Genomic DNA, 72,089 nt, shown 5'->3' with positions numbered 1-72,089 from the left:
TCCAGGCTGGACTACTGTAATTTATTATCATCAGGATGTCCCAAAAACTCCCTGAAAAGCCTTCATCATCTGGCATCATGGTGCCAGGACAACCACCTCCAGCTGAACGTCGGCAAGACCAAGGAGCTGGTGGTGGACTTCAGAAGGAGTCAGCACAGGGACTACAAGCCCATTATCATCAATGGAGCTCCAGTGGAGAGGGTGCAGTCCTTCAAATATCTTGGTGTCCACATCTCCTCAGACCTGACATGGTCTGCCCACATTCAGGTCCAGACCAAAAAGGCTAGGCAGCGCCTGTATCACCTACGACAACTGAGGAAGTTCAGGGTCTCTCCAAAGATCCTCAGGATTTTCTATACAGGCGCTGTGGAGAGCATCCTCACACAGAACATCTCATCGTGGTTTGGGAACAGCTGTGTGAAGGACCAAAAAGCTCTCCAGAGAGTGATCCGTACAGCAGAACGCTGCTGCAGGATCGCTCTCCCCCCGCTTCAGGACACCTACACCAGGAGATGCCGGACTAGAGCAGCGCAGATACTGAAGGACCCGTCCCATCCTGGCAACAAACTGTTCCAACTTCTGCAATCTGGTAGAAGGTTCCGCATCATCCGGGCAAGTACAGAGAGACTCAAGAGGAGCTTCTATCCCCAAGCCATCCGGGCCCTAAACACACACACACCCGCCCTCTCACATCATCTATAATTGACTGAGACAGGACTCTCTTCCAAACACTCTAAACCCAGGCACAATGTACATTTCAAATTCCTTTAATTTTAAATATGTTTATATTGTCTATCCTGTAAAATAGTCAGATGTCTATTCATATTAATGTGCAGAATTCACCTGCTTGCTGCTACTACTGCACATTCACCCAATGTATATACCATATATATATATAATGATCTTCCTCTACCCCCCCCTATTTTTGCACATGTCGAGGAGCGTGTCAGGTTACATTTCACTGTGTGTTATACTTGTATAACTATGCATGTGACAAATAAAGAACCTTGAACCTTGAACCTTCAGTTAATCCAAAATGCTGCAGCAAGAGTACTGACAGGGACTAGAAAGAGAGAGCATATTTCTTTTTGGCTTCCCTTCATTGGCTTCCTGTTAAATCCAGAATTGAATTTAAAATCCTGCTCCTCACATACAAGGTCTTGCGTAATCAAGCACCATCTTGTCATAATGATCATATTCAGTACCATATCACCTCATTAGAGCACGTTGGTCTCTGATTGCAGCCTTATCTGTGGCCACTATAGTATTTAAAAGCAGAATAGGACGCAGAGCCTTCAGCTTTCCTGCCCCTCTTTTGCTGAATAAGCTTCCAGTTGGATTCAGGAGGAAGACAATGTCTCTTCTTTTTAAGATTTGGCTTAAAACTTTCCTTTTTGTTAAAACACATGGCTAGGGTTGGATCAAGTGACCCAGAATACTCTCTCAGTACGCTCCCTTCAACAGATGTTGGCCGCTTTGAGTGTTTCTTCTTCACTTACCTTTTTCACTTACTATGTGCTATACACAACTCTTCATTTAATTATTAGTTATTATTCATTTCTTGCTCTCCTTCACAGGGTGTCTTTCTCCTGTCTTCCTCCCCTAACCCCAACCGGGCATGGCAGATAGCCATCTCTTCCCTGAGCCTGGTTCTACTGGAGGTTTCTTCCTGTTAAAAGGGAGTTTTTACATCCCACTGTCGCCAACAAGCTTGCTTATTGAGCGTTATTTGATTGTTGGGGTTTTCTTTGTTTCTTTGTATTACTGTAGGGTCTTTACCTTACAGCATGATGTGGTTTGAGGCAACTATTGACACTACATAAATAAAACTTAATTGAATTGAAGTGAACATAAACTCAAATTACTTTTTCAGAGGAACTGTTTTATTAGTAAAAGGCAACACTAGGAATAAAATATTTATATATGGGTATACAGGCTGAACAGGTCTAACTTCAAATTATAATGCATACCATAAGTCATACAATGATTTATCAGTGTATATACACCAGATGGTTTGGCTTTGTAAACAAACTCTGGTCATATCTTAAGCCCGATGCATGGACGGGAAACAAAGACAAATTACCATATCTTAGCATCCTGACCATATGGCATTTCAGATTTTTTGTGTATTGTCATGTGTAGAATAGCCATGGTGTCCATACTAGATTTAGGATTGTAACAATTACCATATACAGACTTTTTAGTGTTCATAGGTTTTTAGTTGTAGGAAATGTTACTATGTAATGCAGTAGAAACAGCTAAATTTGCATTTTGCAGACCCGACTCCAGGTTATTAATCAGATTTGTTTCCATACTTTTTTCCATGCAATAAGCCAAAAAAATAAACATAATGTTTACATTGTTATCTTCAAACAAAGAAAAATGTGACAGGCATAAGATAAGTTAATTATAATAATTACAACATTACAGTATGGTGTTAGTATCCCAATATTTTAAAGTATCCACCAATATTATTATTATGACAATCCTAGCACAAGTCAGTATATAAAAATTCTAAAGCCCAGATTACTATCAGATTATCATATTGTTACAAAATATTAACGTAAAATATTAACAGCTATATTAAAGATGCTAGCTTAACTGTATAACATATTTATTTGGCTACTACCCTCCTGGTCAGTGTGAAACTGTTTAATTGTGCCAGAAGCCCAAAATAGTTGGTAAAAATTGAAAAATGTCAGTTGCAGCACAAGTTTCAACTTAGGAAAACATTCCTTATTTATGGTTACACACCTTTGATTATACATCCTATACCAGGAATCAGCAACTCGAGGAGCATGTGGTCAAACCCCCAGCTGTGGCTCAGGGGGGGAAAAAAGCCTATATGAAAAACTACATGAATGTGTAAATGTGTAAGAAAAAACCTACTAACATTATGTCCTTCACACATAGATCAAATGCCAACAGAATATGAGAAAAGATGCATAGATGATGGTCAGTGGACTTTTCTTTTTTGCAGAGATCTGTATTTTTGCTGAGATGAGTTCAAATAAAACTATCCTTTGTGAAAAATCTGACCAAAGATATTACAGCAAATAACAACATTAATATAAGTAAAGAGATAGTAAAGTTCACAAAGAGAGTATATCTGTGTAGTTTCTCAGTCATGGTCCGATGTGGACCATGGTCATCGTAGGCTAAGGAGCTTAGAAAGAAAGTGAGTGGACATTTTTAAGTGTAGCTTCTTAGGTTACAAAGACAGCAAACCAAGATTATTAAAATGTTTTGCAATTTACAACAGTAAGTTTGGATGTTTTGTGCTCTGAAAAAACACACAAAAATACACAAACACAAAAATATTAGCTGGTAGAGACATTATAGGTAAATATGTCAGAGTGACTCATTGCTGCAAAGGAACGCTGCTGCCATCGTTGGTAACCCAGGTACAAGACGATGATGGAGATTGGAAGGATGATAATCATCTTGGTGAAAAAGAAGGTGGTGACAATGGACACTGCGATTTTTGAGCTATAGCTGTCAAAGGTAGACGAAGAAGTGTTGTCTGGCATGTTTGTTCTGGTGTCTGAGGAATAAACAGAAAGTGAGGCCACAATACTTCATTAAAAATCACATTCACATGTTTCTTTGTTTATAAATAGAGTTCACTGTTTACGCCTGCCACTGTGATACTAATAAACTTTTTTAAACACAATAATATAATATTGTGGTAATCTCTAAGCTACCTGTGATAGTTTCTATGTATTAGCTGCAAAATGCAAAACTGCCTGTTTCTATTTAATGACGCTTATGTGTAATAAGAATAAATAGAAACAGACTGCAAAGAGCTGGCTGTTTCTAGAAGTGGGGTGCCAACTACTAACTTAAGCCACATTTCCCTCCTTTTTGGCATGCCTCGTAGATCCATGCTTGCATAAACCAGTGGATTATGTCAATACATTTGAAATCAAACTCATATTCTAGGGTTGCTGTAGGGCTGCAAGGTAAGTAAATATTTTCCTTAAGTTATATTCAGGACCATGTTTCTTGTAGTTATTAACTCATGCCACATACTGTCAACTTACACCACCAATGGAGTAGTTAACAGTAGGTTAGCAGCTAACATTAGCTTGGCTAGTAATACTTACAGTAGTCATAAAACTAAGCTTGCAGATCATTATTATTGTAAATATAGATAGAGAACTAGATGTGGTTAGGTATACTTTTAAATAAGATCCAGTTTTCAACAGTTTAGATAAGGCCTTGTTGCCTGCAAACAAACAAATGATTGAATTTGCATGAGTCTGTGGTCTTAAGTGTGATATGAAAATTCTAATTTCATAATATGAGTCGATAGATAGGTCAAAGCAAGGGGTCAGCTGCTAATGGGTATCAGTGTTAGTGGGTTAAAACTGGTGTTTGACAGGATTCAAATGACTTGGAAGCAATAGCCAGTGTCTATTAAAATCAAATAAATAAATAATAAATATTTCCATAGAGAGCTTGTTTTATTGACTATGAAAAAACCTCTTGATAATCATCCCATTTGCTATTAATTATTTAAGATAGAGGGAAACCTTTAGTAGACACCTGAGTGTTACACTTGTAACAGTCTGTGAAGTTGTCTGCTTCAGTCCAAACATTTACATGCTTTATATCTTTGTCTTTGCCTTCAACTATGTGTTTGTTCTCTCTGCGCCAGAATAAAGATTGTTTCCGAATCAGTTTTATAAAGAGTTTCCTTCTGCACACATGATTTCATTGACCTTACTCTATTGCTTCACCTCTCAAAACTTGACTTTGGGCTATTGTAAATATCAGAGCAGTACCTTTGCAATCACAATATATGCTAAATATGAAATAAGTTGCATTAAAATGTGTTTTTCACTATGTATTATTATATTACTAACATAAATTTCAGCAAGTAGCGCTTCTGATAAAATCAGAAAAAAACTGTAATAATAATAATTATTGCAGAAAAAGGATGAGAATGGAGAGACTGAGGATGAAAAACACCTTTGTGATGAGCAAAGTTCATGTAAATTTCAGCTTTTGATGTAAAGCACTAAAGGTCAAAGGAAGTTAAGTTGTTAGACATGCGTTTTGTGTGGTATTTGGGCACTTTATAGAAAAAGAGCAAGGAAAACCAAAAAAGTGTTTTGTTTTTGTAAAGATTTGTCAGTTTAAACCAAGTTCTTACAAATGATGAAATGCTTTGTAAGTATAATATATTCACTGAATGTATTTATTTTAAGGTAAAGAAAGCAATCCACAAGGTTTTTTTTTGGGGGGGGGGGGACCTGCTGCAGGACCTGATGCTGCTGTCTACATTGGCTTACTCTAACCCTATTTACTAGGGGTGCAACGATACTCGTATCGATATTGAACCGTTCGATACAGCACTTTCGGTTCGGTATGCATGTGTATCGAACAATACAAAATTTTTAATTTATTTTATCAACTTTCCTTCTGACGATGCTGTCTGTGTTGAGCGCTCAGTGGATCTGCGCTCCACAGTGCAGCCTAGGCGGAGTAGTCAAACGCAGATTCACTGAGCGCAGGGCAAGCTAGCAAAGCAGAAGTTAAGCTCTCCTTGCAACATGGCAAATTGAACCTCCCCCACCCTCATTCAGATGTGGCGTTTGGAACTATTTTGGTTTTCATGTGATGTATGACCCTGAAGGTAAGCGCGTCATGGACTAAAGTAAAACAGTATGTTGGATGTGCCACGCAATGCTCAATTACATTGTTGGGAACTAGTGCGTTAGCGCAGTTAGCTCGTTAACGTGTTGGCCGTCCAGCCCCACGCACAGGGCGATCCGCGGTAGCTCGTTAACGGAGAACAAGCCGTGTTGTGGCGTTAACGTCATTTCAGATTGACGCTGACAGCACTAGTGGGAACACAATGAATATGACTGCACATTTACTCTGACATCATCCTAGTGCAAAGACAAGTGGAAGCAGACAAAAACAACAAGCATGCATGCTACAAACTTTACCCGAGTCATTTAGACAGCCGTTAGCACATGATTCTCCTTATGGGGACCTGATATGTTTAATATGCTGCTGAGAATATAGCCCAGAAGAAGCGTATAGTATAGCTTTTATTTTGGAAAGAGCCATTTCTCTGTAATAAACTCTCTTTTCCAAAGATGAGTGATTTCTCGATCAGATAGATTTATTTTCTTTATTACTTTGTTGTTTCAGCAACATTACATTTAAAAACTGTACTTATGAGTTAAAATATATATTTATAATTTTAATAAATGACAAATTAAAAAGGCATGAACATTTTTTTTGTATCGAAAAAATATTGAACCGTAACACCAAAGTATCGAACCTAACCGAACCGTGAATTTTGTGTATCGTTGCACCCCTACTATTTACCCACCCGGGTTGCTTGTTATGAGTTTTCATGGTGTTACGGTGTAAAGATTCATGTGTTTTTGTGCTGAGGAGCCTTTTTATTTCTGTTCTCATACCATTCTCCCATCAGGAGCTCAGTCTGAGTAAAGTTCTCTTTTTCCTCCTCCACTGCCCTGTTGTGTAGTACATTTCACTGTTGTTCTTTAATGCTACCTGATCCGACCTGTCTCCCTAATGTGATGTTTGTGTAATTGATGAATGGTTTGAAAGGGGTCCAATTTCACTGCAGTCAACTGCAAGCGTCAAATAAAAGCTTCATCATCATCATCATCGCCTTCTCATTTCATTTTTTTTAATTTATTTTTACTACTTCTTACATTGTAGATACATACTTTAGACATCATATATATGAAGCAAGATATATGGAATTATATAGCAAATAAAGAATTGACAAATTATGCTGAAAATGTTTTCTATTGTAGATTCCTCAAAGTAGCCCACTTTGTTGACAACGCTGCAGGCCTTCTGTCAGTGAGCATCATAATGTAGTCACCTGAATTGGTTTTCACTTCACAGAAGTTCCTTGACAGGGTTCATATGCACACCTCAGATACAGCCCAGATAAATGCTACAGAGTTTAAGTAGCAGACACATCTCTACATCTACTGTTCAGAGGAGACTGTGTGAATCAGGCCTTTATGGTCAAATAGCTGCTAAGAAACAAAAACTGAGGAAAAGTAACAGCAGAAGAGATTTGTTTGTACCAAGAAACACAAGGAATGGACATAAGACCAGTGGAAATCTGTGCTTTGTTCTGATGAGTCCAAATTGGAGATCTTTGGTTCCACCTGACGTGTTTTTGTGAGACACAGAAAACGTGAACAGATGGTCTCCACATGCATGGTTCCCACTATGAAGCACCGAGGAGGTGTGATGGTGTGCACGTGTTTTGGTGGTGACACTGTTGGGGATTTATTCAAAATTGAAGGCACTGCATCCTGCAGTGATATGCCATCCCATCTGGTTTGCGTTTAGTTGGTGCATCATTGACTTGTCAACAAGACATTGACGCCATATACACCTCCAGGCTGTGTAAGGGCTATTTCACCAAAAAGGAAAGTAATGGAGTGCTAAGCCAGATGAGTACATCCTGCTCTGACTGTCACTGTGCAGGCATGTATGCAATTACAAGCAAAACACTTCTGGTAATACCTATGATCTAGCACATTTTATTAGCGGCTGGGTTAATCAATCAATCAATCATCAATCTTTATTTATAAAGCACTTTTCATACAGAAATGTAGCACAAAGTGCTTTACATGGTTAAAAGCAGCCCACCCCACCCTATCCCACCCTCCAATTCACTCCCCACACTCTCATTAACATAAGCGGTCATGGATACATACACACACAGCTGCCTCTCCGTGAGCATGTGTCCTGACTTTAGGAACGATCAAAAGGCCAGTACCAGAGGACCTCAGGATCCGCGAGGGTTCATATGGTAGAAGCAGATCTGAAAGATAAGAAGGCCCAAGACCATTAAGACATTTAAAAACCAATAAAAGAACTTTAAAATCGATCCTGAAACACACGGGGAGCCAATGCAGCGATTCTAAAACCAGTGTAATGTGGGCCCGCCCTCTGGTCTTCGTCAGCACACGAGCTGCAGAGTTTTGTAAAAGTTGTAAAGGTGAAATATTCTTTTTGGGAAGACCAGAGAGCAGGGCATTACAGTAATCAATGCGACTGGTAATAAAAGCATGCATCAGCATCTCCGCGTTGGCCCGAGAGAGAATAGGGCGGACTCTGGCTATATTTTTTAGATGATAAAATCCAATTTTGGTTACATGTTTAATATGTGGGATAAAACCAAGCTCAGAGACAAAAATAACACCCAGGTTTTTCACTTGTAGTGAAGGACATAGTGAAAATGCCTGTAATTTAGACGAGAGTTTCTCTCTCTGAGCCTCAGGACCGATGATTAAAACTTCAGTTTTGTCCTGGTTAAGCTGTAAAAAGTTTTCTGCCATCCAAGATTTTAAATCTAGAATACAGTTAAAAAGGGCATCCATTGGTCTGGTGTCATCAGGAGACACGGAGATGTACAGCTGAGTGTCATCCGCGTAACTGTGGAAGTTCACTCCATGCCTCCTGATGACACCGCCAAGAGGGAGCATATACAAATTAAAAAGTACAGGGCCTAAAACCGACCCTTGGGTAATACGGCCTTTGCTGAAATACTGCTTCGAGATATATTTTCCACAATACCAAGAGTGTTCAAAGCAGTAATCAAAGGGTGGGTATTTTAAAGAACCTAAAATATAAAACGTGTTTTGAGTTATTTCACACTTTTTTCAATCATAGTTTTGATGACTTCAGTGAAAATCTGCAGTTTACATAATCATGGAAACAAATAAAAACCATTAAATGAAAAGGTGTGCCCAAACTTTTGACCTGTAGTGTACTAACAACGTATAGTAACAAATGGAAAGCAGCACATTGCTTAGGTAAATGCTATCACAAACTGCAGGAACTACAAAGCTGAAACCTTGCGGTATATATAAAATGTTTCATGACTTTTGGTATAACTTGTAGGTGTCAAATATTCACCCCTTAAATCCAGCAGCCATGAGGTACACAGGCATCATTATCTTAGCTCCCTGGCTACCACCATCCCAGGATGACATCAGCAGGTTTAGTTAATGAGTGAAAACCAGTGAAAAATAAATATATTAATTCATTATACCAAAAGCGCAAAAGTGATAAATGAGAAACTTTACAGAACTAAATTAATTTCACCTTGTTATTAAAGTTTGTGACTTAGACTCATTTACTCATCTACACTACTGTCCAAACAGATTCTAAAGATTCTATGTATATTTGTATTAATGGCATGAATGTGGTCAAATGAAGGCTATTTGCAGAACCATCTGCCCTTTTTTACAAATAACTCTGAATGCCCCATACTGTAAATTTTGCTATGAACATTTTTTAAGATCGCATTGTGATGCAGTGGTTATACAAGTCATCTGCTGATGGGCTTTACTGAGAGTGACTTGTGTTGGTGTTTAGCAGGATTCAAATGACCTGGAAACAAGGACTGGTGTCTGGTCAATTCAAATTAAGTAAACATTTAGAAAAATTTACATATGTTTCTACAGTGTGTGTTTCATTCTGGCTATGAACAGGCTATGGATTTATTTTTGTCAGCAAATGGTGTGCTGTAATTAGATATTTAGACCACAAAAAACAAAGCTGGAGAGTAGGCTTATTTAAACTGACATTGATTTGGAATTATTAACACAGATGCAGATGGGCTCCAGCTTCAGAGACACCACTGGGTGTCACTCCTGTCATCTAAGAACAGGAAACTCAGGCTCAGTTTGCATGAGCTCACCAAAATTGAACAACAGGGGAATGAAAAACACTGCCTTTATGAATTGGCCTTGATCCCTTGTAACAATGAGGTTTAGCTCAAAAACAGATACACTGTTCACTTTCACTATTTGTCTGAAGCAGTAAGCAGTTCTTCAGTGTTGGCTAGCTGCACTGAAATGGGAAAATCCACCTGTCGGCTGTAATAGAATAGAATAGAATAATCCTTTAACTGTCCCACAAGGGGAAATTTGGTTGTAAGAGCAGCCAGAAAGTGGGGACCACAACACACAGGACAAAGAACATATACAATTTTTCTTACATATTTACATATGGACAATGGTTACTATAAACAGAGTACTGTACAGTTATTAAATTAAATTAAATTAACTACAGATAAGAGGCAAACCAGGTTGTAGTGCGGATCAGATGATTAACTTATTGCAGTTACAGCGCAGATGTAAACATCTGTTTGTTGGGAGCAGTTCTGATTGCACAGTCTGACAGGGAGGAAGGACCTGCGGGAACGCTCCTTCATGCATCTAGGATGCAGCAGTCTCTCACTGAAGGAGCTCTGCAGTTCAGCAACATTTACATGCATGGGGTGGGAGACTCTGTCCATCAGAGATGTTATTTTAGCCAGAGTCCTTCTGTCTCCCACCACCTGCACTGGGTCCAGGGTGCATCCCAGAACAGAGCTGGCCTTCCTGATGAGTTTATCCAACCTCTTCCTCTCAGCTGCCGATAAACCGCTGCTGCAACATACAACACTGTAAAAAATGATGGATGCCACCACAGAGTCATAGAAGGTCTTTAAAAGCGCTCCCTGGACTCCAATGTCCAATGTGAGGGTTTGTAGACACTTTCAATCAAGACTGTACAGAAGACTTTCCTTGTTTTCCACTGATTTATTGGTTCGGCCACTACTTAGCTAACATAAAGTAATGTAAGTCTATTAGCAGAAACTAACCAACTAACCTGGTGAAATTACGTTTTGTACTGACACAAGTTGGCGCTACACATATTCTAAAAACAAAATGTAAACACTTATTTCTCAAATCCATATTCACAGATGTGTGGCTGTATGTGCACAAACACTTAGCTTTAATTTAAAACTATTAAACTATTACTTGAAACCAACCAGTCTGAAAGCTGTCCAGCTTTCCCACTGTATTAAGAACCAGCAAGACAAGTTAGACATGAAAAATGAGTGGAGCCTGAGCAGCCATTTAGGATGCCATTATTGTGATAGGTCTATCTTTAATTGTGGCAAAACTTCACTTCTGTATCATGCTAAACCAGATACCAGGTCCTAAGAATACCTGCTGCAGCCAGACTCTAACACATGATTGCCAAAATTCCAGTACACACAGGCATGAACATTTTCCCATTTTTCTCTCTTGTTTAAACACTCAAATTTCAAACCTTCGTAGAAAAATAAGTCCAGTTTTACAGAATGAAACCAAAGATCAAACCCTGTTTTCAGCTCCAGAACATGGGAATAGAGCAGCTGCCAGAGAATTCAACATTAATGAATCAATGGAAGTAGAGGAAGCAAGAAGAATGAGCTGAGTAAAGTTTGAGTCATCTGACTGTTTTGTTTCGCTTAGTGCGCCCTATAATCTGGAAAATACGGTAACTTCTACCTCCCTGTAGCATGTCCAGAAGTCCAACTTTTTGTGCGATGATAAGCATCATCCTCTGCCTTTTGGGTGCTACCGCAGGTGCCTTTGACGGTGCAAAATGTTTCATCGACATTGTCCAAGTTAATCTATATTATTGAATTATTGTAAGTTTTTCATTGCAGCACAATGCCAAATAAATAAATAAATTTAGTACATCACAGAAACATCTTTAAAAAATTAAAATCTATAAAAACACACATTAAAAAGGCAACTTATAAACAAAATTAGTCACTTCCATGAAATGCAATATGTCATGCCATGTATGAATGTACATTTTTCCCTTCATTTAAAACGCCATTAATTAGTAGAGTGGCAACAGAGCAGCTCTTTGTAGCAGACAGACTCAAATTGCTAGGCAGCCCCAACCAGGCTCCAGATATAAGTGTGATGGCCACCAATCAAAATCAAATCACTTTTATTGTCACATCACATGGGTCTATGAAGTGTTCAGCAGTCTGATGGCCTGGTGGAAAAAGCTGTCTCTCAGTCTGCTGGTACGGGACCGGATGCTGCAGAACCTCCTTCCTGATGGAAGTAGTCTGAAGAGTTTATGGCTGGGGTGACTGGAGTCCTTGATGATCCTCCCCGCTTTCCTCAGGCACCGCTTCCTGTAGATGTCTTGGAGGGAGAGAAGCTCACCTCACCACTCTCTGGAGAGCTTTGCGGTTGTAAGCAGTGCTGTTGCCATACCATATGGTGATGCATCCAGTGAGGATGCTCTCAATGGCACAGTGGTAGAAGGATGCAGGGGCTCATGCCAAATCTTTTCAGTCTCCTGAGAAAGAAGAGGCGCTGCTGCGCCTTCTTCACTGTTTTGTTTATGTGTACTGAACATGTAAGATCCTCAGCCAGATGTACACCAAGGAAGCGGAAGCTGCTCACTCTCTCCACAGCAGCTCAGTCGATGGTGATGGGGGTGTGTACTTCTCTGCACCTCCGGAAGTCCACTATCAACTCCTTTGTCCTTGTGACGTTGAGGGTGAGATGGTTGTCTCGGCACCAGTGGGTCAGAGCGCTGACCTCCTCCCTGTAAGCCGTCTCATCACCATTGGTGATAAGACCCACCACTGTAGTGTCGTCCACATACTTCACAACGATGTTGGGGTTGCTAGTGGCCGTGCAGTCATAGGTGTAGCGTGAGTACAGGAGAGTGCTCAGTACACACCCCTGTGGAGCACCAGTGTTCATTATGACAGGGGATGAGGTGATGCTGCTGAGTCTGACCACTTGGTGTTTGTCAGACAGGAAGTGAAGGATCCAGCTGCAGAGAGAGCTGCTCAATCCTAGATCCTGCAGTTTCCTGTCCAGCTTCGAGGGAACGATGGTATTGACATTCACATCATATATTTCATCTTGTGCACATAGTCCAGTTAGGTTTGTACATTTAGCTGTCTTCCACACGAACATGTTTTTTTTAGCATTGATAAACTAATGAAATGTTGCTTCTTGATATGTCCTCTTCTGTGCCTTTAAAGTCAATGAGTTGGGTGGGCATGCAGTCCAAATATTGCATCTGCATGTGATTGTACATATGTAATGCACCCAGTGTTTGTATGTGTAATGTACTATTGGGCACATAAGTGTTTCTCCAGGTGGGAAAAGTCAACTATAGAGTTATAGATCCATTTGTAAAGATTAATCATCTGTGTGGAACATGCTGATTTTAATTTATTGGCACAGGCCAGAACTTCAAAATACCATTAAATCTCTTGTTAATGGCAAAGCAATGCAAGCAATCCACCTGTATGTGTGTTTAAATACTTGAAGTACAACTATAAGTAGTAAAGCAAGAATTACAAGAAAACAAACAACAAAGAAACAAACAACCTTTATTTGTCACATACACAATTATACAGAGTACAACATGTAGTGAAATGCTTGTTTCTGAGCTGTGGACAATTATGTCAGTGTTTAGAAATATTTAGACGTAACTATAAATTTCACACATGGCATTTTGCCCTAATGGTGTGACATTATATTAAATATTAAACTAATGCACCAGGCACCATTCCAGACTTAATGATACTAGCATAAACTGACGTGGCTTATTTCTACAGATTTATAGACAGTCTAAATTCTTAAAGAATATATTTGATAAAAATCTCTTTATGTTTCGTGTCATTATCTGACAGGATTCAAATCCAACAAACTAAACCTGCTGCTTATTCAAATCCGAACACCTGTGTGTGTCCTCAGTCAGACTGTGTATAGGTGAATGAGGTCATTTAGAAGGCTTAGAATCACTGACCAAATATAATCTGCAAAAACGGATCTTTGAGTATGCATTTGATGAACTCAGCTTTGGAATCACATTCTGCTTGATGTGAGTAGCTGTGTCATGTCATCACCAATATCGGATGTCTGCTTATAAATAGTGGTTTGTAGATGCAGATCTGCATGTAGGCCTCTTATGCTATTTGAATTTACAGAAGCATTTGATTTCTTACTTTTCTTCACCACAATCAGTACCAATAAGTTTCCACCGAAAAATAGTTACATTTACTCTAAGTTTATTTATTGTGTAAAACATTCATCTTGTCATAAAGGTATGGAGTTAAAGCATGTATTGTATTGTTGTCAAAGTTTACCTTCATATTGCTTTTTATCTGTAGCCATTGCAAAATAACCTGCATGACAACCTGCAACAAGACAGAAAATCTGAGCCATGGACTGAAATTAATCTAAAAAATCTACAAATGTGACTGATATGATGAACCTAGACTAAGTTTTACTATATATAGTAAATCGTGTGATTAACTATATGTGCACAAAGATCTTTGTGAGTAACTTTTTCTCCATTCCACTCACACATACAAAGCAATATGAAAATTCCATCGTACAACTTCACAAATGTTGTATTTCCTGCTTTCAAGAAGCTTCCTGTGGATACAAATTTTTCATTCTCTTTCATGTTATTAAACACATGTGCTCCAATGTTTTCAAAGTTCACATGCTACTAAAAATCTCGGACAACTCCCCTTTCTGTGGCACCAAGATTTTTCATTTAAAACATGTTTTGTTTTTTTTTTCTCACTGATCAGATAAGCTCATCGTCATGGTCACACATCCCTTTGGTGTTTCTCGTTGCTTTGTGAATGCAAACATCTTTTAAAATGCAGGATAAATACTGTAGCTATGTAGCAAAGGTTATTGGAAGATTGATCTAAATTTATTTTAATTCCAGTGTTCAATTGGGCATTGAAATAGCATCCATGTAATCAACATTCAAATGTATTAAAATAAAAAGGTTTTATGACTTGTCCACATTTTCGCTGTAAGTGTCATGATTCTTATCTAGAAACACATTTTCACTTCATTGACGCTTTAATTACCTATGCCAGGCCCCATGTTAAACTGAAAGGTGTAAAAAGAAAATTTGCCTACTGAATACAACATACAAAATCAGGACAAGTGCAATATGCAAAAGCCTTTCATTTCTGCCATCTGTCACTTGAACATGTTAAAAAACGCCTTCAGCTTCAGCACGCAACCATTAAAGTATTGCCCAAATGTCTACAAACAGCAGCTAGTTAGGCTGAAGAATCAAACAAACATTCACTGAAGATTATTTGCATGGTGAGTGCTGTTTAATGACTTCTGTGGTACATGTATATGTTAGACGTCGTTAGACTTTGGTATTTCCAGCAGTTGCTGATTATATTTAGAAATTGGTTTAAAAAACAAACAAAATCAGCTGCTTTAGACTTTGTGAATTACTTGAAACAATTCAACTATTTTTTTCTTATCATCATTCCAGAGTGATGATAAGAAACCCTCAATCAATTGACTTCCTTAAAGATTTTGGGGGGAAGAAGTATTGGTCTTGCCCTTTGGTCACATATAGACATACATGCTTCTGTAACTTAAATTGACTTATTTCCATTGTTTGATGTTCTTGAGCTCAGCCCCTCCATTTATCCTGTCTTTTTTTTTTTACTTTCAGGCAGTATGTCCACCAACACCTCCTTCAACATCTCCAATTTATTTGCTGATTTACTGACTTACTGCTCAGAATCCAGAACTAGTCATCTGATCTTCACAGCTTTCTCTGTGTCCAACATCTCGCTTCTCCCTCTCTTCATCTCTGTTCTCTACGTGGGCTACCAGCGATGGAGAAAACAACTTTCTGGTTTCACAGCAGTGATGATGAGCCACTCTGATGTCTTCACCTATAATGTGATTGCACTAGAGCTGATAGCTATTCTGGGGACTTTCTTTTATTGTTTTGGTGCTTTGATAAATGATTCACAGATAAAACAGGTAGGACAGGACATATTTGCTTTCTCTTCACCTGGGCAGAATCTGTTTCACGTCCTCACCTGCATAGAGCGCTACCTGGCTGTTGTTCACCCCACTACTTACTTGGGTCTGAGACAGGAGGGTGGGGTGAGGGTCAGAAACATCAGCACTGGGTGTGTCTGGCTGTTTTGTTTTGTATCACTCAGTTTTAGTAAATTGTTCAACACATTTCTGGCTTTCACGACACATTGCTGCGTCTTGGTTTTCTACGTATGTGTTGCCACTTTTTGCAGCCTCTCGGTTCTCTGCATTTTAATTCGTCCAGGCCCAGGGAAAGGGGATCAGGAGAGAGAGCGCATGGACCAAACAAAGAAGAGGGCTTTCCACACAATCACTGCCATAATGGGAGCTCTGTGGTTGAGATTTATGGGAATCCTGGTCAGTAGCCAACTTAATGAATCAGTCAAGAACCTCACTGCATGTGCTGTGGTTGTGTCTGCAGTCTGGCTTACTGTGCCCTGCAGTCTGGTATTACCACTACTGTTTCTACACAGAGCAGGGATACTAACCTTTTGCAAAAAGACCACTGAATGAGGATGATTAAGGTCATATTTAGGCATTCACAAGCAGAATGACCTTCCAGGGGAACTCAGACTTACTTCATTAGTATCTACAAATATATTACTTTTAAGAGGCTCAGAAAAAAATAACAACCACAACTGTAATAAAAACATGTACAACAACATCCATTTATTTATAAATGAGTTTTATGTTCAGACAAACATTTACAGTACATAAATGCCACTGTCTGTTTTAAAAGTTCAAGAAACACATGTCAGAGTACTTTTTAGCAATCCTATCTTATATATGGCTGTTCTTTCGTAGTATATTGTGTATAAGCTACCTGTAATGAGCTGATCTGCCTGACCAGTATATATTCTGTTGTCAACCAGATAATAAAAGCACCAAAACACAAGATGTCATCCTTTATTTTCAGCACAATGCAGAATAAAGAGAATTTCTTTGTATCAAACAGTAACATTAAATCAGATAAATTAAATGAATGTTCAAAACATTATAATGCTGTTATTGTCATGATTCAAAAGTCAAAGTGCAGGGTCAATGCCCACAATCATGACAATAACAGCATTATAAACAGGCTTTATTTCTGCAAATATCTCTGGATAACATGTTTTTTTCCAACTATAATCTGGGGCACTGTGTAAATTGTAAAAAAAAAAAAAAGAAAAAGAAAAAAAAAACAATGAAATGATTTTCAAATCTCGTAAACCCATATTTTTTTCAGAATAGAACATAGAAAACAAACCAAATGCGAACTAAGAAGATATCCCATTTTAAGACTGCAGGTTCCCTTAGCCTTATAAACAGCACAGTTGCAAAATGACCAAAATTGGTATCATAGCCTAATGAGCCATTAGCCTGACAATGACTCATGATCATTAAAATTCGAACCACAGTAACCACAAATCATTCTTCATGAGTAATATTTGCCGAGCGTTGAAGAGAAGAATGCAATCACAACATTGCGAGGTGTAAGATACTATATAAGATAGTACTGTTTGGCTCCCAGTGAATCACAAAAAACACACAATGGAACACTATCAGTCATGGATTGGCCTACCCTGAGCATAAACCTCAGCATTATTGAAGCAGGCTGGGATGATCGTTACACAGAACAGAATAAAAGGCAGCCAGCATCCAAAGAAGAACTTTGAATGTCTTTCAGGAAGCCTGGAGAGTTTTTCCTTAAAGAAATAATAAGAAAACTTGTATAAGTGAGTTTAGGATATTTTAAAGACTGAAGGTGGTCATTTCAATTATTGACTTTCATGTTTATTATAATTATACAAATGTCCTTGATTGTGTTTACTGGCTTTACACACACACACACAAACACACACACAGTACAAAGGGTCATAGTGGCAGTGCTTAAATTGAAGGTTATTTGAATTGTGACAAATGTAATGGATGGCTCAGTGAGGGATGCCCATTGATAGTGAAATTTGGAAATGGTGCTCAATTTTCAAAATGCAAATTGGTTGACTTAGGATATGTAATTATACTTTGTTACCAATTCTCAGTTATTTTTTCAGTTTTTGAACTTCCTGAAACTGTGCTTGTTTGCTTATCTCATTACCTGGGTGCTTTTATTTACTAAGTACAAAAACTATGTTTGTGTCGTTATACTGCATGTTTGGGTAAATGTTTTTGCTGCATAAAAATATGTAGTTAGAAACTGCAGATGTCTCCTGTAGCAATGCTGCACTCTCACACAGATAATGAAGGATAATTTGCCTGCTGTAGTGTACAGTAATAGAGTTCTACAAAATCCTCTTACATTATGCAAAATCCTCACACGCTCCTGCTGTGTGATACATGACGGGTATCAATCCAAGCAGAAGCATCAGTGAACAACAGACAAGAGTTTTGAGACGTCGAATAAAAAACAAATCCATCAACCAGGTGGGTATGGTTTATGAATGTTAGAATTTGTATTTGTTATTTACATTTTGGCTATAAATGTTAGCACTTTTTTTGGTAATTAAAGTTAGGATTACATATGACAATGAAAAATGAACTAGTGCCTTGAATGACAAAGGACATATTCAAGTATGATAGGCTTGGACATATTCTGCGTATGCTTTTCCACTGATGAAAAGTATGTATGTTTTTAATTGTCATAGTTGTGATATGTTGTCACCTTAGGTGGTTTGGTTTGAAATGCAAAACCCAAATGCAAAAATACAAAACGTTTAAATTTGTGGAAATTGGTGCAGCTGGGACATTCAGTGTAAAATCTAACAGAAATTATATAATTTTACCTTCACACTCAGTTGAAATGTGAACTAAATGAAGCCAAATATTATCTGACTTAAACACTAATGTAATCCTAAAGTCAGAACATTGTTTTCATTGAGAACATTTCTTTTCTTTTTATAAAAAAATATATATGTAAAATAAAACTGCACCAGTTTGAAATTCGTTACATTCAGACAAAGAAGCAAGCATTAGTTTCCAGTATGTTTTTATTCTATTTTTACATTTATTGATTAAGAATAATTCAAAAAGGTAAAAAGGAGTAAACTTTTGAAGGTCATACTCTATGTTAGATAAGCCATCCACTCTTTCCTTTTACTTATTTTCTTCTTTATCATTATAATCATTATTTATGTTTGTTTGTTTGTTTTTTACTCTAAAGGTAACATTATATACACGAGAGATGTCAACTAACTCCTCGTCCAACTCCAGTGGTCTTTTGAACAACCTGTGCACTACAGTAACCTCTTACATGTACATTGCCTGTGTTACATTGAGGTTCACACTTCTCATCCCTCTCTCCATCCTCGTCCTCTGCCTGGGTTACCAACGATGGAAGCAGCAGCGCTCCTTTAAGACAGCAAGCCACTCTGACATCTTCACCTACCACATGGCTGTTATGGAGCTGACTGGGGTCTTGGGCTTCATTGCATTTATTTATGGCTCATCCACTAATTGCTATCAAGTGCTACAAATAGGATCACTTGTGTCTTTCACCCCTTTCTACGGAAGTTCTTTTTTCCATATCCTGACCTGTGTAGAGAGATACTTGGCTGTTGTTCACCCCATCGTCTACCGAGGACTAAGAAATGCTCGTGGAGTTAGGATCAGAAACATCACCATTGGCTGTGCTTGGCTGTTCTGCTTTGGATTGGTGCTCATCTATCATAATCGACCAAATGTCAGCAACATCATTATACCATGCATTTTGGGTTTTTCAGTAGTAATCATATCTTTCTGCGGCCTCTCTGTTCTCTGTGTACTGATTCGCCCAGGGCCAGGGGAAGAAGGCAAGCAAAGGGAGCAGGTTGACCAATTAAAGATGAGAGCTTTTTACACCATTACAGCTATACTTTGGCTGGTCTTGTTGTGGTTTTCAACACTTTTTATTTTTAGTGTTCTGTCACCCCTGTTGAGTAAATCTGCCACTTGTATGGTGCAAATGACTGTAGGCATCTTCAACATTCCCTGCAGTTTGGTGTTACCTCTCCTGTTTCTTCAAAGAGAAGGAAAACTTTCATGTTGTTTTTTTAAATGCAGGTAAACATGAGGCCTGGCTTGGATTTAGACCTGGTTTATATGAATATGTAACGTTGGCAATTAAATTAAAACCCTTTACCACAATACAACAAAATATGTTGTTGCTTTAATTACTTAATTGAGTTAAAAGTTACTTAATTAGATGTAATAAAAAGAAAAAAATATATAGTGTGTCTATGCAGCCAGTCCGATGACCTGTCTAGGGTGTACCCTACTTAGTCCTTCACAATTCTTTTTTGTCACGGCACTGGGTCTGTGACACAGTGTTTTTGTGTGTTTAAGTATATACTTTAAATATTGACCCTCTGGGGTCCAGGGTATAATTAGCGGTTTTTGACTACTTTTAATTTTACCTCTATATTTCAACTTTAAAAACCATTAATCTTGCCTTATTTGGTATCATTATTTTCAGCACAACCTCAAATATCTGAAATTTGAGTTATTTTTTCCTTTTGACATACTGAATTAGCACAATTGACTTTCAGACAAAAAACTTAAAATCAGAGTAGAAAAGTTATATTTTTTACTGTAAAAACCACAAACATGTCTAACAAATCATTTCATTCATTCAATCATTCATAACCTAAAATGAAAATATAAATTGTACATTTCTAAAACTTATGCACAAGTTTTGCAAACAAAAATGTTATATGATAGTATTTACCTAAAAAATGCAGCCAAGGCCTCAGGCGTTTTTTATATAACCATTTAAATCTATTTACAGAACAATCAGGTGTGTTGCATCAAATAATGAGGCACACAAATGATTTGTGCCACTACAAAAACTTAGTTTGTGTTCAGTATAAGACAGAGGAGAACACCACAGGCCTAAACCCTGCAGGTCTGACAACAGGAGGTGCATCAGTCCAGTTTTCCATGTGGGAACAGCGTTTACACTGGAATCTGCCTTTGATGGCTTTTTTGGAGCAAATGTGACATTCAGCAGTATAACTGACACACAATACAAAACAATAACTACACAACACACTAACTATAGTCTCCAAACACGCTAAACGTCACTAATGTCTCATATATGAAAACTCGCTCTCTCTCTTTCTTTCGCTCGCCCGCTCTCTCTTGCTGGCCTCCTAAAACTTCCCCCTCTTCCTAAACAACCAAGTGCCACATGTTGCCATATCAATTTTTGATTGGCTGACATGGTAAACTTTAACACCAATAGGGAAGCGGTGTTTTTTTCTTTTTATACTCGCAAGCGGAGAGTGTTTGCTAGCGCTGTACGTAGAAAGAAGAAGACCACTGTTTATTCAGAAAAAAACGTAGCGTGTATTTTTTTATCATAACTCTGGTTTTACAAGGCCTATCAACACAATTTTAAAACGGTTATCTAGTTTGACGTCCACATTTTTGACCCAAGTTGAAATGGAGACTCTGGGTCGCTGCATCTTGTAGCTGTGTCGTCTTAAATTGGTCATGTGATTTTGAAGCGTCCTTCCTATTTTCAGTTTTGTTTTTGTTTCGAGTGCTGATGTATTGTGTAGTGCTGTCAATAAATTAAAAAATTAACTAATTAATTTCATAATTTTCTGTAATTAATCGCAATTATTTGCAATTGCTTGATCAATACACTTTTTCAACTTTATATTTAAGCTTGTAACTGACATTTATGCAATATGATGAAGTAAATGGAGAACAAACACAAAGAATGCATGCTTAAATTCAAAGACAATTTGAATAGCTTTCTTCAATCTTTTAGCACAGGTTCTCTCCTGTGAAATGCAACTTTTAGAAAAATGTTAAATATGCTAATACTTAATACGTATAATATATATTAATGCTGTCAAACAATTACAACTTTTTATCAGATTCATCACGGGGTTACTGTGGATTAATTTGATTAATCACGATTAAATATCATTCATTTTTATTTATATTAACCACATTTCATTTTGCATGAGCAAACAAACTTGAGAAAAAAGGGGAAATATACACACTTAACACGTTTATTGAACATCTTGAACATTCGTGTTAACAAAAAACTCTGTAAACATTTATCCACTCTCTCTCTCTGTCACTCTTGGGGATGCACTTCAAGTCCTTGAGACAGGGAACCAAAGCTATGTAAAGCACATGTTCTCAACAATATTAACAGGTCTGCAGTTTGTTGCAATCCACTTGGCAATTGTGTCAGTCAATATGTCCAAGGTAGACTTACTGAGTCCCCGATGCTGGATGACGCAGTAGCCAGAGTGCTAGCAGCATCCCCGACTAACGTATGCTTCGCGTCAATGTGATATTTTAAGCTGGAGATGCTTCAGTGAAAAGAAAATTTCCAATTTCCCATCAAGAGGGCCAATGTGAGTTTATCATCTTCCAAATTGAGTTTATTGGCTCAGCTGCCCATCACAACACAAATCTACTGCCCAGTTGCGCATGTGCGAAGGTAACTTTACGTGAACAAACTGTCCGAAATGGGTTGACAGAAATATGTCAAGGATTTTGAGGCATTCTGAAGTCCAGATGCATTAAAAGCATTCAATTGTTTTATCTCGTTAATCGTGATGACAGTTTAAGCTGCGTTAACGCGTTAATTTTGACAGGACTAGTTTTGTGTTTCTAAGTTCGTTGTCTGCCAGTGAATAAAAAAATGCCATCCTTAAGTTTAATACTCTGTCTCAGAGTCCTGCGTTTGGGTCCAACCCCTGCCTGCCACACAGCTCAATGTGACACTTTTTTCTGCCAAGTTTGTTTGTTTGTCCACCTAACAAGCATGCTGTATCAAGGAGTTTTTTTGTCCTGTGTACACACAGTCTGCATGACACTGCTTAATTTGAATGAACACCGACTTTAACAGCTTATTTGCATACCATTAGGTGTAATGGCCAGCTAATGTCATGAAAAACCATTGATATGGAAACATGTTAATGTTTCCAAGGCCCCAGTCAGGACCAATGCATGCTCATAACACAAGCTTCTTTACGTTTTACATGTATTCTTTTAAAATTCTATTTTTTTATTTAGTTATTTATTGCCGTTCCTGAAATTTGATAAATCACAACTGGTTTTCTGTCAGATTCCTGTTACTTTTAGTACGCTGACAAAATGAATACTAATGAGCCAATTGCTAAACTCTCAGCCTGTTCTGCTTTGCTACATATTTGGGTGAGTCGGTATTAATACTTTGGTTGTAATATACGTTTCCATAGTGATTAGAAACTGCTGATTTGAAATACTCCTGAGTGGCACATTGAAGAATAATTTGCCTGCTGTATTCCCACTAAATCGTGTTACGTCGTGCAAAAGATGTATAACTTTTTCCTCCTACTAACACGTGAGCGTCGCCAACACAGGCAAAAGCATCATTGCACATCTGGAGTGAACAGCAGTCAGTCAGGTTAAAATAAATATATCAACAAGGTACGTATTAATTCACTTGATATTTTTAAATGCTCAATGTTTTTTAGGCAGATTTTTACTTTTCAGTGTCTTAAACACACTCACTAAAATAACTTCAGTGAACTCTTTTAATAGGCCTTTTGAAACAGTGACTTCACATTTGTCCTCTTGGTTTGAGTACGTTGCTCATTGATTCTTATGTAGCCAGCTTATATAGTTGCTTTCTTGTTTCTTGTCTAACAACCATTGTAATTTTAGATGGTTTTGTTTATAAATTGTGTGATTCTATCGATGGAGGGCAGTGAATAGGACTCGTTAAGTCACTTCTAATTGCCTATAATTAATGCCTATGGTAATTACATAAATTATGAAACATTTGTCATTGCTGTAAAATATTTATTTATTTTGGCAGTTTTGTTTTGATGGTTGAAAAAACATTTTCCAATTAATTTTGAAATCAAATCACACCACAAATGAATAAATATATAGATAAAGCAAAATCAGGGTTTTTTTAGAATCTAAAGAGAAATTCTAATTTTTGTATAGCTTAAGTTTTTTCTTTTCACAATGCAAATCTTCTGTTTCACTACATCTCAGAAGTGCTTCATTGAACTGATATCTGTGGTAACTGTGAAAGATACTCTAGTACAGAAACTTATCATCATGTTCAAGATGGTAGGTTAAAATGTTAGCTTTGTCACATGGTGCATTATCTTCCTGGAAGCAGTCTACTGGGTAAATGATGGGACTTACATGGTGAGCAACACTTTTCAATGCTGCGGTGTTTAAACAATGCTCAATTGGTACTAAAAGATCTGAAGAATGCACCCACACCAGCAGCTTAAATATTTGCTCCAAGGCAGGTTGGAGTCATTGTTTTGTGTTGTTTAAGCACAAAACAATGCTTTGGATTAATGGGTGTATATAAATGTTTTATCAGCTAATAATACATTTATCCTAATTTTATGCTGTGTGGTTTTTGCAATATTAATCATAACTTTTTGCAGCCTTTCTGTTCTTTGTGTTCTGATTCGCCCAAGACTCGGGGAAAGTGGCAGGGAAAAGGAGAAGGCTGACCAATTGAAGTTGAGAGCTTTTCACACCATCACAGCTTTACTGGGTGTTCTATGGTTGTGTTGTATATCATATCTTATTGGCATTGCTCTGAATGAGTCAACCTTTTTGAGTAAAGGTGTCAAGTGTGTAATAGATATGACCATAAACTGGTTCAACCTGCCCAGCTCTTTGATATTACTTCTACTGTATCTACAAAGGACAGGAAAACTTTCATACCAATGAGTGAACACGGGGCCCATATATATGGAACATTTTCTAAAATCTTCTTTTTTTTTCTTAAGTGGGTAGATAACAGCATTTTTAAATTAACCAGGGATTTCACCAAATACAAGTAAAGCATGGTGAGCACACAGGGACTGAAAGATAGGACAGGCATAGATGGAACAAAATGAGAGACCAGGAGTATGCTTTCATTAAGTCAACTACTTTTGTCAGCTCAGGGAAAGAAATTTCTGCTTGAGAAACATACAATGAAGATCCTGAAGGATTTCTTGGTCACTATTGTAATTGGGTGCAATATAAATTAAACAGAACTGAATTTCTCATATTATCAGATTTTTCTACAAGAAGAAAGACAGTTTTCACATGCTTCTTTTGTTATGGTCAACGCGTATTGAAATCCCAGACTACATTAAATCAGGACAGCCTCATAGTGAAAAATAAAAAGTCACTCAGCTCTTTTGAGAACAAACATTTTGAGGCATGTGGATGATTTACTAACAGCAGCAATTTCAAACAATGAAAATTCCCTGCACTTTGAATAACATTGGAAACAGGAAAAAAATCTATTTATGTATTCATTTATTTATTTATTTATCTGTTGCTGGTTCAAAGCAAGACAGTGGGGAAACACGCAAGGAAGTAGAGATACTTTGATTTTGCTCTTCAGTAGAAACTAAACAAATTATTATCTTGCTGCTTAATTCCTTCACAGGGTAAAATATAACTTACTGGCATTTGCTGTGAGACAGTCTTGTTGCTGTCTTCTCTATCATACAGAAACTTACTCTTCATTTGTCCTTTTTCTCCTTAGAACTGCGGTTCATAGCTCTGTAGGTTAATTTCTTGTTGAAATGCTGCCTGTATTTGTGACTTCTCAGAATCCCTTGTTTATTATATAGACACTGTTATGACTTTATCTCTCTTTCCTCTCTTGTCTTATTCCTGGGTTACCAGGCAGCAGTACTCCAGCAGTCACTGGCAGGTGCATCATGTCGTTGGATATATATAGAGCATAATTAAGTTAAGAGTTTTACATTTTACATTGTAGAGTTTAGATTTTGAAATTATATTTTAGTTCTTTAATTTCATATGAACTAATAGGTTCCTTTGTCTTATATTCACTTTAGTAAGTAGTAAGGCTTTCACAATGCTTTCTATAGACCTTGTGTGTCATCATTTGTATGTCTGATATGTCCCATTTGATTGTATGTTAATTCGTGGTGTCTAAACATAACCTCAAACCCTAAAGCCATTTAAAGCAGTGTCAGCACAAAAACACAAGACGTCATGTCTGGGTTGAATTGCCATTAGATTTGAATGCTGCATTCAAATTGTGTCTTTAATATGCAGATCTAATTGTGGAGTGCTATTGTATTGTAACCTAATGGATAAAATAAATGTGTAATATTTTTTAGTTGTAAGATTGCTGCAATTTACACTGCAAGTGTGGGAGATACATATAACTAATTAAATGTTTAGCTGCATAACTTCGCCATAGTGCTTGAACAGCTGATGTGCCCTCCAGCTGCACTGTGTGCACTCTCTCTGACCGATGCAATGATGGAAAATTTGAAAAGAAAATTTGCCTGATGAAGGTCATTAATTAAATGTTGCTATCTGACAGAAGCTCGCAAATATCTGTTATGAAAACAGGGGAAGGAGGGAGAGAAAACATGCAGTCTCACCAATCAAAGCAGAGAGCTTTCCAAACCTTCATAGTTGTAACCAGCACTGTGTGGTTGTCATTTGCTGGACTCCTTGTTTCCAATGCTGTTTATTGGTCCCCTCAGGTGAGCGACAGGTGCAGTGGGGGTTGGTGCATACTTGTTTTACCTGCCCAGCTGTTCAGTCTTACCTCTGCTGTATCTGCACAGGGCAGGAAAACTCTGAAGTTGCTCTTTAAACAATGAGCAAACCCTGCCTTTTCCAATAACATTTTGCTTGATTTAAGTGTGTTCTGCTTTGTTTTTCCAAATATACAAAATGTATGAGGTGGAAAGCATGACTTTTTATTTAGGCAAAAGAGGATTTCAGGGTTTTTACATTAAAGCCTTTATAATTTAGGGGACTGAAAGACAATACGACTTGGGTTTTGAAGTCATCATTTGTTATATAGGATGGATTTTTTGTTAATTACTATCTTGCTGTGATCGTTCTGGGTCTTTTGACGCAGCATTTTGAGCCCTTTTGTATCACAATGTTCTAGTTTGTAGAGTTTAAGCTTCATTTAGTTCTGCTTGAATTCTGTTTCCCTATTTAGTTATTATTTAGTGTTGTCTCAGTTCGCCTTATCCCATTGTTTTTTTTAGTTTACCACCAGCCATAATGAATGGCTCGCTTTTTGTTAAGAATCCTGTTTTGCATTTGTGTGCATGTGGTTCCTCTACTCGCTATCACCCACGGTCTGACCCTGACGCATGCAATTAATTCTACTGATCCTCTTATTTATAGTTTTGTCTTGAGCACATAAAGCACCATATAGTTCTGACTGTATAAACCTATGCATAATATCTGCAATTACATTCACTCTGTTCATTTACTTATTTTAGCTGTTAGATATATTAGTAAATTCTTTGTATTTTGTGTTTCTGATTTGTGTAAATTGTGTAAATGTGGGGCTGATAATATAATATTCTGCTATTCTGCAAAGTTATGCAAAGTTACTTATATGTTTCATTTGAGATTAACATTGTCACACTGAGGAAGCTGCTACCATTATTGGTTGACCACTAGTACACGTGCGTGATGTAATTAATGAATCTTAACCCTTTGATTGAATGTTTGAAATATTGATGCATTTCCTGTGTGCATGCACTGTACATGACAAGTATTCAACCTAATGAAGGTTGAATACAGAAACATATTGTAAATTAATAAATATATCAGTGTGTGAAATAGCATTTATAAACGTCACAAAGTTTATACACAACTGGTCTAGCGCTTATTAAAATGAGTCTTAGGAAAGTAATGTACACCGCTGAACATCTGGTCTTGAACATTATGATGAAAAATAAGAAAAACACCAATGGTTTTAACCAGACTTGAAAAAGTCTGGTTAAAACCATTTTTGCAACTGAATCTGTTGCAGTCTGCCTGCGAAGTTGACTGTGTGGAGTGAGGAGAGGACCCAAGAGCAACACATGAAGAGATAAAAAAAAAAAGTTGAGTGTGAAAAAAATGAGCCTTATATTAAGGCTGGCAAAAAAAAGTACAAAACAAAAGGCAAAGACAAATCTAAACAATAACCTAAACTGGGTGAACTAAGATTAAAACATGAAAAAAAAAAACTTGAACGTGGGACCTGGCATGGAGACGTGGAAAAACCTAGAAACATGATATGAACTTAGCAGACGATCTCATGACAAGTGACTGGAATCACACAGACTAAATGCACATAAGGTGATCAGGGGAAGTGGAAACACATGAACAAAACATCACAAGGGGAGAGTAAAACTAAACACATAAAACATAGGAACACAAGACCTCTTCGAAATAAAACAGGAAACACAATGAGACGCAGACATGAAACACATGAAGGGCGAGGGAGACTTAACACAGGAGTTGAAGACACAAGAGGAATCTAATAACAAAGAACTATAAGGCAAAATAGGCATAACATTGGCTTCACTGAGTGAATGGGTTAAATGCAGAGAGACATTTCCCCACGGGGGAATAATGTACACTAAAGTATACATTATTATTATTATTATTATTATTATTATTATTATTATTATTAATAGAAATGAACTTAGAAAACATAGAAAACATAAAAACTAAAGGACAAAAACCATAAACATAAAAATAATCTAAAACTCAAAATGCTGGGTCAAAAAAACGAGGATCGAAAAAGAATCTAAAGGTATAGCAAGCATGTATCCTTTATATTGCCACAACTGCATTTTTGCAAAAGATGTGGTTCAGTTAGTTTGTTGCCCAGTGTGAAGTAGCTTGGATGAGAATCACCCACACTGAGTCTGACATGATTCATGCCAAAAAAGTATGGACTATGCCCTCATTTGGGAGATTTGGGGGAGATCTTCTGCCCCATGGGAGTTCAAGTGTCTTGGGAACTTGAAATAGAAGGGTGACAGATTAGGCTAGGTGATAGATGATGATGACAGTCTTTTGTTTTGGACACATATAACAAACAAACCAATATATACACATACACAGATATCTGCATATTTATGTATATATGCGGACATGTACTCAAATAAAATAAAAAAAAGTATAAAGAAAACACTATACTTAAAAGAAAATTGACTAGTATACTGATGCTGTCGACTTATAACCTTCCTTGCTTCTTATTTTACGCTACCTCACATGTAAAATAAGTGACCGACCTCATATCAGTCAGTAAGTCAGTTTTTCAGTTATAGATGCAATAACTCCATGTGCTGACAGGCTGGAGGAAACAGTCATTACCATTCAATCTGGCCTTTGTGAGCAACCTTAAACACATTGCTCCCAGCCCCTGAAAGTACTTTTTTTAAACTATGCAAGTGGGAAATTATTAACAGCTGATACCTATTTTTTACATTTTCTGTATCATTTCTTGGGGTTATGCTATCAAAGCAAGACCATTAGCAGATGTTTCCTTTGACAGGAAACTGCAGGAACTGGCAAGACCCACCACAGTTTTTAGTTCAGGACCGCATTTATGAAAATTGACAGAATGTCACTGTCTTGATACATGCTCAACCATCCAGGTAAGTATGTCCCAAAAGGTTAATTATGTTCATCTGGATGTAGTGTTTTCACTGGGAGAAACACTCATCCAAGGGACTTTATTCAGTTTCAGCTGACCAAGGCCCATTGTTTATTCAGTGGGCTGCTTTCAGTCATTATGCAAATGTACTGTTTATAAGATTGGGGAAACCTGCAGTCAGCTGAGACTGAAGAAGTCACTTGGATGAGTGATGAAATGTTTCTCCCAGTGAAAACGCTACGTCCAGATGAACATAATCACATTGTCACATTTTTATCTTACAGAGTATCCACTCTCCTCCATGAAACAAATTTTCAGTTTCAACTGAAAAACAAAAAGTGAATAGCAAAATGGTAGTAGAAGTAGATCCATTTGTCTCTGCGTTAAAAAATAAGAAATAAATAGTAACACTGTTGCACTTTTTTAAAAATGTTTTACTAAATGTGCCTTTTGCATTTCTATGATGCTAAGCATTTCACCACTTCTTTTCAGTCATTGTTTGTCTTTCTCATCATTTTTTCTCCTCAGGCCTTTAGATACAGAAGAAATCTCATATCTCATCTGACATTATATCTACCTCCTACAATCTTCTTAAAAACACCAATTTCAGTGTTGTTATTGTTGTATTGTTATTGTATTCTCTGCCTTTAGAGTCCCCCTCATCCTTCCTCTCTTGGTCCCGGTGCTCTATGTTTGTCACCAGCATTCCTGTGAAAAAGCAAGCCATTCTGACATCTTAACCCAGTGTTGCGTAGTAACGGAGTACATGTACCGACGTTACGTATTTAAAATACAAAATATGAGTAACATATGAGTATTTTGTTACTCATATAAGTAATATGAGTAACAAAATATGAGTGTCCATTACCGTTTAAATAATCGGAATACAGTTACTTTGTTGAAATAAATAGAATTTCCCTCATTTCCAGTTTCATATGTAAGGCTATCCCCTCTCTATGGCTTTTTTCCCGTCCTTAAATTTCTTTTTTTTTAACTCAGTTTCCATCTGGGATTAATACAGTTTTTCTGATTCTGATGAAACCCAAACAAAACACCCAATAAGAGGCTCTAATGTAAGGGGCCTGTTTCATAATGTCTAATAGCTTCATGCACTTAACAACAATCACTAGTTGACAGAAACACAAGCTTAATCTCTCTTAATAAACATAGTACACATGTATGTCTGAATAAACAAACAAGTGGGATGTTAGAACGCTTTTATTTTTATTTTAGTAAACAGTCACTTACACTAGACAGCTGGGGTTTGGAAGAGAATTGAAGAAATATTGAAAACATAATCTGATCATTTTTGGAGCAACCTTCAAGATCTCCATGTATTAATATGCTGTGTTTAGACTTGATGGATAGCATTAACAACCTGCTAGCTGCAAATAATCATGTGCAGTTCCACATGATTATTTACAGACAAAAAGAAAACATATTACTGATACAGAAATAGTTTTCTATACAAGGTTGCTACAAGAAGTGCAGCCTTATCCACCCTACTGTTACTCATTTTATATTAAGATTTAAAAATCTAGTTGGTATTGGTATGGTGAGTAACCTTCAGTAATAGTAATGATATTAAAATCACACAGCAAAAGTACATTCATGTAGTCGTAAAAACCATGACAATATATCAAGTAATACAAAGTATTCAGAATACATTACAAAATACATTTTGAGGCATGTATTCTGTAATCAGTAGTGGAATACATTTTAAAAGTAACCTTCCCAACACTGTCTTTACCACAAGGCTACCATGGCAATAGTATCTGTTCCTACTTTGATTCCTCACAATGGAAAGATGTTTTTTTACATTGTGTGTAGAGCATTGCATTGTTCATTCCATCATCTACCTGAAATATAGGATTTGGATCAGGATTAGAAACATCAGCACAAATGGGTGGTATGAGGCCGAATATATATTAAATGTTGATATTGTACTCAGCCTAAGAAATCTGCTAATCTGATGCCATACCACATTAGTGTTCAAGACAAGGATATTTTGCAAACATATTGGTCTTTTCCATGTCCTGCCACATCATGGAATGATAATATTCCTGTTGGGTTTTACAGTGACATGATCATAAACTGTGCATACGTCTTTCAAAACCGCCTGATTCTCTTTTCCCAAGTATACAGCGCTACAGGGCCCTTCTTTAGCTGCCCAACTGCTGGTTAAGTTGCAGTTAAGATGAAATGTGGCTGTGCATGCCTTGTTTTCACTACATCACTATGTAACTATGCTGTTTAATTCCTTAATTCAAAACTTTATGATAACTTCAAAGATCAGCTAGAATATCATCAGCAGTACAGCTGGCACACAAAGAGACACACAGCACAAACAGATGAGGTCCAGCCTGAATGACTATTAAATCTGAATATGGTATTCAAAGTCTCTTAATGTGTATGTAAATTGTTTTTGCAATCAAATGTTGTACTATATTTGCAAATATTTATTGTTGACCTGTATACAGGCCCAAAAAGCTGAAGTATAATGTGCTTCTATGATTCACAATGATTCAAGCAAAATGACGTTTACACGCAAAAAGCAGACAGTGCTGCTGTGTGATGTATTTGAATCATCAACACAGGCAGTGGCATCAATGCACATGAGAATAGCAGTTAGTCAGTTGGAGACTCTGATTGAGGACAAGAAGAAACAATACTACCAAAAAGGTGGATATTTAAGTTCTTATTTATCTGTGGTTGAATCATGCCATTAGATATTTCTTAAAGTTTAATCAGTTATTGATTTGATTTTTACTCATTTTTTCAGTATGACAGCAACATAAATAACAAATGTGCGTGAGTGAAAATAGTTTTTTTTATTGTACAGTATCAGGTGGAACCTGCTGTCATGGTCCTGAGTTGTTGGACCCAGTGTTTTGAGTTTTCTTGTGTTTTTGTCATTTTGTATTATGGTTAATTTCATTTGGTTAGTCTTAAGTTTATTCTATATAGTATCTAGGTTGCTCTGTTTAGCTTTTTATTATTAGATTCTCACTTGTGTCTTTCCCCTCTGTCTGTGTTATGTGTTTGTTTGAGTTCTTGTCCCGTGTTTTCCCTTGTGTTGTTTTCTATCATATTTATCTATGTTTCCCCAGACCATAATGTCTTCTCTCTCTTATGTTCCCTCTCTCTGCCTTTCCTCTGCCCCTGTGTCATGTTCCTCTGTTTCCTGTTTTATTGTGAAGGCCTCATGTTTCCATGTTCAGCGTGTCTTGTTTTGTTTTGTGTCTGTGGTGTCATGTTAATTCGTGTCAGCTGTGTTCCCTGTGTGTCCTCATGTCTCTCACTATCCTTCTGTGTATTTATGCCAGCATCTCCCTCATGGCTGTGTGTCTCTCCCTGTTCTGTACAGGGTACAATACAATACGATAATTATAATTCTACAACTGTTTATAACTTACATATTTCTGTATAGCTTTATATTTATATCCTGTACATAGCTTGTATACCCACTACAGCCTGTACATACTTATAGTTATAGCATATTCATAACATACCTTCATACCGTGAACATTGTAACATACCCATAATAGACCCATTTTTGTACCCTCATACCTATAACAGACCAATTTCTGTAATATATTTATATACCTATATTATTGCTGATCTATATTGTAATATATCTATATCATGGCTAAAGCACTTCTGGATGGATGCAAACTGCATTTCGTTGCCTTGTACTTGTGACATGTGCAATGACAATCAATAAAGTTGAATTCTATTCTATTCTATTCTTGCCCATTGTGTTTAGATTCCCCAGTTTAGTGTTGATATCACTTTTTACCCCAGAGCAATTAAAGCTGTGTTTTTGAGTTTAAGTCCTGTCTCAGTGAGACTGCATTTTGTGTCCTTTCTTGGCTGTATTACACAACCACATCATGACACATAATTTGTTTTGTGATATTAGATCATAATCACAAGTAATCAACTCATGAAAAATGTGGGAAAATCTTATTTTGTTAGTTTGAATAATTATAATACACGATTTCTGTTTGATAGCATGAGCAGACTTCTTAAACCTCCGCATAACACTTTAGGATGTATTTACTGGCAAGATCAACAGTATCAGTTCACAGTTCATGTCTGTAACCCTCTGAATGTAAGCTAATAGACTATGTGCACGTTAGCATATGCTACTTCCGGTGCAGAAACTCCTGTGGGGAGCTTTGTTTCCGGTGTCCTATTCGCGCCTGGTTTAAGGTCCAAAACATGTTAAGCAAATGAATGAATCAAGCGGCGATTTACATTTCTATATATGTCTCGGGCATTTACCCAATATATCTGTAAATGATGTTCATCGACTTGTCGATATTTTTCCCCCGCGCCTCAGAGCAAAAGAGAAAAGGGATTCAAATGTTATAATTCTCAGTATCTGTAAACAGCGTCCCTCGTTTATCGCGGGTGTTATGTTATAAAAATAACCAGCGATAGGTGAAATCAAGTAGCCAATTTTATTTTTTGACGGTGCAAAACGATTCACGGAGGAGATCGTCTGCAGCGATCAGGACGCAGGACACAATGTGATGTAAAAAAAATTTTTAAAAAAGCATGCAAACTTGCACTAAAAAATCTGCGAAACAGCGAGGTGAAAGGTGAACCGCGTTATAGCGAGGGACCACTGTAATTTTGAAGGTAAGTCACAACATACCCTTCGTAAATACTAATGTATAGAAACCCTTACCAGCAATCATTCATTTTTGTGTGGCTTTTTTTCAGACTAGCTGATATCGACATAATGGGGAAACATCTGGTTTGACTATTCTTCACCTGTAGTTTGAATGCTGAACATTTGCCTGTTTAAATCATAAGACCAGTCACTATACAGAGATGTGCTTCTGAATGTGGACGATGTGTCTTCTGCTGCAGTAATGCAATTCTGCTTGTGTTGAGTGATGTAAACAACTGATCGATCTAAACTCCTTAAACGTCAAAATTGATCATTAGATTTTTTATGACACAACAGTGGTGAGTGTTCCCACCTTCACCTTCTGCGATCTTTCCGTTTTCGAGTTTTGGACATGATTGTGGAGTATATCTTCGCAGTAGCGATTGACCGCAAAGTAAAGCTACCGGAAATGTACAACCCCACATCCGGTCTCAAACCAGGAAGTTAGCATTTTCTCGTGCACAGGGTCTATTGCCTCAACAGATATTTATATTGTCTGATAGATGCACATTTCTTCCTGTCGAACAGAGAGTATCCTTCCTAAATTCATTAAAGAAGTTCTGCCTGTCAACTCCCCTGGCCTCTCTCTATTATAAATTAATGCCTTGAATCTCAAATAGTCTTCACACTTATGCAACACATACTTCAGAATTCAAATCCGTCTCATTTGCACCCCTCACAACCTCAACAGTCTCAACAGCCTCCGTTGCCTCAGGGAATGCATGTCTGCCATTACCAAATGGATGCATTCAAATATCCTCAGTCTAATTCTGGTAAAACTGAGGCTCTAGTGCTCAGCCCTAAAGTTTTTTTAGGAGGTCAATCCCTATATGGACCCCATCACCAGTAACATCAAGTCATCTGCTAAAAGCTGTGAAATCATTTGATTATTTAGGGTCCTATGCATTAAAGTAATAAATCAAGAAAATGACTTGTCATTTCAATGCACACCTGTTTTCACTGAGAGGTTATTTGAATACTGTCATTTAATGGATTAGTAGATTCAAACAGTGGCCTGGAAATGAGTTCCAATCCTCAATGCTTGATCTAACAAAATGCATTTATATTAGATCAGGAATATAAACATGACATTTGCAAACTGAATATTTATGCTAATGTATTTTGTAATGCTTTGTATTATTATTTCTATTTAAAATAAGATTACACAGTATAAAAAAAATAAATGAATACATTTTAAAAGATCAAAATAACTTTGGTAGACATAACTTACACGAGCTCGGTTAGCAAAACATTAGATTTTTGCTGTTTCTTTAGTCATTAGAAACAGCTGCAGCAAGACTTTGCATAAAATAATCTGACACGTGTGGTAAAAAAATACTTGGAATAGAGAATCTGACCACTGTAATTCTGAGTAATGGAGCCCCAGAATGTCCTTTTGCATAATACGAAAAGCCCACATATTTCTGCTGCTGTAACAGTGAGCGTCATCAACACACGCAGAGGCATCAGTGCATATCAGTCAGTGAGGTTGAAGAGGTCATTAAAGACAAGAATAACACTGCAAACAAGGTGAGTGTTCTCTGACATAACATTTTTAAATTCTCTTTCCACAGATAATCAAGTGTCTCTTTATTTCTTAAAATATTGATATTTAATGAAAAAGACTGCAGACAGTCTTCAGGAAATATTTGGGATTTTCTACACATATTTTTAAACATTTTAATTTAGTATTTGTCTCAGTTAGCTTACTCATCACTCTGAGTAGCAAGTGGCTCCATAGTGTATTGGTGAAGTTTGCCCAACAAGTTGAAGGTCCCCAGCCAGATCCTGGGAAGTGAGGAAAAAGCCCTTTGGGATTGCATCACAAAGGAGATGTGGCATAAAACCAAGCATGCTGCTCTCTGCCACCTGATACCTGCTGTGGTGACCCGAGAGAAGATGAAAGAAGCTTCATCATTTTGAAATAGATTTAAATCAACAATATTAGAAGCCTTGGGCTTACTTTTTATAAATGCAGACTGCTACTTGAATGTCTAAAGTGCGTATTTAAATATACAGGTAATTATTATTAGCAACACAATGTTATTGAAAAATAATGACCAATCAATATGTTGATAATAAAAGTGGGTATACATCATGCTGCATCACTTTAAATACTATTTTGAATGAGCTGTAAACAGAAACAAAGAAAATATCTAGTGAGTTCAAGTGAGGCAGAACTATTCAGTAATAGCACTGCATAGTAATAATTTAATTGACTGTGTTACTGTTCTTATTGTGTTTATGTGTAATTTGAAACTGGAATTTTCCAATTTCGGAATTTTTCAATTTTGTGTTTCATTTGGGTGAATATATTATTTGCATAAATGACGTATGTGGGCATGTCATTAAAAATAACAATGATAACCAGTTAAATCATTGACAATTTATATAAACTAAAAATAAAGATTCGATATGAGTCATGCCGGTAACACTGCCTTTGCCAGCTAAATATCTAAACTTTTCTGCTCCCCTTCAGGATCTTTTCTTTAGTAAAAGTAGCAACAAAATAAATGAAAAAACCCTTCACTATACAAAATTTATATTACTGGCAAGTTGTACAAAAATATTTAGAAGAAAAGTGAATATTCTATATATATATATATATATATATATATATATATATATATATATATATATATATACATATATATAGTATATATAATATTCTATGGAAAAACATTCATCAGTGTTATACTGATTCACATTTTATTAATCTATAGTAGTTCATCATATTTTATAAAGCCACATGTGTGTTGTGGCTGAGGACCACATAATACCTTCCCCATACATATTCCACTGTAATCACAAATAAACAGAGTTCAGCCTGCTTTCAGAAATAATAGCTAACTGTGAACACAAACACCAGACGCTTTATGACAGAATGCTCTTTGTGATCGCTTTACGCAGGCATTTAGCTGTTGATGAATCATATGATCTTCATGCCAAATCAGTCAAGGCCCAGGTTAGCAACGATTGTCACTACCACAGCTGGCATGCTGCTGATGCCATTTTGTATTGCTGCTTAGTACAGAAAATGCCACTTTTCACAGTGGGGAGTAATGCGTGTTACTAGTTGCACCCACTTGACACAGGTATGAAAACCAATTGTTTTACATCACAGTTGCTTAACTGTCTGTCCTTCTTTTTAACTTTTCCCTCCTCATATTCTACTCATTCTTTAAATTTAATTTTCTCCTCAGACCTACGCGATTTACAACAGAAATGTCAGTTAATGCTACATCAAACTATCTTCAGGACTACATCTACTACACAGCTGGCAGCATAATGTTCACTACCATCACTGCATTGAGAATCATCCTCCTTCTACCACTCTGTACCTTCGTCCTTTATCTGGGTCACCAACAATGGAAGCAGCAGCGTTCATTTAAAACAGCTAGCCACGCTGACATTTTCACCTATCACATGGCTGCCATGGAGCTCATCTTTGTCATGGGAGTCTTCCTTAGCCTTGGTGGCACATGCACTAATCAATCCGTGATTGCAGCTGTCGGATCAATAGCTAGTTCGATTGCTTATTTTGGAGAGATTCTTTTTCATGTCCTGACCTGTGTAGAGCACTACTTGGCTGTTGTCCACCCCATTATCTACATGGGTTTAAGAACTCCCCGTGGTGTCAGGATCAGAAACATCACCATTGGTTGCGTTTGGCTTCTGTGCTTTGGACTGATAGGTGCTGATGCTCTATTAACCCCTAACAACAACTACATCCAAAAGCTCTGCCTTTTGGTTCTCTCCATAATAACTCTATCTTTCTGCAGTGTCTCTGTTCTCTGTGCTTTGATTCGCCCAGGGCCAGGGGAAGGAGGCAACCAAAAAGACCAAGTTCACCAAATAAAACAGAGAGCTTTCTATACAATTGCAACTATAACCTGTGCTGTGTGGTTGTGGTTTGCTGGGCATCTTATTGCCGTTAGCATGTCACCTTTATTGAGCATTAATGTCAAGTATGTACTGTTAGTGAGTACAGGTTGGTTTAACCTCCCCAGCTGTTTGGTGTTACCTCTGCTGTATCTATACAAGGAAAGAAAACTTTCATGGGTCTGTTTTAACAATAAGTGAAAAGAAGGATTGGGTTTGAATATATCAGCTGCCAAACACTGTGATACGGTCACAAAAACCCTGTGTGATGAACCGAAGATTTCAATTTTTGATTCATCAATCTGTAATATCTTCTTCTAGTCTGGTGGTGTTTCATACCTCAGGCAAGCCTCTTTGTCTTATTCTAACATCTTAGCAATGGCTTTCTTGCTGCATCTCATCCTGTCAAACAGCTCGAAGTCTTCTCTTCAAAGTTGAAACTGAGACCTGCTTACTATGACCACTATTACTTTGAGCTTGAAGCTGTTTTCCCGTTATTAGGACAAAACAAGCTGTTAACTTTCAGAAACTTGTCCTCTGATTCAGCTGTGGCTTTAGGTCTGCCAGACCTCTTCATATTCCGAAGGTATGATACCACAGTGTTTCAGCACTTCTTTTATACAGACAGAAGCAGTTGTAAGTAATCTTGAAAAATTGGAACACCAGGAATTAGTAGCACCAGCTTTCAAGGCTTGAACAACTTGCTGCAGAAAAGCTTTAAACTATTAACCAATTTTGCGTTCCCTTAAAGGATTTTTGTATAATTCTGAAATGTACATTATTTTTACGGGTGTAGGTAACCTTTTTTAATCTCTAGCAGTTCAACACTTACCTTTCTATCATTTCAAGCTAATTATTTGAGCAACATAAATTGCAAAAAATAACTGGGGAAATTGGGATGGCAGCTTAGGTTAATATTGACATTAGCATAAAACAAAGAAAAAATATAGAAGATACAAATGGTGTCCATTAAAACTATTTTGGAAATGAGGCACTTGCTTAACTTCAACAGCATTAAGAAACTGTTGACAAAAAAAGTGTAAACAGTTATGAATGGAATCACATAAAACTTAACATTTGGTCAGCTAGAAGAATATTAAGAATGAAAAAAAATTATCTGGAAAAAAAACAAACATGTAACAATGAAAGTTTTAAACTGCAGAGACCTTTTCTAAGGTGTTTGTGTAGTAACTGATCTTATATTATATACAGCACTTTTGTTTAATAAATATCCATGTGTTGTTTATTCAGAGTGAGGTTTCTGTAGAACATCTAGGATAGTAGAGCCATTTGCGGTTGCATATTGTGCATTTGACAGCATAGTTTTAGATGTTTATCAGTTCGCTTATTTCTCACCTTAACATTGTAACAATCAAGCATTTACAGTAGTTAGGCTCAATCAAACTGTCCTCGCAGTTCAGATATGTCTTCACAATGTTGTTTCAACTGGTCCTGTTCCTTAAACTGGTAATGATTGTTAAACTGGCACTCTCAACAGCCATATCCACACTTTGTTGTATACTAAATATGTCATTCTTCCATTCAAAGATACCAAATTAACAAACATTGTGATTCAAGTCTTAATTTGTATACTTATTATTCACTACTAAAAGTGATTGAACGTATTTCTCACCTTGCTAATAATAATGACAGCTCAGGTTGTGAATCAGGTATTGGAGACAATGCTCTGTGAACTATGTGTATTGCTGTATTAAAATGAACACCTGTTGTTATTTATGGGTTACCTAAATCCTGTTAAATGTAATGAATTGGTGGGTTCATGTAGAGCTACTGATATAGAAATAAAGTAAATCAATAAGTAATAATAATAATAACAATAATAATGATTGCAAAATCATTACGTATTCTCATATCCTCGTGACTGAATTAAACACAGATGTGAAAAGTTCTGCTTTTCTTACATTTTTGGGTGATCATTTCGAGTTTATCATTGTTTTTCTCTACTGACTAGAAAAATGAAAAACAAACTAATCTAAATAAAAACTGAGTTATCATAGTAGGAAAGACAAAATCTGTGACATTCATAAAGTTTTTGGTCATTATTGTTTGTGTAAAATTAGTCATCTGTTGTATACATATTTTAGTACAGAGTACCATTTTGATTTAAGAATGAAAGGCCAACTTAAAGAAGTCCAGATGCTTTTCTTTCCTGAGACTGAGACCTGGATAACTGAGAACCTTCACAGATAATGAAAGGCCATGACTGCTGCAGCTTTTCTGTGTAACTATGCATTATATCCTCAAGTTTAGATAAAAGGATGGCATTTACTGTATATATGAGTACTTAGAGTAGTAGCAACTAACATGGTGCATGGTGGTAGACCTGATGGCTAATTTATCTTAAATGCAACAAACAAGTCATTCCCATCTAACTGGTACTTTCTCAGTTGTTTAGAGCGTTGGAAAGTTGAAAAACCCAAAAGAGATGTGAGTGAAAAAGAAATAAAATGCTCTTGATGGATGGTGGTCTTTATTATATTACTATTATTATTATTATTATTATTATTATTATTGATATACCTTCAAAGACAGGCCATTTGATTTACTTCTATATCAAGGTCCCGTATTTTAAACTTTTTTATTTATTTATCTTATTTATCTATATCATTTTTATTTGATTTATTTGTTTCTACATCTACAGTGAGCAACTTTAGCTAACATTAGTTTACAAATGGAGTAAAAAAACCAACCCATCAGCTATCAGCAAAAAATCAACATTAGGACAAAATTGTATTGAGACTGTGACTTCAGATATGTTTTTGGGAGTGATATTAGCCAGCAAGATTGGCATTTTTGTTAGCATTTTTAAAAGGAAAGACATGCAAATATATACCACCATTGTTGCTCAAGTCTACACTTGTGAGTCACTTGTAAAATGAACACTTGTAAAATGAATGTTACTGCTCTATGAGCTACAATAATATTTCATTGCAATGATGCTTTAATTAAAGGAGATGTAGAGATTCTGCTGTGTTCTGTGTTCTTTCGAAATGTTACAGATACTGTATAAATACCTAATTTTACTTATAAGTTATTTCAGTCCTGTTACCTGTACGGAAACATGTTCATGATGCTCAGGATATTAATACTATATGCTGAGGCATAAAAAATAGAATAAGTAACTGTACTTTTTATGATTGTTGACACTTGGGGCATATTTTCTTTCTGTTGTCATAAAGTGAACAATAGCTATAAACTAATTACACAAACACTCTCATGCCTGTTCGGGTAAAGCACTGATTTGAAAAATAATTGTTCATTGGTCAGAAATCACTGATGTGCCCTGCAGCTTTTTGAATTATACAATGAAGAATTTTTAAAATAGTTTTTATTAGATGTAGAATAATGAGGTCATAAGTCACTCTGTTGCTTCATGCAAAAATATTATGCAGTCCTGTGACTGTGAGCATAATCAACACATGCTCAAGCATCAGTGCACATTTGGAGTGACTGACTAAAGGGCAAGAGGGCACTCCCGAGGGGCACTACAGACAAGGTCAGTCTTTTTCATTCATTATATGCTGTCATTTAACTATTTAAATGACTGATTTCATTACACCATCATTCCAGTACAGTGGTAATGTTACATATGTTTATTAAAATACATGTAAGCACCTGCCTCTATCATGCATATACTACATACATCTTACCTTTTTGCACATATACTGTAGTTTTGTTTTTGGGGTGTGAAAAGAAGAGGGGTCCTACTAATAAATTTATAGTTTAAGTAATCAAAGTCATAGTAGGTCTATCTGAGTAATAATTAACCCTGAAATATTGCTTTCTATTATCTACAAATGAAATTTTAATGCTGTGACTAACAGGGCTGCAAAACAATTACTCTTTAGACTTAACAAAAAAACATTATGAATTATGAATGATGAATGAAATCATAAATAATCATTAATCAAACTTGAGGGCTTTATGGATGCTACAATTCACAGTATGTTGACTTCAGACTATTATGTTATGATTCTACAAGAGCTGGGGAAACACACGTGCCATGGTACCAGGGTTGATGTTATTCTCAAGCATGGGTCTGTTGGTGATACATGTGATACAAGGACACATCTGGTGTCCCCTTGTTTGTTTCTGGGCTGCCAAACACAACCTCATTGTTAGCTTTTCTGCCAAAACTTCCAGACGTCTCCCTTTGCCTAGTCTGGCCCTGCCTTTAATGCCAGCCTATTGTTGGGTTAATTTTCCTGTCCTGCCTGCGCCTGCGGTTCCTTCTGTCTTCCCTGCTGTACTCCACCTTTGAGTCACTTACATTAACACTAGAGGGTTCCTTCTATCTAGGGCCTCTGTCCTTTTTCTGCTGGGGTGGGCAAGTAATTGTGATCAGGATGTATGGCCTAAGGACTTCTGGACTCTTGGGGTCTCCTGGGTCTTTCTCTTTCTTTCTCTGGTGTTGTTGTAGCTTCTCACCCTCATTATAAGTACATTTCATGACATTTCATGTGAATCTTAATAAGAATAAATAAGGAGAAGAAAAGAAAAACTCTAATAAGAGGAGTTAGGGTCATCGTATATTATGGTGATTACAAATCAAATTTAATTAAAGACACGATACCATGATACTTAATATGGGTACATGTTTACAATAAAATATAAAACAAAATATTTGCAATGTAACATGAAATGTAACATGAAAATTATTTATAAATTATTAAGCATGTCTTAAATCCATACAGGGTTCAAAAAGACTAGAAAGTAGAAACTGAGACAACAAAGTTAATGGCAAAATTATTTCTGAAGCCCCAGAGCAAGACAGTCAGAAATGTTTCCCATAGAGCATTAGAAAGTTTGCATGTTGAGGCGATGTTCATGACTGCATTGCTTTTCAGAAGCACAAAGGTCAATCTTTTTACATCCTTAATAGGTTTCTTCATTGTTTTTCCTCATCCTACCTTAAATGTAGGCATATTAAATTAAACCATCCATCCATTCTCTTCCTTATCAGGGTCACAGGGGGCTGGAGCCTGTCCCAGCTATCAGAGGGCGAGAGGCAGGGTATACCATGCATGTCTTTGGACTGTGGGAGAAAGTCAGAGTACCCGGAGAGAACATGAGGAGAACATGCAAACTCCACACAGAAAAGCCCAACCAGATTGCTGTGAGGCAGCAGTGCTAACCACTGCACCACCGTGCTGCCCTTAAATAAAACCAACAACAACTAGTTTTGACTGATAAGACATAACAATAATCCTCCCTGCCTATAGTATTTATCTCTTAAATTTTGCGTTTTGGTCCTAAGACCTACAGAACACAGACAACATGTCAGTGAACTCCACCTTCAACTTTTTTCTGGAGTACGACTGCTTCAACCATACAGCTAGCTCAAACATGTTCACTGCCATCAGTGCAATGAGAGCCATCTTTCTCTTCCCTGTCTCCACACTTGTCCTCTACCTGGGTTACCAGCAATGGCAGCAGCAGCATTCCTTTCAAACAGCAAGCCACTCTGACATCTTCGCCTACAACATGGCTGCTACAGAGCTGATCTGGGTAGCTGGATGCTTCTGTACCTTTGGTGGAAAATACAATAATCACTCAGCTATGTTTACAGTAGGATCCATTGCTTCCCACACTGGTTTGTATGCATAGATGGGTTTTCATATCCTGAGCTGTTTAGAGTGCTACCTGGCTGTTGTTCACCCCATCTCCTACTTACATTTTAAAAATGTCCATGGGGTCAGGATCAGAAACATCAGTGTTGGTTGTGTTTGGCTGTCTTGCTTTGGACTGATAGGAGTGCATCAAACTTTAACCTCTAACAGGCTTGTCCCATTATTCTTTGTTTTGGCTCTAGTGATCATGATCACATTTTTCTGTAGCCTCTCTGTTCTGTGCGTTCTGATTCACCCAGGACCTGGAAAAGAAGGTGGGGAAAACCAGCGTGTTGACCGATTAAAGCTGAGAGCTTTCTTCACCATCATAGCTATAACCTACACTGTGTGGTTGTGGTTTGTTGGACTCCTTGTTACCAAAGCACTGAGCGAGTCACCTCTCCTGAGTAACTCTGTCAAGTGTATGGTGGAAAAGAGTGCAGTCTTTTTTAACCTGCCCAGCTCTTTGGTGTTATTTATGCTTTACCTTAAAAGGGAAAGAAAACTCTTGTGTTGCTGAAATAAGTGAAGGCAGCAAACGCACGTAACTACGCATTATTGACTGCCCAGTTAAATGACTTAAGAAAAAACTGGTTATTTAGTGTATTTAGAAGATATGGTGGCAGATACGCCATTGTGGCACCTCCTAAATTGAAAGGTTGACAGATAAGGAGGAATAACTTAGTTCTTGTTATGGTTACTCATAACAATAGTACCTGGACAATGGAGCACTTACTTTGTGCTGCATGGCTGAAAGTACTTTACTTAGAAAACCAATAAACCAGAAACATTAGTCAGTACAGTTTAACTGGTGGTAAAATTAATAGTTGTTCACTGAGCTGTTTCAAGTTAAGAAGGACAACCTGGTTATTCTGGGGAAAAAAAGGTCTTTTGAAGGATTAACATCATTTGATTATTAAAGAGGACCTACATGCATTGTGCTAATTTCCGACTGAAATCTAATGAGTTTCAGTCAGAGAAAAACATTACGCCGTCCTTTGTAGAAGCCTACCTTTAGCATTTTAACCTCTTAAGCCCCGACGCCCCCTGATACGGGGTCAAAAGGCAGGAGATCAGGTAGGCTTGGGGCTTAAGAGGTTAACCCTCTCGAGGCAGGCGTTGCCGATTTGCAACAGTTAAAAATTAACAACCTGATTACCCCACATACATATTTTATGAGTTTTTTTTACTCAGAAGTACCACTGCAGGACGTGGTTGTGCATTAGCAACTAAAACTTAATTTGAGCCTGAGAGGGTTAATGCCTGTTAAGCGGCGGTGATTAGCATCATCATTTAAAACCAAGGACGTTGTGCTTGGCTCAAAAACACAACTTTACAGTTTAGGGCTAAGTTTAGGATCATCACTGATGGTGACTTAATAAATGAATGGCTTGATTTGAATATCTTTATAAATCAATAGAAAAATATTTAATACTTACCTTTCTAATGTGATGTTGTTGTCCCTGGCTCTCTTTCTCTCTCTTTCCCTCCTGCTCTGTTTCTGTGCTACTGAGTGTAACTACCGCCCCTCCCCCCTCATCCCAGCGCAAAGGACAACGCTCGCGTGCGGAGTGAAGTGGAAAAAACGTGCAAAAGAGAGGGTGAGAGAAAGGGAAAAAAACCACGGAGCCGGCCTCCAAGAGCCGTTTCGTTCGCGACCGACACATCACTACTATGTACTAGTTATGCTTATATTTCACACAGTTTTAGTTCATATATAAATCAGTGCGTTGTTAAGTTAGGGTGATATTAAGACAGTTTGTCTTAGGTTGTTTAGAGCTTTTTTTATGGCTGTATTTGTTAAGATAGGTTTAGAGTCCTGATAAACGCAAACGTTTAACCCTGAAGCCCTTTAAAGTATCCAGTTAACCTTCTGGGGTTAACTGACGGCGCGTCAAAATCACATGACCAATTTAAGAAGACACAGCTACAAGATGCAGCGAGTCTCCATTTCAACTTGGGTCGAAAGTGCGGACTTCAAACTATATACCAGTTTTTGAATTGTGTCGATGGGCCACGTAAAACCAGAGTTATGATAAAAATACACCAATGTTTTTTTCTGAACAAAACAGTGGTGTTTACAGCGGGAAGAACGGTAAAAACTGTGTTTTCTACAGACAGCTCTAGCAAACACTCTCCGCTTGCGAGTGAAATAAGAAAAAGAAAAAACACCCCTTCCCTATTGGTGTTAGAGTTTACCATGTCAGCCAATCAAAAAAATGATAAGGCAACATGTGACATTTGGTTGTTTAGGGAGAAGGGGAAGTTTTTAGGAGTGACACCCACGATGGAAAGCGGACGAGCGAAAGAAAGAGAGAGAGAGCGAGTTTTCATATGTGAGACATTAGTGACGTTTAGCGTGTTTGGAGGCTAAAGTTAGTGCGTTGTGTAGTTATTGTCTTGTATTGTGTGTCAGTTAGACTGCTGAATTTCATATTTGCTCTAAAAAAGCCGTCAAAGGCAGATTCCACTGTAAACGCTGTTCCCACATGGAAAACTGGACGGATGCACCTCCTGCTGTCAGACCTGCAGGGTTTAGGCCTGTGGTGTTCTCCTCTGTCTTATACTGAACACAAACTACATTTTTTGGACTGGCACAAATAATTTGTGTGCCTTCTTACTTGATGCAGAACACCTGATTGTACTGTAAATAGATTTAAATGGTTATATAAAAAACGCCTGAGGCCTTGGCTGCATTTTCAGGTAAATAGTACCTGATAACTTTGTTGTTTGCAAAACTTGTGCATAATTTTTAGAAATGTACAATTTCTATTTGCATTTCAAGTTATGAAAATGATTCGTTAAACATGTTTGTGGGTTTTACAGTAAAAAATATAACTTTTTTCTACTCGGGTTTTGAATTTTTTGTCTGAATTTAGATCAACTGTGCTAATATAGTATACTAAAATGAAAAAGTAACTCAAATTTCAGATATTTTAGGTTGTGCTGAAAATAATGATACCAAACAAGGCAAGAAAAACATATTTTAAAGGTGAAATATAGAGGTAAAATCAAAAGTAGTCAAAAACGGCCAATTATACCCTGGACACCAGAGGGTTAAAATGGCTTCATAGAGCAAATGTGTCAGATATGTAATCGCCATGATGGTTTAAAATGGTCCTCAGCACAGAAAGGTTGTATTATACAAGCACAGAGCAAACAGTTGGTGCCCAGGCTGAATGTCCATTAGATTTGAATACTGTATTCAAATGTTGTCCATGTAATGTGGATACCTCATGATGCAATGAATTATTATAATGTAATGATGTTTTATATTTGTAAGTTTGTGTTTTGTTTGTGCACACCCTGCCCATTACTTCATCCAAGCAGAAAAAACTGACTTGTCAGGTAAACACCTGTAAAAAGCACTATTTAAATAAAGCCAACATCACCCGCTTTTGATGTAATGTTTGTGAGATTACATTAAAAGATTCATTAAGTACTAGTTCTTGAACTAGCTCCACCAACAGCTTGAGTAATGCATTTTTTGTCTTTTATTATCAATGTTTTAGTGTCATGTGCAATATAAAGAAACGTGTTTTCCTGTAAAATGACTAATTTCCTTTGCTCTCAGCAAAAATGCCAAACACAAAAAAGAACCACACATAAAGTTGGTAAATATAATAAATGATATTTTAAAAACAATAGAAACACTTATATAGAGCTGCACAAAGTTCAAGAAAAGAAATACAATAAAAATATAAGATGTATATAAATGAAATGTATATAATGAGATGTATATAAATGAAATAAAAACCATCTTAACTGACAAAAGGCTGTTTAAATTTGTATACAACTTAGAATACACGCTACATCAGCATGTGCAGGAGAGACAGCAGTGAGCGCATGAGTTATGCATGAGCAAATTGTGAAAAAATCAACAGTTATAAGACAATTTTTAGGTGTTGCCCAGCTAAAGATTGCTGTTGTTGTGCATCCTAAAATTATGAAACACATAAATGACTGGCTACCAACCAGCTCCATGCACTATGTGCCTGCATGACATTGTTTAACCAGAACACACACCTCCCTTTGATTGCAGGTTATTTGAATCCTGTCAGATATAATGGACTGCTAGAAAGAAGCGTAGCGACTGGTATGGAAATATGTCAATTATGCTCAGTCAAGGCACTTACAATACAAAGGCCTTTTATTCAGCATTCATAAACAGTATGTTTAGGTATTGTAAAACTAGCTCTAAACCAAATTTACCTACTCAGTTAGTTTGCTCAAAAATTACATTAATCCTCTACAAAGTCAACATAGTTAGTTGCTGCTAGCATGACCGTCAGCAATTCAGTACGCATTGCATTCTGACACATAGGATCCCAAATGATTTGAAACGGAAATTTACAAAAGCCCACTGCTATCCAGCTGCTGTGACACATAAACATTAAAGCAGGCAGAAACAGCATCAGTCCACATTTGGACTGAACAACAGACTGTTGAGTTGGTGAATTACACATAGGAGGAAACAACATAACTGAGGTGAGAATTTCATAATATAGTAAATATTTTCAAAATGCAATTTGTTCATTTTTGTACAATAAAAAAAGAAAAACTAAACTTCACTTTTCTAAGGAGCTTGAAAAGAATAACGACAGGAAATGAAAATAAAATTGGATGCAGTCAGTACCAAAATTGTAAAAGCACTAGGACCCTTTTCTCTTTTTGTCTGTTTTGCATTGCTTTGTTTTACATGGTTAAAAAAAATTTCTTTTACATGTAAAATTTCTTCATGAATTTCTTGACTGTCTCTTTCAACCTTCTTCACTCCATCTCACTGCTGTTTTATCCTTCTAATTACTTTTGCTTCCTCAGACCTACAAAGTATACAGAACAAATGTCACGTAACCATACCTCCAGCTATCAACTTGATGACGACTGCTTCAGCTACACAGCTAGCTATAACATGTTCATTGCCATCAATGCATCAAGAGTCATCCTCCTCCTCCCTCTCTCCACCTTCATCCTCTACCTGGGTCACCAGCAGTGGAAGAAGCACGGCTCTGAAACAGCAAGCCACTCTGACAACTTCACCTACCACATGGCTGCCATGGAGCTGATTTGGGTCCTGGGGTTATTTTGCAACTTCATTGCCTTACACACTAATAACCCAGTGATGAAAACAGCAGGCTGTGTTGGTTCTTTAATTACTTACTATGGAGAGACTCTTTTTCATGTCTTGACCTGTGTAGAACGCCACCTGGCTGTTGTCCACCCAATAATCTACCTGAGTCTTAAAAATGCCCGTGGCGTCAGGATTAGAAACATCAGCATTGGCTGTGCTTGGCTGTTGTGCTTTGGACTGATAGGGATCCACAGGGCTTTAACAAGTAACAGCAATCTCATTCTTTTGTTTTTCTTTTTGTCTCTCTCAATAATCCTCACATCCTTTTGCAGCCTCTCTGTTCTCTTTGTGCTGATTCGCCCAGGGCCAGGGAAAACAAGCAGGAAAAGGGACCAATCTGACCAATCAAAGCGCAAAGCTTTGTACACGATTACAGCTATAACCTGTGCACTGTGGCTGTGGTTTTTTGGGCTTCTTATTTCCAAAGCTCTGAGAAAGTCACAATTTCTTAGCAATAGTGCCAAATGTGTGGCGATGACAAGCGGGGGCTGGTTAAACCTGCCCAGCTCTTTAGTATTATTTATGCTCTACCTACATAGGGCAGGGAAACTGTCCTGCTCCTGTTTAAAACACCACTGAAGACTAGGATTCAGTATACTGTATCAGACCAACATACAGTGTTGTGTAGTAAGGGAATACACATATTCAAATTACAAAATATGAATAACTGCATTCCATTACAGTTACTGTTTAAAAAGTTGGTATTCAGGATAATTCAGTTCAATTCAATTTTATTTATATAGCGCCAAATCACAAAAGTAGTCGCCTCAAGGCGCTTTATATTGTAAAGTAGATTGTACAATAATAGATACAGAGAAAAACCCAACAATCATATGACCCCCTATGAGCAAGCACTTTGGCGACAGTGGGAAAGAAAAACTCCCTTTTAACAGGAAGAAACCTCCGGCAGAACCAGGATCAGGGAGGGGCGGCCATCTGCTGCGACCGCTTGGGATGAGAGTTACTTTGTTGAAATAAATGCATTACACAGCAGTTTTTTTCCTGTTTCATATGTCTATTTTTGTTAATTCCAAACCCAAATTTTTGGGGGGTTTGGGATTAACAAAAACATATTTTGTTTGGAAACCCAAACAAAATATGTTCCCTTAAAGCTGCGCATGTGAGCAATTGCGCACTGCTGGCACGGTCTCTGCGCACAGAAAATCTGCGTTGCACACAAAAAAAATCTAACCCAAATTGAATTTAAAATTAAAACTTTAACAATTCTGTTTTGCAGTGTTAGTTAGTAAGTGACTGTCTGGGACTAGAACGATGCCACCTTATCCCATAGTCCAGCCAATGATGCGATTCACAGTCATATATACGCAGCTAATCAACGTCGTTGGCAGGCTATGACAGCGTCCTTATGTGCTGACACCGGTGTTTTAGTTAGCAAAGCGGCGTGGCTGATGTGGAGTGAAGCCACGTTAATGACAACGTGTACAACCATTGGAGATGTGAGCAGGACAGACGGAACAATTGACTGGAAAAGTGTGGACTTTATACCAGTTTTTAAATTGTGTTGATAGGCCACATAAAACCAGAGCTATGATAAAAATATCTGCAATGTTTGTTTTTTTCCTGATTACTATTGTTGTTTATATTTACAGCAGGAAGAAACTGAAAAAAAAAAGTTTTATAAGTAAAAGGCTCAAAAGCACTCTCTGCCAGTGAGCAAAAACAAAACCAAAAAATAGTGATGTGCGATACCACTGATTTCCTTTCTGATCCGATACCAAGTAAAATTCAGGGTGGTATCAACGATACTGATCCGATACCGATACTTTGTACAAAAACTTTTTCTTTTCTTTATTGTATGGTAAATGGTCTGTATTTGTATAGCGCTTTTACTAGTCCCTAAGGACCCCAAAGCGCTTTACACATCCAGTCGTCCACCCATTCACACACACATTCACACACTGGTGATGGCAAGCTACATTGCAGCCACAGCCACCCTGGGGCGCACTGACAGAGGCAAGGCTGCAGGACACTGGCACTACCGGGCCCTCTGACCACCACCAGTAGGCAACGGGTGAAGTTCCTTGCCCAAGGATACAACGACCGAGACTGTACAAGCCAGGCCTCGAACCGGCAACCTTCCGATTACAAGGCGAACTCCCTTGAGCCATGATGTCGCCCGTATGTTTTATTGTATCTCAAATTATCCGGTTTTTAAGTCTGACGTCACTAGTCTGGGCTTAAACTCCACTGCAGGTCCATATATCAAACGACCACTATGGCATTACTGAGAGTTGAAAAACTGTCTAAAGTCTTTCATCTTTAATAAAATGATCAGCGTTCTGCTCTACCAGGTGTAACAATTGAGTTTAACATCCAGGCATCCATGAAAACGGAATTTATGACATTTAACGGAGTTAGAAGTTAGCAGGAAGTTAGCTCGCTAGCTTCCATCTAAATACAATATAGCATGTCCTGACTGAGGGATTTTGGAAACAAATTAAAACGTACAGCTCTGTTATCACTTCCGACATAAATGAAGACAGAAAACTAAACAGCAGTGACATTTTTAGGGTTTTTGAAGTTTGGCTAGCTGGTAAATAATGATGTGCTACATGACCGCTAGCAACACAGCTATGTGAGCATAATATAAACACGCTAACTTTTTTCCACTCGATAAAAGTTAACGTGAGTGTTCTCGGTGGTCAGGAACAAATGTAATCACATGGCAGGATGCTGTAAACGGACCAAACATCAGCCAGGAGAACAACTGAGATAATCCATCCACAATACGAGGTTAGTCATTCATATACTGCTGCATGGGCTGGGCTGTAGTTACATCCTAAGGTTTTACAAACTGAGCTTAAATAAATGATTAGCGGTAATAAAAGCCGAGGGAGGTCAACAGTGATCACTGACTGTTTTAGGAGCTTTTTGAGATTAAATAGAAGAAAATACAAAACATTAAACATGTTAACAACACAAAAGCCATATTAAACGCAGCTACTTTAGGCCCAGAAGTAGGATTCGTCACGTCATCACCTAAAGACCGGATAGCATCATAAGGATTACAGGACATAAGATTACTTGTTCTTATCACTTAATAATGCAGAATTCATCATATAGAAATAGAAAACTGAAGCTGTGCGCTATTTGAACACCTTGCCTTCCTGCAGCACTAAAGGACTCCGTGAGAGACGTCTGTCTCGCCCTAGCAGCACCTGTCCCTGTCCACTCCTCCTCTTCAGTTCGCCTCAACATACGCTCGTCATATTCTGTGATATGATTTACTCTGAGGTGTTTGACAAGATTAGTGGTGTTGCCACAACACCTCCCTTTCTTGCCAAATATATCGCAAACCACGTCTTGGCTGTTTGTGGAGGCAAAATACGTCCGCACGTGACTCAATTTATGCTCAGCCATTGTTGTGAGTGCGCACACCAGGAGCTGCAACACATTTATACAGCCATATTTCGCACATGACAATTAAAGGCGGAAGAGGAAGTAGTTCCTTTGAATGTAGACAATCCGAATGATATAGTTTCTTTCCACTGTGTTCCTGTTAATGATTAACTACAAATCTACCCTAAATTACTAAAATATCGATATTTTAATATGAGATTCGATTCTTGAACATAAATGACTGATATCGGAGGAATCGATATTTCAGTATCGATCTTCACATCACAACCAAATAACCCCACCCTTTCCTACTGGTTGAAAAATGTACCATGTCGACCAATCAAAAAATTATATGGCAACATGGCATTTAGTTTTTTAGGAAAGGGGGACGTTTTAGGAGTGACGGCAGTGTTTTGAGATGTGAGAGATTTGCGACGTTTAGCGCAAATCTCGTGTAGTTAGTGTGTAGTGTAGTCAATAGTTTTGTCATGTGTGTCAGAACAATGAGGACACTACTGAATGTTACAGGAGTGATTCAAGCCTGCGGGTATCAGGCTGTTGTTCTCCTTTATCTCATAGTGGACAGAAATTATTTTTTGGAGTGACACAAATAATTTGTGTGGCATCAAATTTTATGCAGAACACCTGATTGTTCTGTAAATAGTTTGAAATGTTTATTTTAAAAAAACAAAAGCAAAAAACCCTTGGCTGCATTTTTAGGTTAACAGCTGCAAAAAACTTTGTTAATTGCATAACTCACTTACTTATTTGATGAAGTAACTATATAATCAATTGCCCAACATTGGTCATTATTTATGTTAGGATGCCCAGGGTTTTGAGTTTATTATATTATTTATCATTTCTAGTCTTTGGTTTCTTTGTTAGAGTTCTATTTTATGGTTTATGTCTCTGTGTCTGCCCTGGCCCCACATCTCTGTTCCCTCTGTTGTAGTGCCTGCCTGTGAGTCTGTGTCTGTAAGTTCAGTCTGTGTTATGTTTCCTGTTTTACTTTGAAAGTCCTTGTGTCATGTAAATGCGTCTGGTTGTGCTTCCTTTGTCTCGTTAGGCCTGATTTGCCCCAGCTGTGTTTCCCTCCTGTTATCCATTCCCTGATTGCTCCCTCTGTGTATTTAAGCCCTGTGTTTCAGTTTGTCTGTGTCGTGATCTACCGTTTACTATGCTGTGTGTTCTGTCGGTTTGCCTGAGTTTGTTTTTTGGAGTCTCGGTTTTGTTATCTTTTTTGAGTTCACGTCTGTCTCCGGAGTCTGCACTTTGGGTCCTTTTCCTGCCTGCACACAGCCATTCCATAACAATATACTGAATTTTGCAGACAGTGTTACAGGACTCTCTCCCAGACCAAAGACTCATACTCATAATACAAGTCAGAGTTCAAGTTATGTTTACTTCCAACAGTGTTAACAACACTACACGGGTATGTGTAGTAAAAGTAGTCTAACATAAATGTAATTGCTGTAATTTGATTATTTTAATAAACCATGTAACTTGGATGGATTCGATGCTGGCGTGAGCACAGTGCACACGTCTGCTGTCGCTCACAGTGGCTCAAGGGACCGCTCAGGGGGTTTGTGTGTTTGCTCAGGGGGTTTGTGTGTTCGCTCAGACACATGAAAAATTTGAGGGATCATTGGCTACAGGCATCACCCTAAAACATGTAGCCTCATAGGCAGTGTAGTCTATACTGCAGGGAGAATGGACTGCCATACCCCTTATGCGTCTGTGAGCATGAGGGAGGGAGAAAAATGAGGGTGGAAAAGTATGAGTTGTCACTGACCAGAAACGGGAGATGGAAGCATGTAAATATGATAATAACCAGTGCAGCCAATAAGAGTTCCTGACGAGCCCAGTTGACGGGACTGTACATTGTGTTAGTGTTTTCCTCTGACAAATAAGTCCAGTTGGAGCAGCCTTTCAATGCCTCTCTCTGTCTCTCGCCAGAAATGTTGACCCAGACAACAATGTAAAGCTAGTTTTCAGCTACAAGCCTGACACCGAACCCGACGTATTAGCCAGAGGTCCCTTTTACTACGGTTCAGGGAGTGTTTTTTTTTTTTTTTTTTTTTTTTTTTTTTATTATGTGCTTCGCATGTTAAATAAGAGCAAAAAGTAAGACTGAGGTATAGTAGTGTAAAGTAATGTATTAGACATCTGACTATGATGGTTTAAATTAGTCAGCAGAAACACTATGCATGCAATGTTCAAACTGTCTGGCCAATTAGATGTAACTAATAGATGTCAAATGGTGTGTGTAAGTGTGTAATGTCCACTAAATCTAATTGTTTAATACACAGTAGAACCTCGACTTATGAAATTAATTTGTTCCCGAGGGTCTTTCGTAAGTTGAAAATTTTCGTAAATTTTCGCACCTTTTGAGTGGAAAATGGGCAATAGGCTAATTGCTAACTGCAACAAAAATATGTCGTTCAAGTGGAACAGCAAGCGCAAGTACGAAAGCAACGGGGTTGTCACATGATTCGGAAGGCACTTTTTAACTTTTTAAAAAGTTAACTTTTGTGCTTTTTGTACCTTTTCCCTTTTTTTTTTTTTTTTTTTTTTTTGTTAAATGGGGTATTCATAAGGCGGGGTTCAACTGTATTATTATTGTACAAAAGTGATGAAATGAATTTATAAATGTTTGTGTTGAAGTTGTATAATAAATACACAGATCTATCCAGCATATATAATGACCCTGTGGACATACTGTAACTTTAAGATTCATATTTATCTGTAGTTCTAAAGTTATTGCTGACTAATGATGAAAAATCTTAAAATAGAGTCATTATTCTCCGATTCCTTTGTCTTTATCATCCTCTTGCTCCTGATTATAATCGTCATAAATCAAAAGTTACCTTTTGGAGTATTTGACATTTTGAGCCTGTCGCCTTTGTTTTATCTGTTTATGTGATTTTTTTTTTTTTTTTTTTTTTTTTTGGACCTTGTAACTCCACTGCTCCAGTCTTCCAGACAATTCATGTCGTAGCTTTTGTCTCCTTTTAACACCCAGTTGTTAATTAGACATCAGTATTTATCTTTTCTCGTACTCTTGGAAACCAGTATAAAGCTACGTACGCTCGTACACAGGTAATTTTGAAAAAAGCAATTTCCGTTTTTAAAAAAATCCCATCCACACAAGCAGTTTTGAAAAATTTCTCTGTCCACATGTAAATGTTAAAAACTTAATGAGGGCCCATCAGTAGTCTAGAAGCCTGAGAGAGAGAAAGAGTAAACAGGGTTTTGTACCCTCACAAAACCTCAAGTACTTCTGAAAAGTTTTGGTTTTTCTGGAAGACCAGCTAATTTTGTGTTAGTTTTCAAGTGCCTTCGTCATTCCAAATGTTACAGTTTTTCTCAGTTGCTTTGGTGCATTTCTCACAACAGAATTGATCTCTGCACCAAAACTTCTCAAAACAATTAGTGCAAACTGCAAAACATGGTGGATAACTTGCAAAAGTGAGTCACTTCATCAAAAAGAAAAGTCAGTTGTTCAAAAGCAAGTCAGTTGCTCAAAATAAGTAGTCAATGCTTCAAAAGCAAGTCCCTTAATCAAAACAGATAATATATTCATCAAAAGCAAGTACTTATATCAATCAAAGTGTCAGGGCTGTCACAATTACAAGTCATTACACCAGCACCTTTGGTCACAAAATCAAATGGTTTGAACATGTTCTCATTGTGACGGATTTCTTTGTAGGTGCTTCCCAATGACATGTCAAGTCTGGACAGCATGCATGGCATGTTGAAAACCATAAATTGTAAAGGAAAATCAAGACACTTCATATGCACTCTTGATAATATTTAATTGAAACTGTTCACAGCATTGTGCAACTGGGGAAATACAGTAAATCAAACATTTTACAGCAAACATAAACTCACTTAGACAGTAAACCTTACTGCAGTAGTTATGAAACAAACAAAAAAAAAAAACCCTGAAAAACAGACACTGCTGCATATCAATCATTGATATCTAGACGCTCCCGTCTGTCTGCCCACATATTTGCATCAACATCACAGCGAATGTCAGCTCTATCGATGCATCGGGGAAAGTATCTTCTGGAGTGTCGAATCCACCCTCTGCAGGACTCTGCTGTGATGTCATCACAAGCTGTATCCATAGCTGCTAGCAGGGTCATTTGGGTATGTGGATGCCTGTCATATACCTTCCACCTCCAGGAAGAGAAAAACTCCTCAATTGGATTTAGGAATGGAGTGTAAGGAGGAAGAAACTCCATAAGCATCCTGTCGTGTGCTGCAAACCACTGCCTGACTACAGCAGAGTGATGGAAGCTAACATTATCCCAAACCACTACATACATTGTCCGATTGTCACCAGGATCATCCCTTTCATTTTGTGGGATTAGGTCCCTATAAAGAGCGTCCAGAAAAGCCAACAGGTGTTGTGTATTGTATGCACCAATACGAGGAATATGCGTGTGAACGCCATTTTCTGAGATTGCTGCACACATTGTAATATTTCCTCCTCGTTGGCCTGGGACATCAATGGTGGCTCTTTCTCCAATGTGATTTCGTCCACGCCGTCTGCCTTTTGCGAGATTGAATCCCGCTTCGTCAAGATATACAAACGTGTGCAGGGGTTCCCTGGCCTCCAATTCAAGGATACGCTATACAAAGGATGAGAATAAAAAAGTCTGTAATGGTGCATTTGGCACAACAGATTGTACAGTTTGAATTGTAAATAGGATTACAGTAACATCCATAAATGTAAGTGCAGTACATGGCCTAAACTTTTACAGTAAACAGAGGTACATATGCAAACATGTTTTACCTGTACATACTGGTGACGGAGCTCCTTCACTCGATCACTGTTCCGTTCAAATGGTACTTTGTACAATTGCTTCATGGACATTTCATTCCGTCTGAGGACTCTGTCTATGGTGGAAATTGATATTGACTGAATATTTCCGAAGATGGTGTCATCTTCTACGACAGTTCTATGTATTTCTCTCAGTCTCAAAGCGTTGTTTGCAGCCACCATTGCACAAATCCTTTCCTCTTGCTGCGGAGTCAAAAGTGGACCTCCTCCACCTCTTCTAGGTTGTCTGGCAGTCCTTTTTGAGATGCAGATGAAAAAACACAAACATAAATAAGCGCAAACATGCTTACAGTAATTGTTACAGGACTATCATTCAAAACTCCTTTCTTTACAGCATTACTGTATTGTACCACAGCACACTATGCCACACCTGGGCCAAGTCTGCGCTTCAGTTACAGTACGTCTATATGTAAAGATCTATAAGGTCATGTCCTAATGCAAGTCTCCTGTATGACTATGAAAGTGCGGAGCAAATTAGTTTGTGCTGAATAACTACATTACAGTATGCTCACCTGTTTCCCCGACGAAATGTCTGAATAATAGAACTTACAGTAGTTCTCCCAACATTTGGCTGCACCCTTCGACCAGCCTCAGCCATTGTGAGGCCATGGTTTATCACATGATCCACTAGTATTGCCCTGATTTCGTCAGGAACGTGTCTATGTGGTTGGCCTCTTCTTACCCGGTTTTGTCCTCGTCCTCCACCGATCCTCACCCCTCTTCCACAAGGCTGACGTTCCATGTTCTGCAGTTTTGTAGATTCAGTATGCACCTCATGCCAATCCTGTCTGTTGGTTTACATTATATATATACTTGTAGAGTAGGGGATACTGTAACGCGATTCACCTGTGACTGGGTAAAAGAGGCTTTTCATTGGTTGCAACTAAGAGTAACACACACCAATTTTCATTAGTGTGAGATAATGTTCACCTGAGAAAAGTAATTTATGGAGATTTTCATGGAAACTCCTTAAAAATAGGGTTTTCAAAATGGGTGTACAAATTGTTTGACAAGATGTTCAACAATTTTGAGTGCACTGACAAAAGCAATGGAATGAAGACTATTAGTTGTAAGGACAATGATTATTCAGCCGGTACAAGTATAAATAATTGTGACATTCATGATAAAAGCAAGGAGATAGTGATGAATAGCAAGTCAAAAGTGACCATTCTTTAGATATTTGTACTTACTCAACTGCTTCATGTCCAAAGGCATTTGCACATGAAACCGCCACAAGATTGTGCCAAAATGACTACATGTTGTGGAGGTTGAACTAACTATTGTGCAAAGTTTAATTCTGTTGTGAGAAATGCACCAAAGCAACTGAGAAAAATTGTAATAACTAAAGACTCACAACTTTGGAAAGAACAAATGCATACAGCATACATAAATGTAATTTTTTTTTTAAAACGAAAATTTATTCAAAACCGACTTCCGGATTTGGGTTGTGACGACGTCTGTGTTGAATGTAGAAGTCCTGTCCGAAGTTCATTCGGATGCCTCTGTCTTTCTAAATAGAGAGACAGTAACTGCATGTGTATATATATGCAAGCGTGAAAATAACTCCAGATAGTCAGATTAGCAGCAACAGTATTTTGTATATATCCGCCATTGTAGAAATTTATCTCATGTAAACAATAAAGTGGCGCACCGTGCGACTTCTAAACGCTGCACACCTTTGACGTTGTGTGACTACGGCTATGTACACTCGTACACGGGTATTTTTGGAAACGGGTTTTTTTTTTTTTTTTAAATCCCATCCACATGTGCGTTTTGAAAGAATTAATTTTTTTTTTTTTTAAAGTAAATTTATTCAAAACCGACTTCGGCATTTGGGTTGTGACAATGTCTGTGTTGAATGTAGAAGTCCTGTCCGAAGTTTACTCTGATGCCTCTGTCTTTCTAAATGTAGAGACAGTAACTGCATGTATATATGCAAGCGTGCAAAAATTCCAGATAGTCAGATTATCAGCAACAGTATTTTTGTTTTTATCACTATTATAGAAATTTATCTCATGTAAACAATAACGTGGCGCACAGTGTCACGTCAAAAAAGGCGCACAACTTTGACGCTGCATGACTAAATCTCAGTTTTTGCGTTTACGTGTGAACGAGAAAAACAGAGTTTTTAAAAAAATCTCCACCCTGGCAGGAGTTTTTAAAAGTTTCAGTTTTCAGCACCCAAAACACCGTTTCCTTGTGGACCAAAGGCCCAAATGCATGGAAAAATCCACATTTTCAAAAATACACCTGTATGTGTGGACGTAGTCTAAATGTTACAAGTTTTTAATGGATCAGATTCAGCGTGTGATGCATGCTCAGTCATCCAGGTAAGTAAATCTCCAAAAGTTGATTCAGTTCATCTGGACGTAGCGTTTCACTACGCTACGCTATGTCCAGATGAACAGAATCAACTTTTGGAGATCAGGTTCAGCTTTCCTTCCCAGACGGACTCTGTGGGCAGTGTTTTGGAAGTTTTCCATTAAATGAAGCCGACAGACAAGCTGTGAGCAGTAGCTAACATCGTTTAATCAAAAGAAAGAACAGAAAACCAAGCTTGGTGGAGAGCCTGCATGATTGCGGGGCAGACGGTCAGCAGAGGACCACCCAGAGGCTAGCATTGCTCTCAGTTAAATACCTTCTTCAGGAACAAAAGGCAGTACACAGCTGTTTCACACCTTAAGGTTCACACTCACGTTACCTCCATGACCTCCCACTCCACTGTTGTAAGTCCCCCTCAGTGGTGTTTATGGGGCAGGTGGATGAAATCCTCCGCTTTTGTAATGAGATCTTCTGTGACTGCAAGGGCAGGTGCCCTGAAAAACTGAGTCTGCGCCGTGATATTTATCAGATAATGGGGAGCTGAGCCTCTCAGTTTATGCCCCCTCATCATGTATGAGACACCCTCATGGACTTTAGAGGAGAACTCTAATTGTAATTTTCACCACCATCTCCCCATCAGTGATGGCTGCTACCTTGTTTTTTTTTGTTATGAGTGGTTTAGCCACTCCATCTTGTAGATCCCAGCTGATCACCCTTACCTGGTCGTGCATTTTCAGCACCCGGATGTGCATGGTTGGGGACCGGAAGTAAGGCGTCTCTGGCCTGTTGGCAATTAACTTCACTAAGGCCATTCTGGAAAAAAAGCAACACAAATACCTTAACAGGTTACTATATTTCTGCTGGATCCAGTTCTGGGATAATATAGTAACGCCTATTACTTTCATGTTGTCATTTGATGTGAAACAAACACATCATTAACTTCTGTGTGTTTCTGAGGTTCCTGCTTGAAATTTACACACCCAAAATCTTTACAAATTTTCTCTAAAAATACAAATTACCCATACAAAATGTTGGTCTCAAAATGAACTTATAACTTATGAGCCTTCATCAAATATATACAAATATCACAGCACATGTAAGTCTGTCCAACTCACTCTGGATTGGTGATGGGATTTCCGACTCTTTTTAGAGAACCGGCTGTTTCGGCTCGGCTCACTAAAAAGAGCCGCCTCAAATTCCAAATCACATTTCTAGCTTTAACTGAACTTCCAAAACAGAGCTACCTAGATCACTTAAACTACACAATTGAAAACACGTGTATTGTTTGTGTATTTAACACAAGCACTCATATATTCAAATAATTAAAAAAAAAAATGTTCATTTACCTTTTACTATCACACACCAAATCCGGTCGTTGGTACTTCCTGGCTTGTGTAGCCACTAGCTAGCAAAGGCTCAACACTGCGCATAGCATAATGGAGCACTTCTGCTGTCTTTTGTACGTGCTATGGAGTTTTTACGTGTTTTGGAGTTTGTACTTGCTTTGTCTCTAGGGGCCACCGTAAATATACTTTTATTTATTCACTCCACATAAAATGTAATAAATAAATCATATAATACAAAAACCAACTATTCGCATTTCAACTTTTAACTATTTAAATTTTCAGCTTTTTCCTTTTAAACCAATTTAAAGTGAAACAACACAAAACACTGCAAACCACAACACAATTAAATCTAAATTAAAATATGAAAACAAAAAGAAGATGCACATTCTGTCATATGGGCCTGCATGAATAAACTTTCTGAATCCTTTATCATCTGCAACTGAAAACAGTTGTGGATGATTACTATACCTTTCTAATGTAACGTTGTTGTCCCTGGATGTCTTTCTCTCTCTTTCCCTCCTGCTCTGTTCCTGTGCTACTGCGAGTGTAACTACCGCCCCTAAGCACAAAGCGAGAGAGAGGGTGAGAGAAAGAAAAGAAAAACCCACGGCTCGCGATAAGTCGGCTTGCGTCGTTCACGTCAAAAATCCTGCTCTTTTGTTCACGACCGACACATCACTACTAGAGACAAAGCACGTACAAACTCCAAAACAAGTTTCAAGCATTAACTGAACTTCCAAAACAGAGCTACCTAGATCACTTAAATTACACAATTGAAAGCATGTGTGTATTGTTTGTGTATTTATACACAAGCACACATATATATTCATATATATTCAAATAAATATTCAAATAATTTTAAAAAAAGTTCATTTACCTTGTGTAGCCACTAGGTAACAAAAGCACAACACTGCACGTAGCATCCTGGAGCACTTCTGTTGTCTTTTGTATGTGTTTTGGAGTTTGTACGTGCTTCAGGGTTTTTACGTGTTTTGGAGTTTTTATGTGCTTCAGAGTTTTTACGTGTTTTGGAGTTTGTACGTGCCGTGCGACATTACATCACTACTCTGGATGGAACCCAGAAAAAATCATAGTTTTCTTTCCCTGACTTCATTTTTTTGTACCAAATAATCATAATTAAAATAATACTTGGAAATATGTTACTGTACACAAAACACTTAAAGAAACAAAGAGTAATCATAGAAGATTATCAGAGAAACAATTCATGCTGCTGAAGTGAATAACAGCAACATTACATATATTTTACTTTTAAGACCTAGCTAGGGATTGTGCAGTCTGTGAGTTCTTACAGCTGAACACTTAACATCATCAACATTAACGTTTATAAAACTCTTATAGATCCTGAAGATTTGTTAGATTTTGTAAGATCTTGATATGACATATCAAAAATAAGGCACTATTTTTCATTAATACATTTAGATCTTAGCAAAGTTTAAAAAAAATCTAAATTAAAAGTCCCTCAAAGTGTCAAAGGCTTCAAACTGAACATTTCAATATCCGAACAACTTGATATCTTATGGACTGTCTTCTAATGTAGTCGCATGCCCCTCAGATGGCCAACTCCTGTAATTTGGCCTTCTTGATCTTTCACCTTGGGTGAACCAGCTTGCCACACTCTCTCTAGCATCAAATCTTCCAGACCTAGTGTAACCGGTGTGATTCTACGTTGTGTCTGATAAAAAAGGTAAAAGAAAGAAAGACCTCCAAGTAAATAATTTGCCCACTCCAGCTCCTACGACCAAATACAAACAGTGGGGAAGAGGGTTAGCTCAACCCACCACAGCTTCCAAGCTAGCAAGGAGTATATATTCATGCTAGGATTTATGGCGCCTAAAACACATTTATGATACACACATACTACACACTTATAACATCTAACAAAAACAGGCTTAATAATGACAATAATTGAACTAAAATCGCAATCATAAACATCAGGGTGGCTAAATATGAATTATGTGTGTTTTAAGGTGTTGGAAAGAAATGACACCCACCTCTCCCACAGGGGAATTGTAGAAAAAGGGGAGAGGCAAAAGGGGTACACTGTATTTATAGGATTGCACCAAAGAAGAAGAAGAAAAGAATGAGGAGGGGCTCTAACTGATAATGAACACAACTACTGTCATGAAACGCTGTGTGGCAGGCAGGAGATGAGGACTCAAAAGTGCAGGACTCAGACTCAGGGGATGAACTCAAAATCACAGCTTTATTGGCTGGTCACAGAAAAACGAGCATACAAAGTAAACTAAGCTAAACTGGGAAACAATGGACTAAAACTCACAGGGAGACACAGGGAGATCCACACAGCATGAGGGACGACGCGACACTGACTCAGAGAAACACAGGGTTTAAGTACACTGGGAAATAACGAGGGGAATGAGACACAGAAGGAGGGCACAGCTGGGAGAAATCAGGACCGATGAGACAAGCAAAGCACGACACATTCCCATAAGACACGGACCTTCAAAGTAAAACAGGAAGGATCACACACAAGTACAATAATACAAAAATCACAAAGAACTAAAAACGCTGGGTCAGGAGACCCAGGACCGTGACAGTACCCCCCCCCCCCGTAAGGGCTGGCTCCAGACAGCCCAAACCCAGAAAAACAAAACCAAACAGAAAACAACCCAGGGCGGGCGGCGGGGGCCCAGGACGGAGGGCCCGGAACAGAAAACAAAAGCAGAGCACAGCAAACACCGGAGCCCAAGAAAACAGCCCAAACACAGCGCAGGTCAGGGGGCCGACCAAGCGGACGGCAACGGCGGCGGGGAAACAGGTCAGGGGGCCGACCGCGCGGAAGGCGGCGGCGAAGGAGACGACGGAGCAGGTCAGGGGGCCAGCCGCGCGGAAGGCAGTGGCGGCGGCGATTCAGGCGAAGGAGGTCTGGGGGCCGCCCATGACGGCGATGACGCCCGACCAGCAGCCAGGAAAGCGGCCGGCAGAGACGAGGCGGAACAGGACGAGCTGGAACTGATGACGGTGTGGCAACCGCAGGACCGGATGCCGAAGCCACTGCGGCAGGACCAGGTGAAGACGAAGCCGGAGCTGGGCCAGACGAGGCTGGGCCAGACGAGGATGAAGCAGTGGATGAAGCAGAGGCTGCAGCCGGCGAGGATGAAGACTCTGAGGCTGCAGCAGGCGAGGATGAAGACTCTGAGGCTGCAGCTGGCGAGGATGAAGACTCTGAGGCTGCAGCTGGCGAGGATGATGAGGCTGCAGCAGGCGAGGATGATGAGGCTGCAGCTGGCGGCTGGACGGGCTCCTCCGGGCCCTCCAGCTGACGAGGCAGGAAGCTGGCTAGGTCCTCCTGAACCTCCAGCTGACGAGTCTTGGGGCTGGACAGGCTCCTCGGGGCCCCCCAGCTGATGAGGCAGGAAGCTGGCTAGGTTCTCCTGAACCTCCAGCTGACGAGTCTTGGGGCTGGACGGGCTCCTCGGGCCCTCCAACTGACGAGGCAGGAAGCTGGACGGGCTCCTCGGGCCCCCCAGCGAAAACGGTCTCAAAACCAGTGGGCACCGGAGCCCCTGGCACACACAGGACAGAACCAGCAGAGACCTCTGGCAGAGACAGAACAGAACCAGCAGGCACACGGGCCTCTGGCAGGGACGCAACAGAACCAGCAGGCACACGGGCCTCTGGCAAACACAAAGCAGACTGCAGCTGCACTGAGCAGTGACTCAGCTCAGGCAGCGACAGTCCGGTGCAGTCCTCAGCTGGCTTCTTAACCTCCAGGGGTCCAGAGTAACTGTTTGGTGACATTCGTCTATCCTGGCCTAAAAGGAGATACTACCGATAGACTGCAGCGAGAACTGCCAGCATCTAAGCCAGCCAGACTCTGTCTGTCTATCTCATCATGGTCATCTAAATGCAACGCACAGTAATAGCAGGTTTTGTAATAAGGCAGATTGCGAAAACATAATATCAGAATCAGAATCAGAATACTTTATTGATCCCTGGGGGAAATTATTTTTTGTTACAGTGCTCCATTATAAACCAACATTAAGACGAGACAGACAATACGCTAACTAAGAATAGTACAATATATACATATATATACATACATAAGTCACTCATAAATAAATAGCTGGAAAAGAAACGTGTAGTTGTAGCAGTAACCAGTGTGTTAAGTGGATGCGTTGTACAGGGAGATGGCCACAGGCAGGAAAGATTTCCTGTGTCGTTCAGTGGTGCTTTTCGGTAATCTCAGTCTCTCACTGAACGTGGTCCTGTGACTGACCAGCATGTCATGGAGTGGGTGGGAGGTGTTATCCAACATTGTCTTTATCTTGGACAGCATCCGCCTCTCCGACACCACCTTGAGGGAGTCCAGCTCCATCCCCACAACATTACTGGCCTTACGGATTAGTTTATTAAATCTGTTGGCATCTGCGACCCTCAGCCTGCTCCCCCAGCATACAACAGCATAGAGGATCGCACTGGCCACAACAGACTCATAGAAAATCCTGAGCATTTTCTGGCAGAGAACATAACATTAATATGTAATGTTAGTTGATTATTTACCTGTCATATTAACAGGAGAGGACGTGCAAACGCTACCGCTGCTGCTGGGTTAAGATTCATTAGTCCGGAGTGGAATTAAAAACACGACATTCATTTAAGGTTTTTGTGTGTCTTGTGAGCAAATGCTTTTGCATATTCATAGAACCAGTTTTAAATTCCCATCCCTAGAGACTACTGAAACCAGAACCACGTAATCTAGCGCAATATTTTTTTTTGCATATGAAATCGGAGGAGTTGTACTTACATCTTATGCCATCAGCTTGTCGTACGTCACGGTTTCCTTACATATATAGCTTTACAAAAATTGCATAAAAACCACTTGCAGCAACAAAAACATAATATTCCAGAAACACGCTTTGCCGATCTGATCAGCTGTTTGTAACACTTCCTACATTGGACTAGACGTCAGCGCGAACTATCCCATGTCCGCCATTACTTGCCCGGAAGTGACGTCATTTTCACGGAAAATGTAATTGTGTACCTTTGGGGATTTATAAGCCTATACTGGTCATGTTTGGATTCATGCTTTTCTGAATACTTTCTGGGATGCTTAAAACTCAAATCACACTGCTGGTTTATTTTGATGCACATGCTATTTTTTGGTAAATTTGCGTTGTAATATTTATTTTTGTTTTTTCTGCAGTATATAAAAATTGGTGTATCTCAAAAATAAAACTATGAAGACACTCAAAATAAATTTCCTGTTGTTGGAAACTATTTTGTGCAACTTTTTTGTATTTAGTTATTTACAGTCTTAAAATTCTCTAACTAGAAATATATGTTAAAAAAAAAAAAACTAAAATGATTTTCAATTTTTTCGTAGTTTATTGTACTTTTTTGCACTTTATGGTAAATGGTAAATGGCCTGTATTTGTATAGCGCTTTACTAGTCCCTAAGGACCCCAAAGTGCTTTACACATTCACTCATCCACCCATTCACGCACACATTCACACACTGATGATGGCAAGCTACATTGTAGCCACAGCCACCCTGGGGCGCACTGACAGAGGCGAGGCTGCCGAACACTGGTGCCACCGGTGTCATGATCCTGGGCCATATTGGCTCGGCTCGCGAGTCTGCTTTTTATGGGACTCGATTGGCTCTAGGTGGGCCGCGCAGCCTCCAAACTGCAAACGCTGCTGCCTTTTCCCCACATCGTCCCACGGTGATAAGAGTTGGAGGATACAGCCTATCGCCTGCCACAACTCCTCCGGCCTTCTCAACTTCCGGTTCACCTCCCCAATCGGCGGCCGAGGAGAGGTTTTGTGCCTCCGACAAGCAGCATATCTCCGCTGCAGTCCTTTGCGCTCTTCCTGGGACTTCCACGCTCGGAGCTGCACAAGCTCCCTGTCTCTTCGACGCAGCCCGGCCCGTCATCGGCTCAGTCAGCCGACGTCTCCGAGGTGCCTGCATCTACGGCCTCGGGAACTCACGGCACAGTTCCCAGGAAAAAACGGCGCTCACGCCGTCGCCACCCTAAAGTTACTGAGCAAACTCCGGTGGTGAGTGAATCTGACTGTTTCTTCCATGCCACTTCCAAGTCGGACCGACTTGGACAATATTCTGTTCCTGAGTCCGCCGTTTTTCACGTCTGTAACTCTTCAGAGACGAATAGTAAGTTTGAAAATGACTGTGTTTCCAGGCCTCATAATGTTTCCAAGTTCACCTCTGCACCTATTAAGCATGAGACTGATTTCACTGTCCCCCAAGAGACCGCTGTTCAGGCTGAACTACATAAATCTGACGCTCTAAGCCCTGTGTGCGTCATCCCAGAGCCCGTTAACTCTGTGTCTAGTAATTCTGGGTCAGTTAATCCAGGGTCTGCATTACCTACCCTCACGCCCATGGTTGAGAATGACTGTTTTTCCTTTGCTCCTCCCAGGTCAGCGGTAATTAACACACAGACTGATAATCTCACCCTAGAAAAGCAAAAGACTATTTTTGAGTTGCATACTTGTGAACTAAATATTAAAACAAACAGTCCTGAGGTTCCTGTTCCTGCTGAAACCAGAGGGGACCACCTGGAAACTGACCTGTGTGTCTTCCAACCTTCAAAGGCTGCGCTTTCTGTTCCTCGGGTTGCTTTTGACCCTCTGTCACATTTAGCTTTCCCTGCCTTGTCTGTTAGCTCTGACTCTGTTTCTCCAGGGGTAAAGGATGTTGCTCCTCTCGAGTTAACAATAGCTGACGCGAAGTCTGTTAACTCAGGTTTTGAAAACACTAAGACTGTGCATTCTATCACGGTTGTTAAGGTTAAGGGAAACAAGTTACCGTCCGTCATGTGTAAACTGCTGGGGGAGCTCAGATTGAATATGTCAGAGTTAGTTTCGCACCCAGTTACTTCAGACACTACCTGTGTTAACTCCCCTACTCCCGTACCTGCTGAGTATAAGACTGTGGATGGTGTTTCTTCACTCCTGGGCTATGCTGCTCTCCAACCAGCGTATTTGGAAACAGTCTATGAGACTGCTTCTATTTCTATAACCGCTCCTTCTGAGCCAAGAATTACAGACTCTAACTTTGCTAAGCCTGGATCCTTCTGTACAATGACTGTTTTAAAGACTGCTACTTCTAACATGGACAGCTTAAGAACAGCAGAGTTGCTAAAAGTGGCCTGCCATAAGTCTCTGTTTGCTGACACTGTGTTTGGCTCCACTAACTTTGTTTTCCCAGTGTCTGTTACTGCTCCTGAGCTCAGCTCTCCCACTCCAGTTCCTGTAACCAGGGCAGTGCGGGCCCAACTTTCCCTTGCTCCCATATCAGTTCCTCGGGAGAGGGTGGCTGAGGTCCAGCTGGTCCCTGCTTCTGTCCCCGGCCTGGCAGAGGCTCCGTTCATCCCGGCACCCGTACCTGCTCCTCGGGTGGGGTTGATGGACACCCAGCCGTCGCCTGCGCCTGTTCCGGCTCCCCGGGTGAGGTCAACTGTGACCCTGCTGGCTCCTGCACCCGTCCCAGTTCCTCGGGTGGGAGCGGCAGAGGTCCAGCTAGCTCCTGCACCTACACTGGCCCCCAGGCTAAAGGCAGCCAGAGCCCAGCTCGTCCCTGCACCCGTATCTGTTCCTCGGGTGGGGATGGCTGGTGTTCGGCCTGGCCCAGCACCCGTTCCTGTTCCCCGGAGGAGAGCAGCCAAGAGTCAGACACTTGCTCAGTCACAAGTTCAACTACCTGCTGATCCACCATCATTACAGCCATTATCACAACCACCACTACAACAGCTCAGTTCATAGCTCAGCAACCTGCTCAGACACTGTCAACCTCAGCTGGAAGCTTTGTGGGCTTTCTCCGCCAGCTGAGGACTGCGTGGTACTGACGGACTTTGGACAGACTGTTTGCCCTGCACAGCCCCAGCCTCTGCATCCCAAGCCGACTGCGTGCCCTGTGCAGCTACAGTTAGCGTCCCCTCAGCCAGAGGTCTCCGCACCAGCTGGCTCTGCGTCTGTTCTCACTGGGGGTTCAGGCGAACCTCTCCAGCCGCTCCTCGTCTCCGCTGGGGGTTCAGGAGGACCCCTCCAGCCGCTCCTCGTCTCCACTGGGGGTTCAGGAGGACCCCTCCAGCACCTCCTCGTCTCCACTGGAGGGTCCAAGTCGCTTTCGCCCGATCCGGCCTCTGCATCAGCTGCACCCACGCCCGGTCCGGCCCCCGCATCGCCTTCAGCTGCACCCACGCCTGGTCCGGCCCCCGCATCGCCTTCAGCTTCGCCTGGTCCGGCCCCCGCATCGCCTTCAGCTCCGCCTTCGCCTGGCCCAGCCCCTGCATCTGTTCCAGCTCCTCCGTCGCCTGTGACTGCCACGCCACCGTCTGGTCCTGTGCCCACCAAGCCTCGACCAGTACGCCCGACGCTCTGCTGCCGCCGCCGTCTTCCCCGCGGCCGGCCTCCAGACCCGCTCTGCTGCCGCCGCCGTCTTCCCCGCGGCTGGCCTCCGGACCCGCTCTGCAGCCGCCGCAGTCTTCCACGCGGCCGGCCTCCGGATCGGTTCTGCTGCCGCTGCCACTTTTCACGTGGCCGGCCCCCGGAACAGCCGAACTGTAAACTTTTGTGCTGTCGCCCCTCCGGGTTGACCTTCTGACCTCTTTGGACATTTGCCTCCCTGTTTTGAACTGTTTTGTGCATTTGTGGACTCAGTTTTGGTCTCCTGCTCCTTGTGTTTCGTTTGGTTTCAGTCCCTCCGTCCTGGTCCCCCGCCTCCCGCCCTGGGTGGGTTTTCCGTTTTCTTGTCTTTTGGTTCTTGAGTTTTGGGTTGTCGGGAGCCAGCCCTTGAGGGGGGGGTGACACAAGTGTGTGTCTTTCTGTGTTCCCTCGGTCTTCTGTTAGTATTCCCTGTTTCGTTTTAAAGGCCTGCAATAAAGCAGTGATTTTGAGTTCAGTTCCTGTCTCCGTGAGTTTTGCGTTTGGGTCCTCATCTGCCTCCACACAGCCAGTTCATGACAACCGGGCCCTCTGACCACCACCAGTAGGCAACTGAAGTGTCTTGCCCAAGGACACAACGACCAAGACTGTCCAAGCCGGGGCTCGAACCGGCAACCTTCCGATTACAACGCGAACTCTTGAGCCACGATCGCTCAAGAGTTGTGAGCGAGAAACATGTAGTTTCCATAGTAACTACATGACTTAAGGCATACATATTATTAAAATGTGGGCTAAAATGGTTGTATTGATGTTTAGCAACTTGAAATGCTCCCAAAAATGGGACTGCAGCATGTAAAAATATAAACATAAGCTCTCGGGGACTTGGTTCTATGGTAGGTCTTAAAGGGTTAAGCAGTAAAAACTCAGGATTTGTTTTATATGATGATCTTCAGAGCAGTAAGAGCTGTGAATGCCCCTCGAAGTCTCTTCTAAAGATCAATGAAGATGACCGCTGGTCTTTAAGTTACGACTTGTTATGTAATCTGCTGTAACCCGCCTGATTGGCTAACTACGATTGTTGTGTTTCGTGACTGAAATGTTGTGTTGATTTTCTGTTTGTTTTAGAGCTGTGTTTGTTTTCTTTGTTGGTAAAGAGCTCGAAATTAACCTTTTAAAATATGATAATATCAATCAGATCTTCTTGTTTGCTGGTGTTTATTTTATTTTTTTTACATATTGGGACCCCAAAAGGTCTCAAGGCTACAGGTCGTACAGCAATGTCATATATGAATTAATTTTTCTTTTTAACAACTTCAAACCTAAACATAGGTATAGTTTTATTATTTATTTATTTTTAAATATATTTGTTTTCATACCCTTATTGTCATAAAGACTCCAGTTTTGTAATGCAAACCCATAATCTGCAATATTTTCTAAAAGTTAGTTGCAAAATAAAATATTTGGCAAGAGGTAATTAGGGGCTTGAATGGGTCGATAATTGATAACAACATTGATTTGGATGCATTATTTTTTTTTTTTTTTAACAATGAGAATTTATTGCAAAAACAAACTGAACTGAGCTGAACAAACTCAAGAACAAACTGAACAAAGATGTAATTTACATTTTATAAAATGAACCAAAAAGTGTTTTTAGATGGATTTTGCAGACAAGGCCACCACATTTGCAGCAGTTGGTTACGACCCTTCTGCACTGTTTGCACGATGCGCACTGCTGCCGCTTTTTGGAAGACTCCTCCTCCTGCTGCTCCTGTTCCTTGCCCTGGGCTTGTAAGACCAGGCTGGCTGCAAATGGTGTTGTAGGCAGGTTTCTTCTCTTCACCATGGTCTGGGTGATGAGGTCCACCCTGCTCTATGAACAGACGCCACCTGTAGTGCTTTGCTCTGTTCCAGTCTTGGTCCACAGCAGTGAAGAGGACAAAAGTGTTGTAGCAGATTACGTCAATCATGTGATACAGCAGTCACTGGCTGTCTACGTGAAAAAGAAATGATCAGATGACATGAATAGATTTACACAGCCATAGACAAGAGATTCTTTCTGTCTGTGCCATCAAACTGTACCCCCCCCCCCCCCCCCCCCCCACACACACACACACACACACACACACACACACTTTCTGTAACTGTCAAAACTATCATAATCACATTTATGTTATCAGGTAGCTGATGGGACTTTAAATAATTTGCAAATAATTGTTAACTGATGTAAAATTGTGCTTACCTGGTCCAGATGATCCACAGCCCCTTTGCACTTGTTGTAGTCCAGGAAGTTCTGGGGCTTTTGCTTGCCAGAGTCCTGGACTTGTGGCTCATGGTGCCTATTGTTCAACACGAGAACATTTTTTGATTTCTTTGACACGTAGGATACCACAGCGCTGTTGCGACTAAAAGCAAAGAGAGGACAGTACCTCTCTGTGTTGAATCTTAAGCAGCTGTGGGGGCAGCTCAGGTTTGTTCAACATCAGAGTGCCCACCAGGGCCATACTCCTCTTCCTCAATTTCTCTGCAAGAGGAAATGACTTTAAAAAAATGTCTGTTGTTACTGTGTGGCCCTGCAGCCTGTCAACTCAAACACCACCCGAATGTCTTGAACCTCCCTGTTCGATGATGCAGACTTCCCTGTGTATACCTGAAGCCTCGAGGGATAGGTCTGCACATCACATAGGGCCCAGATCTTTAGCCCATATCTTGCAGGTTTGAAGGGCATATATTGTTTGAATGAAGAGCGGCTGTTCATCCACACATATATCCCTCCCTGGATTGAAAAGTTTGGGTAGGCGGATACTCCACTTGCTCCATATATCTTTTATAGGAGCCAGCTTGTTCCCCCTGTAGCGACCTGGATGGGAAAGACAAACCTTAGGGCCAGATTAATTTGCAGGAATCTCTTTTGTGACATTGTGGCAGGAAAAACAACACGTCCTGTCACCCCACCCCACAGGCTCTTTGTAGCTTAATGTTGAGACCTGTACAGGATCAGCAGCCCCATGTAAGCCCACAGCTCCTCCTCACCTACGTCCTTCCCATCTTTTACTGACCTCTTGCCCTGCAGGTTGGTAAAATGCAGGATTAGCTGCATAATATCCTCCGCAAAAAAACAAAGATAAAAAGCACTCACAGGGCTGCTGATCCTCTTCACGTGTGGGACACCACATGATATCCCCATTCTTCGATCTCCACTGAGTGTCATGCTCCAGTCTTATCTCTTCCTCCTCCTACTCAGATGAGCTGCAAAGCTCCTCACTGCCTGGCAAACATTCCTCCCCTTCTTCGCTGCCAGAAAAATCTCGACTCCTAGTGCAATTTTTTTTCGTTTTCAGAAGACCACAAAACTGCAGCAACAGCCTTCTCTAAATTGAGTGTGTGCTTAATGGTGTCTGTGCAGAAATGACCAGTA

The 72,089-nt window shown here is 39.3% G+C and overlaps 1 protein-coding gene and 1 pseudogene across 1 annotated transcript; one reads left to right on the top strand and one right to left on the bottom strand.

The window, feature by feature from the left end:
* The first annotated feature begins 18,864 nt into the window (after positions 1-18,864).
* LOC146390094 (uncharacterized) lies at positions 18,865-43,580 on the top strand. The gene is made up of 3 exons (XM_084920415.1): positions 18,865-19,702; positions 42,924-43,174; positions 43,536-43,580. The coding sequence occupies exons 1-3, from the start codon at positions 18,865-18,867 to the stop codon at positions 43,578-43,580; spliced, it is 1,134 nt and encodes a 377-aa protein (XP_084776541.1).
* A 24,647-nt stretch (positions 43,581-68,227) lies between these two features.
* The window catches only part of LOC146390093 (uncharacterized), a 6,093-nt pseudogene continuing 2,231 nt past the window's right edge, over positions 68,228-72,089 (bottom strand).

The sequence above is a fragment of the Perissodus microlepis genome, chromosome 3 (assembly GCF_051167445.1).
Source record: "Perissodus microlepis isolate ML-2025 ecotype Zambia chromosome 3, ASM5116744v1, whole genome shotgun sequence".
In the NCBI taxonomy this organism is placed as follows: domain Eukaryota; kingdom Metazoa; phylum Chordata; class Actinopteri; order Cichliformes; family Cichlidae; genus Perissodus; species Perissodus microlepis.
Note: the sequence above shows the minus strand (reverse complement) of the source record. Positions and strands in the feature narration are given on the sequence as shown.

Excerpts from the sequence above, each read along its gene's own strand:
- LOC146390094 (XM_084920415.1), top strand. The coding sequence starts at position 18,865 with ATGTCAACTAACTCCTCGTCCAACTCCAGTGGTCTTTTGAACAACCTG. Across the intron at positions 19,703-42,923 it reads AAGAGAAGGAAAACTTTCAT|ACCTACAGAACACAGACAAC; the intron begins GTTGTTTTTTTA and ends TTTGGTCCTAAG. Across the intron at positions 43,175-43,535 it reads CTGCTACAGAGCTGATCTGG|GACCTGGAAAAGAAGGTGGG; the intron begins GTAGCTGGATGC and ends TGATTCACCCAG.